General features: G+C 43.3%; 3 protein-coding genes across 4 annotated transcripts; 1 reads left to right on the top strand and 2 right to left on the bottom strand.

The window, feature by feature from the left end:
* The first annotated feature begins 1,082 nt into the window (after positions 1–1,082).
* Positions 1,083–29,434, top strand: bcl9 (BCL9 transcription coactivator). Its single transcript, XM_080477917.1, has 10 exons — positions 1,083–1,263; positions 3,400–3,561; positions 19,398–19,905; positions 23,054–23,367; positions 23,555–23,662; positions 23,808–23,994; positions 24,668–24,764; positions 24,872–27,053; positions 27,509–27,781; positions 27,911–29,434. Exons 3-10 carry the CDS (start codon positions 19,619–19,621, stop codon positions 28,948–28,950), a joined length of 4,488 nt encoding a protein of 1,495 aa, XP_080334043.1. The 5' UTR covers positions 1,083–1,263; positions 3,400–3,561; positions 19,398–19,618; the 3' UTR covers positions 28,951–29,434.
* A 1,218-nt stretch (positions 29,435–30,652) lies between these two features.
* acp6 (acid phosphatase 6, lysophosphatidic) lies at positions 30,653–37,746 on the bottom strand. The gene is made up of 11 exons (XM_080479042.1): positions 37,612–37,746; positions 36,069–36,294; positions 35,856–35,984; positions 34,841–34,971; positions 34,584–34,663; positions 34,413–34,500; positions 34,109–34,241; positions 33,327–33,427; positions 32,461–32,553; positions 32,211–32,376; positions 30,653–32,120 (listed from the first exon to the last, which is right to left on the bottom strand). The coding sequence occupies exons 2-11, from the start codon at positions 36,285–36,287 to the stop codon at positions 31,986–31,988; spliced, it is 1,275 nt and encodes a 424-aa protein (XP_080335168.1). The 5' UTR covers positions 36,288–36,294; positions 37,612–37,746; the 3' UTR covers positions 30,653–31,985.
* Positions 37,747–38,980: 1,234 nt separating this feature from the next.
* gja5a (gap junction protein, alpha 5a) lies at positions 38,981–48,925 on the bottom strand. 2 transcript variants are annotated; one of them, XM_080479043.1, is made up of 2 exons: positions 42,617–42,733; positions 38,981–41,521 (listed from the first exon to the last, which is right to left on the bottom strand). In XM_080479043.1, the coding sequence occupies exon 2, from the start codon at positions 41,428–41,430 to the stop codon at positions 40,279–40,281; it is 1,152 nt and encodes a 383-aa protein (XP_080335169.1). In that variant the 5' UTR covers positions 41,431–41,521; positions 42,617–42,733; the 3' UTR covers positions 38,981–40,278. The 2 variants fall into 2 exon arrangements, with proteins under 2 accessions (XP_080335169.1, XP_080335170.1); XM_080479044.1 differs by lacking the exon at positions 42,617–42,733 and adding an exon at positions 48,675–48,925 and having other exon boundaries at positions 38,993–41,521.
* Between the last annotated feature and the right edge of the window lie 12,023 nt (positions 48,926–60,948).

Genomic DNA, 60,948 nt, shown 5'->3' with positions numbered 1-60,948 from the left:
ACATTCACACACCAATAAAGGCAGCTGCCATGCAATGCACTCAGTCCATCCATTTGGGAGCAGTTTCGGGGTTCAGTGTCTTGCTCAAAGACACTTCGACATGTGGACAGATAGGAAATCGAAACTGCCGTTCTTTGTGCACATAGCATGTTCTCCCTGTTCCTATGTGGGTTCTCTGCAGGTACTCCGGTGTCCCCCCACTGTCCAGACACATGCATTTGGGGTTAAGTGGTTACTATAAATTGCTGGTAGATGTAAATGTGAGAGTAGGTGAGTCTCTAGGATCGACTGTTGACCTGCATGTATCCTCCCTTTGTGCAGCTGGGATTGGCTAAAGCATCCCACGACCCTGATTTGTAGTACAGAATAGTTACTAGCATACAAACCTAATGATCCATAAAGTTTGTAACAAGAAGGGGTACCCTTGAAAAAGCTATGAAAGGTTGACGACATGAGGGTAAAATAAGTGTGGGTGGATGGATGATATTCATCAATTGCGTGATCAAACTTGTCAAAGGAGGGCTCTGCAAATGTTTATAAAATAATGTCTAAAATGGAAACAGATTCACTTTAATATCACACCCATTGTAAACAGCAGCAATGTTTAATCAGTGCACAGCAATGGAATTCCTTTTCTTTTTTCCAAAATGGTCCAAAAAATTAAAAAAAATATAACAAACAGGCAATCAAATCTTTCCATTTCTCAGCACTGGGGTTACAGCTCACCAAAAAGCTGCTGTGGTTATGTGGAGCGCACCTTTTAGAACATTATCCTGAGTTAACTTCCCTTAAAAGTTTACTGCTGAACGACGCCTACGTTCCTCCTCACAGGACTTTGAAGCGGCTAACTTCTTGTGACTACTACTCCGCAAAGGCAAACAGCCTGATTACTTAAGACAAAGAACGGATGGTGTGTCTGTGGGTTTCTCGGTGTTTGTTATGTGTTTACCGTGTCACATGGAGATGGACAGTGGCGTCTCTCGGCTGTCCGACAGTAACATTCTCACTGGCACACAGACCTGACCTAGAATTGCTACTTAGAATTCGGGCGAAACCATCTCTCCGGAGCGGAGGGGGGTGGTGAGAGACGACAGGAAATCTTGACTGGGATGTAATGGAGTAGGACCACTGGAAAGCGCTGGCGAGAAGGGGGGGGAGACATATTGCTATTTTATAATGTTACCGTGATAATGTTGTGATTTGATAAGCATGCGGTGTAAAGTCGTCGTGCGAGCGAGACGAAAATGAGGCGAACGTTTCCAGGTGAGTGTTCCTGCTTTCACGTCTGGGCTGGAAAGTGTCGCTGCCGCGGCTCGCCTCCTGGCAACGGGCACACGCGGGTCCTCCTCCCGGGGACATCTCACTCCGGTATCCGTTCTTCTCTGCCTCTGTCCCCGAAGGCTGGCTAGCAAAACCCACGTCGCGTCTGGCCCGGGCAGACAGTGTGGGGCTGCGTTTCGGCCGTAAAACGCCGCTTCTTTTCTTTTTCTTTTCTTTTTTTTTTTATCCACCTCCCTCCAGCGCAACAAAAGCGGATTATTCACGATGTTTTCGGCATGGTGTAAAACCCGCGGAGAAATATTGGTTTTTACCCCATTATACCGGAGGACCGCCCGTGCTTGGTGAAAATGAAAAAAGGATACAATGCAGCATGCATGTTCTGCATTCTTCAGGAGCAGCGCACCGTCGGTATTGTATTCCATTTGTCCACAGAATGTGTTTGATATGATTTTATAGAAACGCGTCGCGACATTACAGGCCTCGGTTTGCTGATTGTGTCGGCCAGCCCTCTCATCTGCCGAGCGATTTAATTGTTACATTGTTAACGGAGCCAGCAGAACTTGAAAATGAACGTTTACCCAAGGCGGGCCTGAGTCGCTTGATTAACAAACAAAGCCACAAAAATGAATCTCCTTTTGTGTGTGTGTGTGTGTGAGTGTGTGTGTGAGTGTGTGTATATGTGTGTGTGTGTGTTTTTTTTTTTTTTTGGTGCGTGTGTGTGTGTGTGTGTGTGCTTGTGGCCGACGTCGTTGTTCTCGCTCCGAGCCGCCGTCCACTGCCTCCCTCTTCGGGGAAGACTTTGTTTGCGCTGGCCGAGGCTCCATGAATGCGAGTGCCGAAGTCCTCCCTTCCCCCCCACTTCTCCGGCGAAACAGGAACAACTTCTTTTAGGAAAAAGGAAAAAAAAAAAAAAAAAAAAAAAAAAGTTCCTGGAGTTTCAAGCGCCATGGAACTACTTTGTCCGCCAAGAGTTTGTCCAGTGAGGCGCTGAGATTTCAGAGGAGGGAAAGTCTCGTCCCCTGTAGTTGTTATGTGCTTTATTTGCACACTTTTGGGTTTTTTTTTCTTCTTCTTTATTTTAGGACGACTTCCTCGACCAGGCCCGTTCGTAGTGAGTAACTTGTGGCATTGTGCTGTTACCTTGGCAAGACCACAGAGTTAAACATGGCAAAGAATGTGTTCACTCTTTACCAGTTTTCTTCCTTTCTGTTTTTTTTTTTCTCTCTTTACAATCTTGTTTAACTTGACTAGTGAGTGACGGTAAAAAAAAAAAAATCCTCAGGTCCTGTGGTGAAAACATTTTACGTGAAAAAAGGGAGCAGTCATTTGGGGATTTTTTCTGGAGTGTGTGTGTATGCTTCTATCATGAATAAAGTCTTATATTGTTTCCTCTGATTCCCTTTTAACACGCGAGGGGCCTCAGGGAATTTGTTTTCCTTGATTTAATGTTTTATAAAGAGTCACCAAATGTCTAATAAAGGCTAGTCTTACATGGCACTAATGTATAATTCTCTTTTTCATTTTAAAGTTCTATCTCTACAACTTTTGTTCTGTGTTGCAGGTTGACTTCGAGTCCTTTTTTTTAATCTTGTGTTGTTATTTGCAGAGACTCTTGAGTTCAGTTTTGGAGCTTTCTTGCCAGTTGCTAAGACTCAACTGCAGACCTTCTTGTTTCAGGACTCAGGTCTCCTCAATTGCTAGGCAACACTGCTGTCTTTCATTAATGTGTATCTGTTGCATAGTCTTAAGGCTGTTTTACATGTATCTTTGCCACAGTCTCAGCTTAAACCATTTGATTTGGCTTCTCACACAGTGGGTAATCTTCAGAAAATAGGATGTCAAAAAGTAAGGAATATTTTGACGGAGTATCACAGACTATCTTGTAGTCCCTGATGTGTACACTGGTCGATAACATAAGTATAAATGAGTGTCTGGGTTATGAGGGGGGGGGGGGGGGGGGGCATACGCTGTTACTGTAGCCCCTCATGACCTCAGCTTTGCACTGGTTATGTGTTTGCTACATGTCGGTCTTGTCAACATGCTCGACTGAGTGCTTTTCCTTGCCATCTACTTGTTTGTGTCTTATCCAATGAGCAAAGTTCTTTCCCTCTGTTCCAGGTGTGAATGACTTGTGGCTGTAGGTTGTCGTGAGTGGGCCGGGTTCCTGCACAGCCTCCGTGGCTGACTGGGAGGAGTCGGAGAGCAGACATCAGTGCCCAGGGGACCTTAGGCCTGGTTCTCCATATGAGGCCCTGCTGAAAGGGCAGGGGGGCTTCTGAGGTAACCTAAATCTACTTGGACTCTTTTCTTCTTCTTTTTTTTGTTTTCTTTGGTTCTCCTTTAATTGCACTGTTTCTTCTGTGTCTCAAAAATGTCTGTACATGACTGACCGCATACAAATATGTTTGAAATCACTACCTCCTTGCTGTGCAGTGGTCTATCTTCATCGTGAGACGCTTATTTTCAGCTTCCGACTCAAACATCTTAACTTGGTGTAATTCGATGTGCACCTCATGGTTTCTACCTTCTACAGTTTACACGTGTGAAATGATGGCGTGTTGAATTTAGTGCAATATTGAGATTATGACGGAGATGTAAATTTCAAAGTTTGCTGAATCAAGTGTTTGTTTTGCACGTCGTGAATGTATGCACACGACAGTGCTTTAGGCCTCAGTTTAGTGGTGAAGTGCTACTCGCTGTACACTGGGCTAAAGAAATTAAAACAAGCCCTGTTTTGAAGTGTCTTCTCGGTCGCATATAATGCATATTCTCACTTTAATGCTTTATAAATGTCACATTAACGTAATGATGTCGAACACAGGACCCGACACTGACTTGAAAGACTTACTGGGGCCATAAATTGACACGTTAATGCTGCTGTGATGCAAGGAGAACGAGGCAGCCACGGGTTCTTCTTAACGTCGGTCACTATCTCATTGACATTTATCAGTGGAGGTGTCCGTCTTCTGATGCGAGAAGCCTTGAACGGCGGCGCGAGTCTCCCCGTTCAGCCAACGCTCAGAGAAACACCGCCGGACCATTAGCAAGATGTTTGGTCTCAATCACTGATCTGCACATGCTGAGGACATAACACGGTCAGGGCGCTCTCTCTGAGAACGCCGTGCACACTGTTTATTTATCTGCTATCTAATCCGAAGTGCGTTAACCAAAAAAACCACAGAGAGGTGAAGGACACAGGGAAATAGATATTGATGTAAAGCGGCGAAGGATTTATTTTTGCCTCTGTATTGGCCTCTCGTGTTTCCGTGCATTTGTTTGCTTCATGGGTTTTCTAATTAAAACTCGCAGGGCTTGTGTTGTGTATGACATGGAGGGATATGTCGGCGAGGCGGTTTGTCTCATTGCCTGTGCAGTGGGTGGCAGGGGGGGTCCCTTCCGCAGTCATAGAGCAGAGGGTTAGATCCTTGTGTGTCTCTTTTATTGCTCGAAATGTTTATTTTCACTCAGTCGGGTGTATATTTTTTTTTCCTGCCTGTAATTGATTTTTCATAAACTCAAAAGTGTTTACATGAATGCAACATGTCAATGTTACTATCATCCGCTTTTCTGTCTGAGATATGCATTCGCAATTCATCAAGGAATTTTAGTTTATCCACTGAATGCCACAGTAATTATGTAGGACTCCCAAATGAAAAGGAAACAGCGGTTTTTCGTTTTTGATGAGTATTTGTGCATATTTTTTTTGGCTAATTTGCCGGTTTGATTGTATCTTCTGAAAGCGATGTTGAATTGGTGCTTTAGTGCCGTGGAGCTGCAGTGTCAATGCTTCATGTGGCACAGTGTGGCCTTATAGGTTTAAAGAATAAAAAAAACTGGAGCTCTGTAAAGCATAAAACTGATGTACAGTTGCGCATGGTCATGTGTGGCATTCCCAGCAGAATGCAGAAGTATGAAGGCGTGACACACTAAATCATATCATTTCCATACTCTCCCAAAAAAAAAGAGAACCCTTGTTGTTGAGGTGCAAAAAGATACTAGAGCCTGACAGTAGACGCTTTTAACTCCCCTCTTTTGTTTGGCTTTAAAACCACCAGATTCATTATTGGAGGAATTGTGACATCAAACATGTTTTCAGAGCAGGCTAAAATATAGTTTGATTAGTTTGGTCAGTGATTTATTGATTGCTGCAAATGCTGGTCATTTCTCCCTCCAGCAGTCATAATGGGCTGTTGACACGTCTCCTCGCATTGATGTGTTGTGAGTCCCTGGATAAGTATTAGTGCCTGGAGCAACTTTAATAAACCGTTAACGTCACAATAGTGACTATTGTATGCAAGTTGGGGTGCGTCATATTGTATTGGTGATGATACTGGTTTAGTTTCATACACGATTGAGGGAAAATAATTTCAATAATGTTGTTACTCCCAACTGTTATGTTACCCATTTAATGAGTCGGTGTAAAAGTAGCTATTATGTGTTTGACTAAATGATCCCAAAATATGAAGGAAATTATGGTTGAAATTATTTTATTTATTTAAAATTTTCTTCCAAAGCTCCCAATCAAAATGAAATCTTATGCCTGGATTTCATCTCTATTTGTGCATCATGGTCTTCAAGGACAGTACAGAGCATCAACCATTCACAACAACAACTCAGAGCCCACTTTACAATGATTAGAATTTGGTGCATAAAGTAGAGCAGCATGAAAAATCTGCTTCAGGTTTTAGCCCAGCCCTTTAAAAAGTGACAAATTCAGTGACAGCTAAACATAGAGAAGACAACTTCTGTGATTCATTTTGTGGGCTTTTTTTAAAAGATTTATTTTGGATTATATTTTGAAATTTTTCATGTATAGAAATGTCAAAAAGAAAACATTTGAAATTTGATTTAACACTTGACAGAAATTGTAAAAGTAAAACTGACAGGGCCACATTTTATATTTTTAGTCATATTGTGGCAAAAATACCCCAAACTGCATTTGATCCCAATATAATTACGTTCACAAAGATTTATTTATTTCTTTGTTTTTTTTAAAGTTGATCTGTGTTTTGGTACTATTGGAGACAGAATTCAGGGAGCAGAATTGACACAATTATCATCTTTCATAAGTCTATCTTTTGCTTGTCAATAGAAATACATCAGTGCAGAGAGAAGGCACACGGATAGATAATGGATGGATGGATAATAGTATAATGGTATTAAATGTTTACAAAAAGTCAATAAGCAATGAATAAGGCTCTCTCGTCACAGTCACTCTAGTATTGGCTGTTCAGATCCATATAGAGTGCTCAGTGTGTTCAAAAGGTAAAATAGTAGAATTATCTACTTTTCATTGATGCCACGGACTGTTTTTGGTCAGAATGAGAACAAAGTGTTGATTGTGTTTGGCTTATTTATGTATTTGTTGAGTTCATTGTCCAGAGTGATCATGGGTTAGACATGCTCTATAGTTGGACTGCGAATAACAATAAAAAAAGAATGCAACCAAAGCTAAAGGACTTCGTTTCAAGAAGTTGTAATCAGGCCTTGTCTTCACAGTGCAGTCCATGATCGGGGTCTCATATGTTTGGACGTGTGGAAGGACTGTTGCTCATACACGATCCTCAGGGATGTGCCTGGCTGAGTCACAATGTACCGATCCATCCACCTCCATGTTTTTCTGCTGAGATTGACAGTCGAGGCAGGGACAGGCTTCTTCCCTTGCATTTACACGAGGGGTCCTCTCAAACAGAGCAGCTCCCAGGTGGAACCCGAGGGGGCCGCCGTGGCCTGCCATCATCCCAGACATCTGTGCTGAAAAAGCCACCGGGCAGGCTGAGGTGATTTTGCAGCTAACGCATGTACCGTTTTCACGACTGACCTGTTCCACTCATGTTTGAAAGAGATTGGAGACTGTGACACATTGGCACTTGACAGATTTCATGTTGACGTCTGACTCGGGTTCAAGTAAAAAAATATGTTGTTTTCTCTGTTACACGTGTTTTGATGTCATCACATTGGTAACATCAAAGGTCAAGTTACGGTCCCATAACTCGCTACCAAATCTCGTCCTCGCCGAGCCGCGTAATACCTCTGCGTCTGGCGGCTTCAGTGTCATTCCCGCTAAACCTTCAACACAATCTACTTGCTTCTTTGTCATGGCTTTGCGCGCATTACAGTGATGTTATGATGACATGAAAGAGCAAGGTTAACTTTTACTGTGTTTGCTGTTGTGGACTGGTCTGTTAGTTGGCCCTGCTTCCTGTGCCCATTAAACACGTTCATATTAACCCAGCCGTTCACACGCGATGGTTACTGTTTAGTCGGGTCAGTGTGAAATCCACTCTGCTGTTGTTACTAGTTAGCCCAGTTAAAAGTGGCGACTTATTAACATAATGTGAAAAAATACACTTGATGTAATCATTTACATCTGAAAATCAGGCCAAACCTGACGATCACATTCAAGCTTCAGTGTTAAAATGGAGGTCTTGGCCACTACTCTTCCCCAGATTACTTTTTTATTACTTTATTATTTTTGTCCATGTGGTTAGTCTGAGCTGGAACGTGATGGGATTCCTGATATTTTCCACTTTTTTTAGTTTGCCATAAAACTCAGAGCATGTGACAACACAAGGAGCTGGGTTTTGATTAGAAATCAGCTCGGCGATTTTCTGAGGCAGCGTAAAGCATCCGTCTACTCTCTCAACTCTTCATTATCATCTGTTCTTTGACTAACCACTCAGTGCAAACGAGGGCAAGCCTGTGGCATTTAATACCTTTACGTTATTTGGTTGAGCTCCTGGTAAGTGATGGGTGTGATTGTTTCTGTGCTTTGGAAGAAAATTTGATTTTTCTATTTATTAACAGATGAAAAATCACATGTTCACTTTGGTAATATTTTGATATATGACTGTATTACAAGTCATTTTGAAACATTTTCCCAGTTTGAGCTGCTTTGTCAAGTCTCTCAATCCAATTTTTCTTTTTACATTTTTATCAGAAGTGATTGAATCTAACATATTACAATTTTGCAGTGTTGGATTGATTTACTTTTTTCCCCGATATTCAATTTAAGAAATATTTTATTTGAGCAAAGCAGTGAGCATGAATCAACGTATATTGTTAAATCTATTAATTATTTGCTCTGCTAAAAAAATTGTTTCTAATGTTGCTGTCGTGTAAGGATCTTAAGCAGAATATCCCAAAAAGGGCCATGTTTGAGGCTTAATATATATCTCTAGTTTTTACTCTATTTCCACTTCCATATGACACTTGTGTTATAGGTGCATTTAAGGTCATACTCTAAAGCTTTGCTGGTATTTTTTTGCCATTGATTGTAATAAACACGTCTATAATAACAAGAGCAAAATATATATTTCACAGTGTGCCCATTTAAAGATTTTCACATAAAAATAACCAAAAAAAACCTCCAAGCCTTTGTTTTTTTTTAACTGTGCAAGAGCTGCTGCCTGAGCTATACAGTCACACTGAGCTGAGACAATGAAGACAGTTTGCAACATAATATAATCTCCCCTATCCTGGAGAGATAAGTTCATGAGACCAAGAGAGGATGTTCAGTGTATCTCTATCATCAATATAAATGACAATCACTATTCATTTGCAGATCAGGTTTCAGTCATTTCTGCTAAGATACACAGGTACCTGTTTTCAGCATGGTGGTTTGCAGGTAGGAAAGACGTTGCAGTACCTTCATTGTTTTGAAGGGAAGTTAAAATGCTCTCACATAATGCACACAAGTAGGTTTGAACTCAGAGGAGCCGTTCATGGCATGAACTCGAAGTGCTTCATCAGACAGCTAAGTACTGCCGCATTAGGATATTTTTCTGTGCGCTGGTATGAGGATGTGCGTGTATATTTCGCTGTATATTTAATTGGGCAGGTCATAGCCAATGTGTTTAAAATTCCACTGGAATGACACACCAGTGTAAACTGGGGTAATTCAGGGACACAATCTGGCTCGTATTCTCTCCAGAGTGCTAATTTTGTTGTATGATAAAGGAGAGGAGCTGGAACATCTGTTATATACTCGGTGTGTTTGTTTGTGTCTCTTTGAGTAAAATATAGTTTTGCTTTGTGGTTACCTCGCGTCAGGTCAGTAAGGATACTCGAGTCATGTCACACGGGTTGACCGATTGAGAATTTATTTGCTGCTTCTGTTGTAGAAGATCTCGGGGGATTTTAAAGCATGTTTTAGGTGCTGCTGTAAAAGTAGGCTTTTTATTTGTTTGTGCTGCTTGTTGTGTGGTTCTGGACATAAACACAACAGTTGTTAGTTTCTCACTGGTTTCAAGTGTCTTGCAAGTAGAGCCTATTGACCAGCATGCAAGGAACACAAATTTATTTTGCACTTTACTTCAATGGTCTACACAGCCCCTGAATGGTCGAGCCATTGGGATTTCCCACAATGCTTTTAGTCACAGGGAGACGTCCTCCCAGCATGAGCAAGGGAGGAATGTGGCCAGAGTGTGGGAGCGACCGTTTGGACGGAGGGAGGGAGTCACGGACCAAAGAGCATGGTCAAGAGAAGGGAGGGAAGCAGGGGTCTGCACAGAGGGCAGCAGAGTTTCACTTGGGCAGACGTTGCCTCTCTTCGACTTTACATATGAGCTAAAAATGAAAGAAACTCATGGAAAAAATTACCTGTGCGGACACAGATTCACACAACAAGTTGGTTGTATTTTCTACTGATATCACTGTGGCCACTGTGAGCACTCTTACCACAGCACCACAGTGCTCCTGCCTTAATTAGCAGTTTGACTGGAGGGCTTTATGGGTGCAGAATTCTGATCCTGCAGAAAACCTGCCATAACCCAAGGAAGAAAAAAAAAAAAAACAATCCAAAGGGGGTCTGAAAAGATTCATCCCCAGTCGGAAACAGACGTTGGAATAATTGGACTGGATGGGAAATGCAGCTGACCTGAACAGACCCAAAGAAAGCCCACCACCAGTTAATTGGCAGAATGATGCACCACCAATTAATAAGCAGTCATAATCTTAAACAGTAGTAGACAGAATGTATATTCATTTTTGCGATTCCCCTTGTATAAGTTATCTCCTGCCTTGAAGCACACTGTCTTCTATAGAATCCCATTTTACTCACAGGGCTAATTGCTATGATACAATGCATACAGGTAATTTTATACCTGCTGTTAAAACTTTTTATTTGTTTCCTCTTTTAATGGGGTTCATTACATACTTGTCGTGAACATTTAAGATCCTAAACATGACCCCCATTAATTTGTTTGTTTTAATCTCCAGAAGTGAAGACACCCTGAATGTTTCATACATGTCCTTATTTTAAAGAAACACTCATTATTTTCTGGTTTGCATTTACTTTACTCACATCTGGGAGCCCTGGGTATGAACAAACTATTTATGAACTTGCAGAGGTACAAAGTTGGTTACAAATTCACCAGCACCTTTATACAGGGCGAAGCTGCTCTGAAGTTGTCAAGATCAGGAATATGCACGGTTGTTAATCAGTTGACTAAATGAGAGGCTACTTGCTACCGAGCACCAAATTATTTAGTCTCGCTCTCATTCACTGTGTTTGGAAAAAATAAATTTTTTGCAAAACGAGCTTGAATTTTCAGTACCTTTATCTAGAAATGAAAATGTGGTAGCATATAGGCATATATCAGGAAAAAAAACCTGTACAAAATGACTATTGCAAGCAGTGCTCGCCACACTCAAGCCATTGAGATCATTTACCAGGAGACACTGTGAAAAAATACCACAGCTCATCACTGCAATCACTTTGCTTTTGACTTTTGTAATGATAATATCTCCCGGATGTTGAACCTGAATACACATTGCTAAATTGCAACTGTTTTATGAGCCTTGAGTAAAGAAATATTCGCTTTTATCACCATGAACCAGTCAAGCCAAATATATTTGTATACAAGAAACACATAGGAGGACTTTTTCTAAAAATCTAGAGCTGACTTGGGAAGCCGCTTATTAGTTCTCAAAAACTTTTTTCTACTTCATTGACCCAAGAAATAGAGTAAAAATGTATGTAGATTTGGACAAACAGAAATCTAGGCTCAGGGACTTGAAGGGATTTTAGAAAACCTTTATTTCTTACTACTCAAAGCAGGTTCTGTTGTAATGTGTTTCTCTGCTGCACGGTGAAGTGGTCTCCTTGTTTAACTTGCATGAGCGACCATGAAAAGCTCACTATGTCAATTTACTGGTCAACATACTGAGCAGGATTTTATGTGACTTAACATGGATTTATATCACTACCCTAAGACTGTGCCCATTGCATAGATGTTGATCTTTAGACACCTATGCTCTTTTTGTTGTTTTTTTTTCTTGCATTTCTGAATTTAAAGGCACAGGGCACGACAAAGAACCTATTTATAATGCTACAGTTAAAGTTTGCAGGAGCCAAGGCAGTGCAAGAGACTAAATGCAAGAGACTACTCATTTCTGGCCTTTTTAAGCTCACTTCCTTTTACTGTATAAATGGTGTTTTAAAAGTATTTTTGTTATTTTATTTATGAAATCTCTTGTGTACTCATTTACTCTTCAGTATTGTAATTCTACTACATTTGTATGGATTTGAATAACAAAATCTTGCTTTTTATGACAGTAATTTTACCATGTGAGAATGTGATACTAACCCACCTTTAATTTGAATCCACATTTGTAGTATCAGAGGAATAATAGCACATTGGTTCTGGTTCATCCAGTCTCTTTGTCTCGTATCCTGCAGTAAGGTGAGTGTGTGTGCATGCAAGACACACCCACTTAGCCAGAGATACAGAGACAGAGGGCAGATGGACAGAGATGGAAGTGCAGGGTGAAGTGTGTGAGACGGAGATCAGAGCAGGCCAGAGTGCTGAGTGCCAGTCCTGCTGCTGGAGCTGGCCGCCACACATGGCACCGTGCCCGGGCTACGCCAGCAGATGTGTCACTAGTGAGTCAGCTGTGTGTGTGTGTGTGTGCGTGTGCGTGTGCGCGTGCGCGTGCGCGTGCGCGTGCGTGCATTCACGTCGGGAAACACAGACACCCACCCGCACACTCTGTGAAGGGAGCGACTTGTGTAATAACCTCCCTCCCTTTCTACTGGTAAATCTGTTTCACGCCCCTTTCTTATCCCCCTGTTTTCATTGCCACTTCCATCATTATGATGGACACGGTGAGGCTCCTGTCACCGCAATATGATATGACATAATGTGACATTACACACATGTCGCCTCCCCGGGGATGGAGGGGCATCATCGTCTGCCGTCCAGAGGAGAAGATGAACTGGGGATGTGGGGGAGGGGGGCTTCTGTCGAAATGCAGGGCAGGTACACCAGTGGAAAGTAAGTTGCTGCTGGGGTGACCGTAGAGAATCAGGCTTTAATTGAGGTGAACGGAAGACAAAACCAAGGTTGAGAGGGATGGAAATGCATAGATAATCCCCTCTGGTAGCACATCGTAGTTTAGAAAATGTGAACAAATTCAGTTGTAAATATTTGTGTGGTTTGGTTTCAATAGAGAGAGATCAGTCATGCCCCTGTGAGCCGGCTCATGTGTGAGCGTCCTTGTTCCTGTCACAGTAGATATATTATGTCAAATGCTACATCTGTGGCGTCACAGCTCTATCTTTAGTGACACTCTGCATTCCACACATTCTGCGTGTGCCAAGTGTGAATCATAAGTGCCGTGTAGGGTGTGGCATTTTAGGGTAGTGCTCTAAGGAAGTGACCTCAACAGGTGAGCATGCAGGTGTCTCCTCAGACGAGGATGTCCAACTGGTATCGTTTGCTCGTCAGGCAGTGAAGGTTTCAATATTTAGTCTTTGGTTTTTACTTTTGGTTGGACTTAATGTCATACAGGATTTCTACTTTCCCATAGGCAAAAAAGGTATGTCACACGAAGACTTTGTTTTATTTGTTTGTTTTTGTTACAGTTGCTGGACTAGTTGAAATGTAAAAGGCAATAAAACTCAACCTCATCCTTAGTTCATTGTTGTCTGGAGTTGTTGCATCGGTTCTTCTGTGGTAGTTGTGTTGTTTTAGTACAACCGCTCACTAGTGTCTGCCAGCTTGAGCTCGGTAGTGCTGTGTGCCTGATGTTCTTGATTCGCTGCTAACTTTATGATTCTGTGAAACGATAAATAGTTCAGTTGTGTAATTGCGAGAAAGGCTGCAAAGTTCTAGTACACCAGCAGGCTTTCGATGCAGTCGCGTCAGATCGAAAACTCTTCTCTTGTGCTCAAATCCTAGGAAGGAAAAAATGCATAATTCAGACATCATATAGAAGAAATACCTAGTAATGGTAAACAAGGACACTTGATGTTATCGCCTGCTTTTGGATCCGTTACACTTGCTCTCATGCTGACTAGATTAAAGCGTCAACTCTGGAGGATATTCAGAGTCCAGAATTTAAATGGGCTTATTAATTGTGACTCCTTCCATGCTGAAGTTTTCAGCTCATTTGAGGATTTTTCTTTGTTGCATTCTTCTGGTCGCTCTTTTGAAAAAGATTGTCGTGTTCAAGATTTGAATTTTTTCTTTTAAATAGCAAAATATAAAACTTTTTGACAATAGATTCATGCACGACAGACCATGTAAAAGAAAATCATTGGAAAATCATGCAAACTTTAGATATGTATACTTGTTGCATGATTGATTAACATTAATATGTATTTGTTTTGCTCCTGCATGAAGAGACAGAGGAGATTTTCTGATACCGAGATCTTTATACTGCACGGTACACCACTGATGGCTCTGAGTTTTGTATATTCGTGCAAAAATAAACCGAGGAGAGGTGGAAATAATGCTTGTGATATTGCCCCAAACAAATAATGGGCTCAAGCAATTCTTGAGATGGAGGGCCGAGCAGACGGAAGGCGGGTAGGGGAGCTAGAGAGCGAGGGAGAGAGAGCCATACTCCATTGTGACTGAACTGCAAAATGGGATTTGCATAAATAAGGCTGAAACATCAGCAGGCGTTTTTACAGCCAACAGCAGGGCTGAGATGAGGGGAAAGAGATGGCGTGTTTGTGAATATGGGTTTGCACTTGTGTGCCCCCCCCCCCCCCCCCCCCCGCTTTTAAAAAATAATGTATTTGTTGCTTTGTTGTGTTAAAAATTTCAAACGGTGGACTCTCTTGGCAGAAAGATCAAAGTTCCTCTCTTCTTAAAGATCACTCACCTTACTAGTGAAGTATACCACTGGTGGATACTACGTTGGTAAAATCTCTCTCTCTCTCTCTCTCTCTCTCTCTCTCTCTCTCTCTCTCTCTCTCTCTCTCTCTCTCTCTCTCTCTCTCTCTCTCTCTCTCTCTCTCTCTCTCTCTCTCTCTCTCTCTCTCTCTCTCTCTCTCTCTCTCTCTCTCTCTCTCTCTCTCTCTCTCGTCAGAGGAATTTAGGTGACGTAGCAGGTAAAGGTCGACACCCTGAGCAGGCAACATATACGAGGACTTGTTACATAAGCATTAATACATAAGCATTAAATAAAATGCTCCCTTTTAGTGCCACCCGCACTGGAAAACCCAAATCTAATTGAATTGAACTATTTTCTGCCCTCTTTTTATGTGGAACCTCATATTTATATCAGAGGCAAAAAGCTCATTTTTAGAGCCTCATTATACTGTTTTCACATTAACTTGGATGCACTGCAGCTCCTCGCGCTTGCCATGATAGACAGTTCAGCGTCTTTACTGTAGATAGAGGAATAAAAATCTCTGTGATTACCTCCACCACGCTTTGTTCTGTGTGTGTGCGTGCAACCGGCTGCACCATACACACCTGATGTACAGTGTGCGAGTGAGTGTGTGTGTGTGTGTGTGTGTGTGTGTGTCAGTGCATTCCTTACGACAGTTATGTCAGCAAGCTCTCCAATTAGTGTCTCATTAGCGTGCGATTGGAGGGAACAGGTGATTGACAGTTCCTGCTGTTTGTGTCTGCGTGCGTGCACACACTCAGATTTGTGTATGATGGAGGTTTAGATGAAGCCCCTCCAGGGCATACATGCTAGTTAGGGTTGAATGATGTAGAAGGCTGATTCTTTGATATAGTATAAATTATAACTTCTCAAGCGAAATGAATACATGTTTCAAGAGATTCTTTTGGCGCCTCTGGACGATTGGCCTCTGGTTACTCACGTTATTCAAGGCTCTCGTTTCAGTCCTTGCTGCACAGTGCACGAATAATGTGATAATGACTGCAGAGTCGCAGCCCCGTTCACAGCGGGTCGAGGAATCACGTTTTCAAACTACAACTACACACCTTGTGCTGAAGCATTCCGGCTGCTTTAAACAGTGTTGTCTGTTGAATGGCTGAGCTGTGTTTGACACTCCTTCTCCCACACCTTGCTGACGAAACAAGACAAGGCTGCATGTAATGATTTTTGTAACTTTCCATTACCAGGAGTCACACCCAGTTAATTCAGTAGTTGTGCAAATTCAATCACGTTAAGGCCTTGAACTTCTGCCATCGGTGGTCTTTTGTGTGTTTTTGCAAAACTACTTAAGTGATTTTTGTTTGTTCCAGTCGAGTTCAGATTTTCATAGAGGGGACGTCCGTCTCCTCCTCATATCAACGACTGTATTTCTGGATCAGACCTTGTTTTTCTTGTTGTAATGTCGGTGTTAATAATGTCAGTTTTGAATTTTGTAGCTTTCGTAATGAAGCTCTGTGCATATTTTAGTTTAAAAGGCACATACAGTGCTTGAACTTTTCTGAGTAATGCATGTATTATCCTCACAGACTTCAAAACTATTTTATTGTGTCACTTTGAACAAAAAGCCATGCTCCGATGAATGTGATGTAAACTTAGTATATAATTATGAAGAATAAGTCCTAATCCCCACAATTTAGATGTGTCTTCTGAGTAGTTGGGACTTTTGTCCAAAGTGTTTGTTTTTGTTCCCCGGTCTCTGTCGAAGGCACACAGTACAGTGTGCTGTTATTCACTGTGATTTAGTTCAGAGTGGCTATCTGGCAGGCCTTTTCCACTCTGTTTTGCTCGAGCTCGTGCTCCACATTGACGCACAAATAACAGTTTTTTTGCTCTTCTCCACACATTGTCATCTTTCTGTTAATTCCAAGTCTAAAACCTGAACAGTAGAAACAATGAGCAGTCACTAGTAACACCTCCGGTACTCTGAAAGCCTGTTCTGCTGCTGATGTATAATTCTTCAGAATGCGATATGTGACTGAACGTTCACGGATACATAAATGCACAATAATCACTTTTCTGAACGGCCCCTACTTCTATCTCAAGCCTTTTTTTTTTTGTTGTTTTGTTTTCATATTGAAAGGTTCGTCCTATCACTTTAATTTGGACACAGAAGCCTCTTGTGTTGTCGTTGAGCAGCCAGCTTGTGTGCAGTAGTGATCCGTGGCCCTGACGCTTGTAAATCACCTCTCCCGGAGACCTGCAAGCAGACTGGTGCTGCTGCTGTAGCAGGAGTCAGTGTGTTTGTCTGGTTCCCAGTGACACCCCCTCCTCCTCCCCCGCCCCCCTCCCCTCCTCCCCCCTCCCCACACCCCCTCAGACTCTCCACCTCCCCTCTCCCCAGGGGAACTCTGGAGCCAGTTACAATGTTGAGTGTTTTGGAAGAGCTCCTAAATATTTTCAGGATGACAATGTAATCTGACTGACTGTGCTGCTCTCTGGAGCAGGATTCTCATGCAATTCTCACACACACACACACACACACACACACACACACACACACACACACACACACACACACACACACACACACACACACACACACACACACACACACACACACAATTGAAAACATACAGAAGTTGGTCTAGATTACAACACTTGCTCTCCCCACACTGTATTTCACATGATACCCCACTGAAGGCTTTCTGTGACTAACCGACCCTGTGCTGGATTGTGTTTTAGGCCAACAGCGATATTGTTATTAGGGGGGGATAGAAATCTAATTACAATGTGACAATGTTAGCCAGTAGTGTTTATTTAACATAAGAATCTATGTTTGATAACCATGTCTTCCATTCTGTTGCTCTCTAGTGGATAAACAAAGGAACTTTAAACAACTGTTTCTAGTTGTTATTCATTCACTCAGTTTTACATTATTGTGTTACTTACAAACATTGTTTAAAGAAATACATATTCTCTTTGCTCATCTTCAGTTCTGCTGTTGTCTGCTGAGGTTGGTCCCTTGATAAACATGTTCACAGAGCAGATTGAGATTTTCTACTGTGAAAACATACGACAATATGACTGCTGATCACCTCACTGCAAACAAAGCAAAGGTGGACAATGAAAATTGAGGTGCTCCTGTCTGGTCACTGGCTCAGTAATTAATTTTGTATTTGAGTGATGTTAAAATGTTTCACCATTGAAAAAAGGGGGTGGGGGCTGTCTGTTCAAGTTATTTTAAAACCACTGTGAAAGACAAAACGGTTAGGTTTTCCACCTTTCATTCATTCGTTGGAAAGTTGATATTCCAAAATGTGGGATAGTGTCACTTTAAGTCAGCGGTCATACTTGGTGATGAGAGCCCAAAGCGGGTTTTTTTTTTAGTTTAGTTCACTTTCCTTTCACACAGATGTTTTTAAGATTGAACCAGAATGTGTAAACAGATTGTATATCCGACATAAATGATGTATATGTAGCTTATTGTGGTGGTACTTTTTACTAGCTAAGGATTCACCAACAGATTATCAAACATATAAAGTTGTCAAAATAAAAGCAGGAATGTCTTCGTCTCATACAGGCCGATGTGGATCTGTTGCAAAGAAATGTTTTGTTGATGTTTGTCACAATCCTGTGATACGTCTATTTAAAAACTTTGGTCTGGTGTGTGTCTACATTCAAACCTCACCAGAGTTGGTTTCAAAGTAGACAGAGATCTACCATATTTTCAGGACTACAAGTTCCACTTTTTTTCGTTGTTCATTGCTGGTTATGCGACTCACATTACGAGCAGACTCGTATATTAAGAATATACCAGTACATCATGGGATATCTAAATGACACCGTATGGCAACTTGCTTACAACCACATTTTACTGACAGTGAAGCACAGCTGATAAGAGCAGACAAATGGTTGTGCAAGGAGAGGTTTTAACTGTTAACACACCTTAATGAGCAGACAGCCTCCAGCAGCACAGTGCTGGTGTGACTCCTTTAAGTTTCACTTTCACTTTATACCAGGGGAGTCAAACATAAGGCCCATGGGCTAAAACCGGCCCTCAAAGGCTCCAATCCGGCCCCACATAAGCAAGGTGGTTGTATAGGATTAATAAGAGCTTTTTATGTCACATTTCACGGAAATTTGCAACAGAATGTTTAATTAAAATTGACTTTATGTTGGGTTTGTAGTGATTTTCAGTACTAATTGTTTAATCTTGCAAAATTATAGATAGTTTCATCATGTACACGTTGTGCTACAACAAAGCAAAACTGTCAAGTATAAATTCAAAGGTTATTATAGCAATATTTTACCAGTCCAGCCCACTCAAAATGAAACTGCACTGTATGCGGCCTCTGGAGTGAAATTGTATATATTCTGTTTACATCATTGTAAACCTTATATACATGTGTATATACATTGTATACATCTTTATATTAGTCCAGTTATGTGCTTTTATTTAAGTATGTTTCTTCCAAACATATTTGGTGTTTGGTTCGTTCAGTATCAACATCCTACAATTAATCACATGCCACAATGTAGTATTAAGTAGTCCACAATGCATTAGAATGCACCATTTAAGGTCTATTTTTTCAAAGGGCAGGCTCTTCTATTGAGAACTGTACGGTAACTGTAATTGCGAGGAAAAAACTAAAAAGGCTAATCGAAGACTGAAGGCATGCTGGCCAAAGCTGGAGTAACAAATTCACACAAATGGTTTATCGACAGTGCAGTTATGTGTATCCACGGGAAAAATAAATTAGTCTCATACACCAGAGCAACTTATATAAATAAAAAATTTTGTTTTTTGCTCTTGAGGGCACCATTTCTGAGGCATGTAACCTATACTGAGGTGTGACTTATACTCTGGAAAATACAGTACTCCTTAAAGTGTCTGCTTGCTCTTCCAGAACAGTCATCTCTAATCTTTTTCAGTGAACTAAACCTGAAGAACCTCATACAAAGTTTCTGAAGACTCTGTCCTTGTTTTCCAGTTTTGTTAACCGTTGGTTTTCTTTCTATCTTTCTCTCCACAGTGTGCCCACGGGCCATTGAAAGCCCCCTTGGGGGAATTTCATATATACACACGGAGCAAGAAAAGCCCTCTGGACATTAGTTTTTCACTCACACACACACACACACACACACACACACACACACACACACACACACACACACACACACACACACACACACACACACACACACACACAGGCAGGCACGCACACAGACACACCCAGACAAGGACATAGGGAGAATGTTGGAGGTCCAAGAGGAGAGGCCAGCGGCGGCAGGTACAGCAGCGACACATTTTGGCAAGAAGGAGCGAGGGAAGAAAGAGAGAGACGAGACCAAGGACAGTCGTGGAAACCTGTCGAATATTGTGAATCCTGTTCCTGGCTCCCGGAACGCGCGCACGAAAGCCCAGCTGGCACACACAGGCAGTCCACACCAGCACATCACTTCACCCTGTTCTGTCGTCCTGGGAGCTCCATCAATGCACTCCAATAGGTTAAAGAACTCCCCGTCCACCAACACACAAAGGTGAGTAGACTCACACGTTGACAACCTGTGGGCTCCCTGCTAACTCCAAATTTCCCACAGAAATGCTTTGTAATAGTCTTTGTAGTATACACAAGCTAAAGTGGTTCTTACTTGGTTTTTCCAGCAACAGTGCGACTGGTTTGAAGATGGTTTGTCTTTAAGTTTTGTAGAGCTGCTATGAGTAGTTGACGAAACCAACAATAAAAATTTGCAGACTTTTTATTCCCAAAAATTTCTCGAGTCGTGGTTTTACAAATAGACCCTCTATTTATTTTTGGCCACCGTCTCAAACGGTTCACTTGGTTTATTGATGCGTCTCCACACCACTGCGAGCGCTGTGCTCGTATTGCTGCTTAAACCTGCTCCTCTTTCTCCCCCTTTGATATGAAAATGCCAGCGCCGACTGCAGCGTGTCCATTAGAGTGTGCATGGCCTCTCTCTACTCAAATTTGATAATGCCTGGTTGGAGAAAAATTCATTCTGGATCTGGTTGACAGCAGTGGAGGGGAGCGTGTTTGAAGCTCGCTGCACCTTCTGCAAGAAATCAATTAAACTTGGAACAACAGGAATCAAGGCATTGCTCATTTTTGCCAATATGGATGTTAGAATTACATTCTTTACTAAGTAGTCTTAAAAAGGTCTTAAACTGAACTTGTCGGAACCATGTAAAAAGCCATGCCGTTTTTTCATGCTATTAGGTTAAACAAATCCTTTTGTCATTTACCTGAACCGGTGACCTAAACACAGATACAGTGCATCTAGAAAGTATTTACTGCACTTTGCTTTTCCCACATTTAATTGTTATAGTTGTATATTCAAAAATTCTAAACAGGATATCCCATAATGACAATGTGAAAGAAAAAAACAAATGTACTTAAGTATTCACAGCCTTTGATCAAATAGATTGATGCACCTTTGGCAGCAATTAAGTCCTCAAGTCTTTGAGTTTGATGTCACAGGCTTGGTACACCGATCTGTGAGCAGTTTGGTCCATTTTCAGATCCCTACAGAGATGTTCAATCGGAGTCAAGTCTGGACTCTGCCGGGCCACTCAAGGACGTTCACAGAGTTGTCCTGAAGTCACTCCTTTACTTATCTTTCCTTCTATTCTGAATAGTCTCCTAATTCCTGCACATGAAAAACATCCCCACAGCATGATGCTGCCACCACCATGCTTCACTGTATGACTGGTATTGACCTAGTCATGAGAAGTTACTGGTTTCCTCCAAACAACACCTCTTAAGCTCCAGAAACATCTTAAGGATGATCAGTGGAAACAGGAAGAACGTGAGCTTTGAGCTTCATGCCAAATACAGTGATTATTTTTCAATAAACTTGAAACACATTGTCATTAATGGGGCAATTTGTGTTGATTTTTCAGGGGCAAAATTTGTTCAATTAATTTTGAAATGAAGCTGTAACATAATGTGGGAAAAGGCGCTGTGAAGACTATCCAGTTGTACTGTAGGATCACAATAGTGACTTTGGTAATCAACTTCTACATCTACATGTCTTTATGTATGGTTTATAAATAAAACATTTGATGTATTTAGCTTCCAAAGCACATAGAAAAGCTTTACTGATGGGACACAAGATTCTTTGATTAAAAGCGAAATCACAAATATATAATAAAAAAAAACAACACACAAATATTGGCTGTTATGGGTTTTACTAGTTGGGAACTTAAGTTTCTTCAACTGGAAACTCGAGAAAACAATGGGAATTGGTACCAACTGGCCATAGCCAAGTTTGGTACCAAGTGTGACTGTATCAGTGTTTCTCCAAGTGTGGTTTTCAGGGAACTGCTGGGAGAGCCCCCCCCCAGCTCCAGCACAACTGATTCTAATTAGAGGGTCATCGTTAGACTCTGCAGAAGCCCGGTAACGACCTGTTCATTAGAATCAGGTGTGTAGATGCAGGAGGCGTCTCACACATGCAGAGCAGAGCTCTGCAGGATCATGGCCAAACAACTGTAATTTACTTGGTATATGATCCTGAAGTCATCTTAATCAGCAATATAATGAATTTGTCAGAAATCGAAGCAGCTTGCTTCAAGTTTGACATGGAGTTAGCGTCAGTTGTTATCCTGCATGTTATGACCTGGACGGTCTTGATGTGTGATCCAGAGCTGTTCTAGGGTCAGGGAGTACACTGTGCTTGGAAGTTTTCCCTGCTGACTCATGGTTCTGGAGCCTCTGGAAACGACTGTCTGGACTGCCAAAATTTTGGCTTTGGCTTCTTTTACTACCAACTGTGTCTTTGTGTGTACATATGTACAGAGTTCTAAGCTGTGGCTGTACTTTGTGGACATTTTGGCATTAACTCTATGCTAGTTCTATGTGTGTGTGTGTGTGTGTGTGTGTGTGTGTGTGTGTGTGTGTGTGTGTGTGTGTGTGTGCGCGCGCGCGAGCGCGTATGAGCAAAGGGAGACAGTGAAAGAGATCAGGGTGTGGTAAGGGAGTTTTTTGCCAGTTGGATGTATCCTGCTTGCCTAAACTGAGCCACTCTCATAACTAGTAAGCAGCAGTCATTTGTAGATGGCCTGTGTCTCTACAGTCTGTTGCATGTCCAACTGTGGGCATTGAATTCCCAATACCAGAAATCTAATGTGGTGTTCATAGGCATATGTGCCAAATGTTGGATGTCATAATGGCATTGTATTCAGCTGTTTCAAATTAGGAAAAAAAACTATCAAATTTTTTCTTTTGATGTTCTGCTGACCATGCCTGCAGGATACAACGTTAGGTAATAAAGATACAAGTAGTAATTATGTACTGGGGGATTATCAGACCTTGTGGATGGCATGCTGACTCACTATTTACATCAACTTTTGCGTGGTTTATTACAATTCCCAGAGCATGATTATTGAATGCTTCTGTAATGCCTAAGGCACTTTGCTTAATATGCCCTATTTCCCCACCCAGTGATATGTGTTTTATGAAGCCAAAAGAGGTCGTAAGTAAATGTAGGAAGACTAGATCTGTTATCTTTGCAATGCGCAGAATGTCATTTTACTTCACAAGCAGGTCAACGTGGACACTAATATTGAACTGTGTTACTTAGCCATTCTTTTAATGAAAAAAGATGCTCTATGTTAGTTAATTTAACAATTTTCACTGTGATTTATTATTTTTTTTTGTCCTTTCAGCCCTAAACCTAAGACGGAGGCCATGGTACGATCACCTCCTGTCATGTCCCCCTCCACTGCCGCCCAAATGGACTCTAAAATGCCCAATCAGGGTAAACCAGGGAGCACAGGCAGCCAATCACAGCCCTCACCTTGTGATCCTAAGACCATGGGTACCAAAGGGGCTCAAAACGTTACAGGGGGAATGGGGCTGAAGAATGGCCAGGGCTTGACCTCTGGTCCTAGCTCCAAGGTGAAAGTCAAAAGGGAGCGAAGCACCTCAGTAGAATCCTTTGAACAGCCAGAGAGTGGCACAGCCACCAGTGAGGAAAAAGGTAAGAGCCACTGCGCCCAGTAAATGTTAATAAATGGTGTACATATTTGTTTGCTTGAGTGACTGTGTAAAACAATCTGGCCAGAGATGGCAACAGTTGGACATCTTGAATAACCAGACTTGCAGTTCCTCATTGTCACTTGCACTTATAAATCCAAGTCTATTGATGTCCGTGTGTGTCTGTACAGATAGTAGCAGGGTGAAGAGGATGTGTGTGGCAGAGAGGAGGCAGCCGTACAGTGGAGCTGACTGGTGCTCTGGGGGAGAAAGTGAAGAAGATGACAAAGGATTCTTCAGTAAGTGTGTTAACGTGTGCATCCAAGCATGTATGATAGTCTCTCCACTGATCAACTTGACTTTATGACAGCTCTTCAGGAGAACTGCACATCCCATAATCCTGTGCTGCTCCTAAAGCGAGTTTTCCTTGGTGTCTCCCTGTAGACTGCAACTCCAGTGACGTGAAGCCCCAGGACTCTGTCACACATTCTACCTCCAATGCCGGACTCAGTCGCTCCTCTACACCCTCCCACAACACACTGGGAGGCCAAGGCTCCACAACAGAACCTGCGAGTGGGCAGAAGCCAGGCTCAAAACTTGTTTATGTCTTCACCACAGAGATGGCAAACAAGTAAGAAAGATGAGATAAGGGTTTTGTCTTTCACAGTCAGTATCTTTGAAAAATAATTGCTCTGAAAAAGAACATTGCCATGTAGTTATGAACGATTGTTAGTTTTAAAAGTTCAATATCCTTTAAATCCCCATAATGGTTTAGAAAGACTAATTAAAACACATTTTTACATAAGAAAAAATATACACCCACAGCAAAATACTCGCTGTATTCCAGTTGAAATTTTTAATGTAGTTGCTAACTATGTCAATTGCCTGAAGAATATGTTTTTGCCCCTGCCATCACTGGTTGTTGATGTCTTTGATGTTGGTTGCAGCAGCTTGTGTGTATGGCACTAAATTATTTGCTTCCATATTCCAGCCTTTTCAGTTATAGCCTTAATCTGTTGTGCACATCTGCACAAACATGTGTGTTTCTCAGTTGGGAGTAAATGCTTGGCTTAAATTAACACACCCCGTCGGGAATTAGAGATCAAAGATGTGGATGCAGTGTGTATGAGTGAGCTTTCATGGTTTGCTTAGTTTTTTTTGACCTTGGCATTACCTTCATGATCTCATCTCCTACTATTTCAATGTTCACCATTTCCTCAGCGTGCGCACGCACGCACACACACGCACGCACGTATTATTGTGTCTGATGACTGATATGTGACTGTCTGTATTATTGTCTCCAGGGCAGCTGATGCAGTTCTTACTGGCCATACAGAAAATATCATTGCCTTCCACATGAAAAACATCTCCAACAGCAAGGACAAAGCTCACCTCCTTTTGGTAAAGATGCACACCTGTTAATGCTATCTTAATTAAAACATCAACAACAAATTGACAGTATCGTAACTTAACCCTGTTTCTGCATCTCATTTTTTCTTTTTTTAAAGAACAATGCAGCAAACGTCCTTCGAAATGACTCCAAACCTCCCCAGCAAACCCCGTCCCATGCCCAAGATCAAAGCCACCAGCCTGGATCCAAGCCGTCCTTAACTGGCATGACAGAGGCAGCCCCTCCACAGCCTTCAAGTCAAGGCAGCCAAACTAGTGTTCTTCCACAAGAAGGATCAACCTCTGCAGGCATGGAATCCAAAAATATTCCCGGAAGCAGCCCAAGTAACACTGCAGCCCCAGTTGACCAGGCCCCTGTCACCCAACCTGAGGCAGGCCTCAACCCTCCAACAACAGTTGAAGGAGGGCAGGGTGGAGGTTCTGGTGGAGCAGGTCTGACGCCGCAACAGCAGCAACAGCAGCAGCAGCTGGCCCAGGAGTTGTTAAACATGGAGGCTAACACAGAGGGTCTGTCCCAAGAACAGCTGGAACATCGGCAGCGCTCCCTGCAGACCTTGCGGGATATTCAGCGTATGCTCTTCCCCGATGACCGTGATGCCCCACCACCTGGACCCCCTCAGGCCCATGGTGGACCGCATGATGGAGGTCCTGACGGTGCAGCCCGGAGGGCTGAACAAGGTCCTCTACAGGCTATGATAGCACAGTCTCAGAGCCTGGGACCACCCGGTGGACCAGGGGGACCCCGTCCACAAGGCCCCCCATTTGGCCCGCCGCATGGTCCCCGGGATATGCCTCCATTTCCTCAAGATGAGATGGTGCCCCATATGGGAGGTCCAGGTGGCTGTGGGGATGGAGACCAGATGACCCCAGAACAGGTTGCTTGGTTGAAGCTACAGCAGGAGTTTTATGAAGAGAAAAGAAAAAAGCAAGAAATGCAACACCGACCACTTCCACCAGATATGATGATGCATCCCCACGGTCCACGCGGAATGATGCGAGGACCCCCTCCTCCATACCAGATGGGCCCAGGAGAGATGTGGGGAGGACCAGGTGGTCCACCAGACCACTACCAGGAGCGTATGGGCATGGGACCTGGCCCCAGAGGGATGCCCCCCCACATGCAGAGGATGCCTGGGTTTTCTGGTATGATGAACCCTGAAATGGAGGGTCCCCCAAGACCTGGAATGGGCTGGCCTGATGACATGCCTCCCCGCATGGGAGAAGCACGGGGTTTCCCTGGAGGACCTGGGGGAATGTTTCCCGGTCCTGGAGCTCGTGGTGAGCGTTTTCCAAATCCTCAGTCAGTCCAAGAAGCAATGTTTCACCAAGGAATGGGTGGAGAAAAGGGCCTCCCTCCTGGGATGATGATGGACATGCAAAGGATGATGGGACACCAAAGAGGTGGAATGGAACCTGGTAACGGTATGGGTATGTTTCCTAGAATGACTGGTGACGGTCCTATGAGTCCATCCTCTAGGCTTCAAGGAATGGGAGGCAGAGAAATGGGGCCTGAGTTTGGCATGGGGCCCGGCCCTGGACCGGGACCTCATATACACCCCTCAAAACTACGAGATCCCCCCATGAATTTGAGTCCTGATGAGATTATGAGAATGAGAGGAGGTGGGGGACCTCCAATGGAGAACATGGGTCCACAGGGCCGACCCATGCAGGGCCCTCCCTTTCCTGAGCAGGCACAGTCAGGAGACTTTCCCATGGGGCCTGGACGACCCTTCCCTGGAGGACCTGCAGGGATGAGGGGTCCACATGTTGACCCTGCCTTTGGTCCAGAGCACAGATCCACACCTACAGGAGGTAATGGCCGTATCAACCATCTCCCCACTGCAGGTGGTCCTGCACAAGGTCAGAGAGGCCGCAAGCCAGCAGATTTGAATGTCCAAGCAGGAGGGGGGAACTCTCCCAGCGTTAACCCACTTAAGTCCCCTCCTTTGAGGCAAGTACAGTCCCCTATGATGGGCTCTCCTTCTGGAAATCTTAAATCCCCTCAAACACCGTCCCAGCTGGCTGGCATGCTCACTGGTCCCACAGGCCCCAATGCCCCTCCAGCTCCACCAACGTCTGCACCCATGAAGTCTCCCCACTCCATGATGGGATCAGCAGGTGCCTCCCCTGTTCATATGAGGTCCCCTTCGCTTCCTAACCCGTCTCCAGGCTGGGCTTCTTCACCAAAGCCACCCATGCAGAGTCCGGGAGTACCCCCTCAGGGCGGCAAGCCTCCTCTCAGTATCACCTCACCAAACATGATGGGGGGGATGGAGCCAGGTATGTATTTTCTCCTAAGTTACTATCAGAAAACTGCAACTTAAAAAAAACAACAGCAAAATGCATACATTTATTATATTCTGTCACTAATACCAGTGCATTTTACTGTTACATCTAAATGTTGCTTTAACTGCTTGTCTTTAATCCCTTAAACAGATCTAGTGCATAAAATAAAATAGATGTAATGTGTGGGCTCTATCTTTTCAATTGCATCAGTCTTACTAGTGACCACATCTGTATGAGGGGTGGGGTAGAGTGGGTTATAGTCCAGTGGCTCCCTCTTCTGGTCATTTCTTTTATGAGCCTTATTATCAAGATGAGCCTCAGTTGCTATCCCTCACTCTAAACATCTTGCTATTGTTCGTATGATCACATACAATATAGTCAAGAAAATGAGTACTTTATTTTAATGCATTTTATTCTTTCCTTGTCCTTAAATTTGCTATACTCTTTAGGTGGAAATGGTCCCCCCTCAGCTCCTCCCTCATCAGGAGCTCCATCTGGCTCTATGTCCCTCTCAGGCAACGTTCCGTCTGGCAGTCCGTACACCATACCCCCCGAACCAACACTATCCCAGAATCCCCTCTCAATCATGATGTCACGCATGTCCAAGTTTGCAATGCCCAGCTCCACTCCACTTTACCATGATGCCATAAAGACTGTTGCCAGCTCTGATGATGACTCGCCTCCAGCTCGCTCCCCTAACCTGCCTTCAGTGAACAATAATGGTAAGAAATCTGAAAGAAAGAAAAACCCTTTATGTAGTAGCTTCATTTCTGAAGATCAGCTGCCTCATTTTCACTTGTAGCTATTTTATTCAGTTTCACAATAATTATAGAATTCATTTTGCTCCACAGGTATGACATTGAATCACCAAGGCAACCCACGTATGATGGGGCCTGGAAACGCTGGACCCATGCCTGCCCTCAGCCCTCTGGGTATGAATCCTATGGGATCCCAGCCTCTTTCCCATGGCATGCCGCCACAAATGCCCTCTCCAAATGCCCCTAATATGGGCCCAGGCATGATGCCTCATGGCATGATGATACCACCAAATCCTCAAGACCCCGGTATGGCAAACCCTCAAATGATGCCCCAGGGACGCATGGGTTACCCTCATCGAAGCCAGGGATACCCCCTCACCCAGTCTCCATCCCAGCAAGGCCCTTTCTCTCCGCACAATGGTCCCGGTCCTCAAGGTTTTCCTGGCCATCCGATGGGCTTCCAGGGAGAGGGTGGACCAATGGGAGGACGAATGGGGAACATGCCTCATGGCGGTGGGGGTGATGGGGGGATGTGCAAACCCAACACCCCTGGTGGGCCAGAGTTCAACAACATGCAAGGTGGATTTACTGATGCAGACCTTCATGAGGTGATGCGGCCGGGAGCTTCAGGCATTCCTGAATTTGACCTGTCCAGAATAATCCCGTCAGAGAAGCCTAGTCAGACTCTTTCTTACTTTCCCAGAGGTGGAGGAGACAACCCTGGTGGAAAACCATCACACCCCTCTGGCTTTCCCATGCAGGGCATGATGGGTGATGGTCCACCAAGGATGGGGATGCCCATGCAAGGGATGGGGGGGATGTCAGGGGGGCCAGGTGGGGGAATGGGCCCTCAGGACATGCCAATGGGCAACCCGGGTCACAATTCAATGCGGCCCCCAGGATTCATGGGTCAAGGCATGATGGGCCCTCAGCACCGGATGATGTCCCCTGGGGGTCCTGGAGGGATGATGCAGGGGAGACAAATGGCCCACCCTGGCCCTGGTGGTTCACCTAACATGATGATGTCACTGCAGGGCATGGGTGGCCCCCCGCAGCAGACAATGATGATGGGGGGTCAAATGAGGCCACGTGACATGGACATGGGCTTCAGTCCAGGCCCTGGAATGTTCTAATCCAGCAGAAACCTTGTATCTAGAATGTTCTTGGACTATATGTACGAATGGAGTAAAGACCATGGGATATGGAGAGTATTCAGGAGACTGATGGACCCAAGTAAAGGAGGTATAATATGACCGTGTGGATTTACCCAGAAAATGAACAGAATGGAGCTAACCAGTCACCTGGTGATGTCCTGTGGGAACTATTCCAAAGGGAATTCAGACAGGCCCAGATTGGAGTACCTTTGCCACAAGAACATTTCATTTTGACTCATGAACTTCAGAATGTATGGGATTGTTGTGCATCAATTTCGCAGAACTGTTGGTGTTTGTTTTTTTGACGATGACTATAAAGATGACTTCGACATCAAAGAGGAATCAACCTAACAAAAAGTCAGCGTGGAGATGCTACAGTATGTCTACTTTTTTCAAATTAAAAAAAAAAACAAAACAAATTTGTCACGAAGGTGGTATGGAACAAGAGAAAGGAAGAATTTGTGCTTTGTGAAGACTTTAGTGGAAATCCATCTTGTCTCTCGCTCCATCATTTTGACTGTTTCTGTACAGTATATACATGAGAGTGTGTTTGCGTGCCTGACAGATTGTATGTTTGTGTGGTTGGTATGTATGTATGTATGTATGTATGTATGTGTCTGTATGTATAGGCATTCTATCAGTGACCTCTCAACTCCTCTTACCCCACTTTCATTGGGGGAGGACTGCCCCCTAAAATACTGTACTGTTTACCATTGGTGGGCTATTCAAATTTTAGTCTATTTTAATTTCCTTTGTAACTCCAGTGTATAACAAACCAAACTATGACCTCATTAAGATAATAGTATTATTAAAAAAGCACAAACATGGACCATCTGCAGAAAGCGTCTTCTTTCTCTGTTTTTACCATTGAGAGCAACACATTAAGTGTTCGGATCCTGGCAGCTTTGCAGCACCACGATAATCTCCAGTCCATTTCAAGTCATGGATGATATTTGACTCTGTGCTCCAAAACTTTCAGGACTCAACTTTCGCCAGCGTGAATAATATTGCTACTACCCAGATGTGCTATGTGTGTTCTTCTTGTTCCTGTTGTGTTCCTGTTTTGTTTTGACTCTCTTGTTGACTCTGGGTAATAATCATTCCCACAGCAATAATCTCCCCCCTACGATGGTCAGCAGAATGGGACAGGAGTGGCCCAAAGCCGCAGCAGGTATGCCAGGTATTATAGAAATAGAGCTAGGTAGATCTGGTAAAAAAAAAAAAAATTTAGTGTGGCAGGTGCGGTGTCCAGAGTGAGACACACGGAAATGTAAACACGTACTGCTTACCATCCAGTTGACTTCCTCTCTTTTCTCTATTGTATAAGCTTGTCATGTGTTTCTCCATTGGCTTTGGTGCAGAATAGCCTACCAGGGCTGTGGTGATGGACTACAAATAAAAGATATTGTTTTGGTATATACATGTTGTCTATGGAGTGTGTGCGTGCATGCATGTGCCCCCCCCCCCCTCGCCGCCGCCAGGGCTCCACGATTCACGTCAAGTCAGTAATGTGGTGCAGGTGGAGTCTTTTGTCATTCTATATTCTAAACCCGACCCGAGGTTTTAAGTTCTACTTCAAAGTAGGTGCACGCATGATATGGCCTTTAAATACCTGTGTTGTGAAAAGCGACTTCAGCGATGGGGGCAGTAAGACAAGCTTTAGTGAAATTAGCAAAACGTTGATTTTAAAATGGTTTAATTCTCATCAATCCAAACCCTGTCTTCACATTTGATGCAGCAGGTCAGGAACTATTCCTACTGACGAGATACATGGTGTGTTATTGTAACACAGAGACATTCAGGTCTATACAAGAAGCATGAATTCATGCAGACTGTGGACGTACAACACCAACAAATCCTCATAAGAAAGGCAATGTTTCCATCCAAAAGCGTACTGTAGCAGAATTACTCCTGATGTAGAATTACGTGAATTCTGAGTCGTTATGAAGACGTTCATACGCTGATACTGAATCTACTTGCTGCAAACCTAGGCCTTAGATATTCTATTCAGTACATGAAACTCATAGTATTCCCCTGAGGAATGAAATGATTACTTTAGATAATATGGTTGTGAACCCAACCAATTTGGCAGAATAATTGCATCAGCAATCGGATACATTCATTGATTCCTTATTGTCCAGCCTTGAAGTAGTCCATGTATCGGAGCAGGATTAGTATTCTGTAATGCTTTCAGTTTATGAGGAAAAGGCTGATAATAATGCTCATCTTGTTAACAACTATGAAAAAGAGTAAAACCAACACTGAATTTCTTGTATAGGGTACATCTGGTATATATCATGAGACAAACCTGTTAAAAAAATAATAATTAAAAATCACAAACAAAAGCCACAGTTTTATCTATATGGACCAACATTGCTATTATTTAAAACATATTCATGCAGTGTCTTGATAAATACCCACTCCAATAAATAGTCTCAATAAATGCACAACTTCCTTACATGTCAGTGCTTTTACTAAATATAGAATCCAGCTGTTTTTAAACTATGGAGACTTTTGAGAAATGATGCGGTGCATTCATGTGGTATTTTTGGTGTCATAAAGGAAACAACTTTAAAATATGACAAAAACAGGTGTGCACGCTCACACCTGGGTTAACAATCACGTGAAATCGGGTGCACAATACGTAATAAAAGAAATCGAGCTTAATTCATCTTGATTACCATGAGAGGACGAAGACAGACGTTCCCAACCTGAGGGGTGGGGTTGTCATATTTAGACTTACACATGTTGAAAACTCACATTTAAAACGTTTTCCAGAAAATGAGGCAGACCTGGGAAACGTCCAATTGCTTCTGTATGTTGGTGAGAGTGGTTATGTCTGTTAATGTTTGGCTTCACTGTAATGTTTTAACAAGTCAGTATTCTGAGAAGGTCCAAGAAAAAAACAGGTTGGGAACCAGTGCACCGAATGACTGTAAGGAAACTAAAAAGATTGAGTGTGAGCTGAGGATGGAGTAAACCATGATGTGTGCCCGGTTGGGTTTGTGGAGGTTTCAGGGTTCAGCCAAGCCGTCTGTGCCGTTACAAAGCGACTGGTAGTGCTCCGAGGTCAGGGAGTACGACGAGAGCATCTGTTTGAACTCCTGCAGGGGGCAGTAGATTCCACTACAACCTGGCAGGAGTTGATCCTACGGGAACAGAAGCAACTTGAGTCAAACAGAAACAGAAAACACTTGAAAGCTTGTGCTGTGCCGACGCCTCCTCTCCCCTCCCCTCACCTGGCCAATGTACGACACCTTCACGAAGGACTCGTTGGTCTGTCGGTGTTGGTGCAGCTCCAGCGTGAGATCAGCTGCATACGGTGGCCATCTCATGTCAAAGATCCCCAGAGCCATCAGACAGGGAATCAGAGTGGTGTCATGTGCAGAGTACAAAAACAGCTTCCTGTTTTGAGAGGGGAAAAATTACAGTTTGGAAGCAGTTCGAGTTTATGTAAGAAATGGGTGTTACCATAGTGAGGGGTCCAACCTGTCGGGCTCTGACGAAGTGCCCTGGACTTTCTCCTCTATGTTAGTCATCATCATGTGCAGGAGCGGTCCGACACACAGCTGCAGGTTCTGCCTGTCAGAGACACAAAACAGAGACGGACAGTCAGGGGAGGCCTCTTAATGAGGAGTACAAAATAAATGTGGATGGTTGAATACTGGCACGCACTATAAGTGCAATCGTTTTTTAGTATAATGAGACTCGGTTTGACTCTGTGTTTTTGTTTCATCACAATAAGTCACAAATGTAATGTTTGTAGACAATTGTAGTCCTCACTGTCCACAGAACAAGGAATGTATTTCATGTGTGTAAATATTTTGAGATGCCGTTTCCACATAAATCTGTATTGAAAGAACTTTAAGCAAGACAGTGCATACCTCTTCCTCCCTGTAGGGGGCAGTGTTGTGAAAACAGCGATGCGAAATGTGTCCATAATTTTTGAGTGCGAGACAAAATCATAAGGTTACTTAATTCAAAAGATTTTTGAAATTCGAGAACATGAAATTTCGGCCTTTTTTGAAATATATTTTTAGAAATGAGAGTAATGATCAACTTTCTATACAGCTAAAAGTCCCACATTTAACTTTAAGATGATCTCTGAGGCAACACAAAGAACATTAACATTCTTCTTTGTCCAAATATGTACCTTACTTATCTGTGAGTGTGTGTTTCATATCTCATATCAGAATTTTCCAAACAGTGTGCAAACTCGACTGGGTTCATATGTTTGGAAATGTGACCAAAGTCGTTGCTTCATCTGCCGTCAGCGCCACGGCACGTCAGTCACACTGAAAACAGAAGCGGGAATAGAGTTCTCCTCTGCTCTGGTGACTTCAGTCTGATCTCACCTCTTGCTGGGTTCATACACATGGCACATCATGTCCACAGCCCTCTGCTCCACTTTCTCTCTCCAGCTGTCCAGCGCTGGTGGGCAGGGCAGGCCGTGCGTCTGGAAAAGACAAAAGAATTAATTAGAATCCAACAACAATTGTTGTTCACTGGAATTGATCTTTTACACGAGGTCACATAAAGTTACATAATTCTTGTTAGGAAGGGCGCGAGTATGAAGCTGGTGAGAATAAAAACAGGATGGGGGACAAGAGTTATCTTGTGTTGGCTCCAGTGTGCACATCTGCAGGGGAAGTTTCAATATTAAGAAAAGTTCATTACTGTGTACATTTGTACTCCTCACATGCAAAATGAGAAGTCTCAAGCATTTCAATTTTAACACCCAAAAATAAATAAAACCGACCTTCTGAAATGATCTAATATTCGGTAAAAAAGATAAAAGTCAAAGTTGGCTGAGATCTTCTAAATCATGTATAATCAATTAATTATAAAAAAGCTTCACTATTTTGGGGAATTGAACTTTTCCACTGGATTACATTTGTTGAGATGTCCCGTTATGCAGCGGACAACAAGCAGACAGCGACTGTGACTTCCTGATGTAGAAGCCCTGACCAACTTGTAGAAACTCTGGAGACGCGTGACGATTTCGGTTAGAAAGTTCCGCCCTGCATGACCTGCAGCTGTGGTCCACCCCGAGGGCGTTCCAACAGCCCGACGTATTCTGATAGCTTGTGGCGAGACCTAACGAGAAGTCGCAGGAATGTCGACGTGGCCGTGTCACCTCTCTGGCGACCATGTCGTCCCTAATGAGGATGAAGTCGACGCGCTGGTGAGCGGCGATCCCGAGTGCACTCTGGATGCTCTGCAGGTCTGCTGCGATGTCTGGCAGAGTGGACGACTCTGCCCAGCGGTGGCTGCAAAGAACACACAGCGTGTCAGCCGCAGAGCGCACACACACACACACACACCAAGACAAGCTGTCAGAGGCATCTCGGTTTGCCGTTTTCGCACAGCACATTATTCAGGATTCCACTTCTGGGTAGCGGGTGATGAAGATGGGCCTCCAGTTTTTTTTTTTTACATACCTGCCAACGAGTTTGAGCAGCTTGCATCCGTGATAGTTAGGATACAGGATTTCGGATTCTCCCGTGGTTGTTAGGATAGGGACCGTTTCTTTATGCGGAACAGAAAATCGCATAAGCGGATGAGAAGGGATGAGACAAAGAACACAAAGCACACATGCATCTCTGCTCTACCTGTTTGTTTCTGATGGAAGAGCCCAGCTACCAGGCACTTGGCAGATTCAATGGTCCTCACAATGTTAGTGGAGCGCACGCTAAAAATGGAAAACCAAAAAAAAAAAATAGGTCATGGAAGGAAGCCAACTTTAAAGTAGTAAAGCATTTAAGACTCCTATCTTTTGTGCTGCACTCACAGAGACAATCTATCAAAACAGCAGTGGGCAGGAGAAGTGTTTGTGTTCATGGTAACCGTCATGGTGTGCACTACTCACTAGACCTCCGCCGGGCTGAAAGTGGAGCTGAGGAAAGCGTTGTCCTCGACGTATCGCCTCCTCAGCATCTTGCCCAGCTCATACAGCTGCTGCATGCCGACCGTGGTCAGCTGACCGGGGAATGTGCCACCCTGCCAACAGCAACAAGGGGATCAGGTCGCACTCAAAGATGTGGCCAGCAGACGCACACCTGCGGTCGCGTACAGGAGTCCGGGCTGAATGTGGTACAAGCATGGCGGGAGTCCATACGGTGGGATTTCTAAGGTAATCCAGTGTGGTTAAACCTCTTGAGGAGAGCAGCAGCTTTGCTCAGCGCGAGAAAACACAGCGGCAGGCAGAGAGGACGTCGTGTCTCACTTGGAAACTGGACATGTGGCTCAGCCGCGTTCCAAAGACGAAGGGAGACGATTGAACCCGCTTCAGTGATACATGTAATGACTCATTTCAGCCACTAGAGGGGGAGAAGCTAATTATGTTGATGAATCTTGAGAGTGGGGTACTTTCTGAATCCACGGGGTGCTTCACATTTACCGAGTCTACAAAAAGCACAAAATAACACACCTCCATCCCACACAGGCGACTTTACAAACACATAAAACAACAGGCCTTTATCACAGCAGATATTAGATTGTCATGACAGGAAAAGCAAAACAACATTAAGGATGATGACTGTTTTTCATTATCGTCTCAGTAGGAGACAGAGTAAAAGATGTCAAACAGCCGACTGTCAGCGCAGGCACAACATCATCGTGTTGATAATCATGTTCATGCTTTTCTTGTAATCATTTATATTATGATCTGCAACAAAGCAAGGCTACCGGTTTGTTTTTGTTGTTGATTTTTGGGGGTGGGATGGGGTAGTGGTGTGGAGGGGGGGTGGGGGTGGTCTTAATTTCATCATTGAAGACTCCTTTGCGACACATTTATTATTTCCCACAGTGTGACAAGCACCTGAATTTGCTTCTTCCACTCGTTCCTTGTTTGCCCGGCGTCACCACAAGCAACACCTACTCACCGTCAGGATGTTTTTCCGATAGCTTTCCTCCACAGGCGCCGGGGGCTGGGGTCCACCCTGCAGGTCTGTGACTACGTAGTTGATGTGTGTGTGCGGCGGAGGATCCAGGAGGGTCGGCAGCCACTGGGCCTGTGATGGAAAGAAGGCATCCAGACGAGGAATCACAGCACTGTTGTTGACAGACACTGTGTAAGACGGCGAGAGAACCTTTACCTCCATCACATCGGGGATGGACTTCAGCGGCGTTCGAGCGCCATGCCGGAACAAGACCTGGACCAGCTTCAGTTTGTAGGGAGAGGTGGCGTTTGTGTCGGCAGGCGTGCAATGGGGGCCGACCTGGTCTGGTTCGACCTTCTGCTGCGACCACAGCAACGAGCCAAAGGCAATCGACACGGACCCAAACAAACCTGCTTTGCTCCAAAGTTTCCTCATGGCTGAGCTGTGGACAAAACACACAAGCTGGTCAGAGAGAGAGGGAGTGTGTGTGTGTGTGTGTGTGGGGGGGGGGGGTGGGGGGGGTGGGGGGGGGGGGGGGGGGTCCAGTGAGAATTGTAACCATTTCTTTAAACAGATAAACTTGTGAAATCAATGTAATTTTGGTCTGTTTTACTCTTTCCAACAGATTTATATCACATTTGAATAGCATGTAGTTTAGTTTTGTAAAACTGACTCTCAACAGTCGGTCTTTAACAGCCTGAGAGTTGAAAGTCTGACAATGACTTAAAAATAAAAAGTATGTCGCAATGTGAAAAGCCTTTCACCGACATTCAATCAAAAAAGAAAATTACAAAGGTAAGTTACACCTTCACACATTTTTACGATGGCACTGAGAAACACTCCCCATGCAGACTTGTAGCAGCGCCGTAGTAAGGTTGAATCTAATGATTAATTTAGGCACATGTTTATTTTATTGAAGAGGGGGATCGTGCACTGAAAAAGTCATGAGTCCTGGGATGAACTGGTAAGAAGTAGTATTACAGGTTTACATGCCATCTGTACCTTCAGGAAACAAACAGGTGAAGACAAAACTGTATCATCCAGCAGGTGTGAAGCAGAAAGTTTCCAAACTGAGAGTGTGGCCTGTGAGCTTTGTAAAACTGCAGGATCATCTCTGACCTATTTCTTACCAAATCCCATTCACTGTGGCTTTTCTACAACCAAACACTAAGCCTCCTGTGAAGCATCACTATTTCAATCGCTCAGATATTTACCAATATTTGATCTCGCAATAAGATATTAAAATCCCCCCAAAGTGTCACGATTTCTTTGAAACCTTACTAATGAAAAATCATGTTTACAAGCTTCCAAATGCTTCTCCCGACTCCACACATCCCATCTACAAGTTTGTGTTTCTGTAGACATGCGTAGACATGCTTGGGAAGAATTATTGGCTTTCTAGGTTTAGCTTACCAAAATAAAACCCAACGCAAATAAAATAAATGGACATACATTTTAAACAGAGAGCATATCTATTGTTTAACTGTGTTAATAAAACTTAACATTCAAAAAAACGAAACAGTGGTGATGATGAGGGTGGATGAAGCAAGCAGATTTCGATATTTATCCAAATTTGCATTGAGAAGTTTTATAAGTGAAGGGCGACTCGTCCACGTGAAGCGGGAGCATAAACTCTCCAGGGGGCGTTACGTTTCATCATTAAACACCCAGTATAGTTTCATTCGAACAGTCCCCAGTGCAGCGACATTAAAACGCGGATGATAACCTTATAAGTTGTCCAAATGTTCGAGCTGCTTACCTTTAAAACTGGAGGATAAATGAAGACGAGTCCCTCGGTGGAAAACACAGTGAATGACAGTTTCACCGTCATTCGGTAACTCTTGCTACCGGTACGAGCCGAAGGACATGTTGGGACTTGTAGGCCAGAAGATGCAATTTTGAAACGGGAGCGGACACGGAGCCGGATAAAAATAAAACTACATCTCCCAGCAGGCTTTGCAGGGGTGCGCGTTTCTTCTTCCTCTTAACGACGTAAACAGACGAAGTGCGTCAAAGTGCGCTGCTGTCCCCGACTGGGGAAAAGGGGTACCTTCATGTCTCGACTTGATTGAACATTACAAGCAGGTAATCCGATTATATGTGCGATTTACAAATAATTACTGAATGACTAATGGACGGTAACTGTAGGAAAAGGCTTAATTCGATCCAAACCAGTACGTCTACTTAATGCAAATATTGTTTGAACATGTTTACCTGTCTTTCTATTATTTCCATTCATTGCTCACACTTCTCCCATTTAAATCTATTTAGTTTTACGAGACACGATTATTTGGTGTTTCAGGATTATATTTTAACTATCATTATACAAATAATTTGTATAATTGATTTCATGCTGGATAATTACTTTCGTACTGTACGTAATTAAAAATGGTTAATTAATACAATTATATGTGTTTATGTTTTTGAATTTCTCATATCATTGAGTGTTTTACTCTTAATATTTAATAAGTTTCGCTTCAGTGAACACTTGAAGTGTTTTTCTTGACTGTAATGCGGTTCTTCCACTTGATTTGATCGCGTTGATCATTTGACTTATGAATCCCAAACAGAGCTTTGCAATAAAACAACAATCAAGAGCCCATGATAGATTCAAAACGCAACCCTGAAGGACAATCTCCACATGCATTCTCCTCTTATCGAGACAACTTTATTACAGGAGCACTGCAGGGAATCGCAAGTCTCTCAAAACATAACATGTTGACTTTGTTTGACCCGTGGGTATTTTACCAAGACAGGGAAGCAGTTTATTGAACAGCAATATGAAGTCATCATCCCAACTATGCTCAAAATAGAAACAACTGTTGTTGGTAGTTTCCATTTCCATTTCAGTTTTTCAGCGAGTGACAGATCAGATTGGATGGCAGCATTCAGCTCCTTGGCAGAGACACCCAGACAGCCTTTGTTTGTGTAAATATTGCTCATCTTCCACAATCTGTCTCCAACAGGTCCTGTCTGGTGACGACGGACTGCAAAATGCAGGCAGAAACGAGATAGCAATTTTTATATCCTGCAGACTCTTCGCCTGAACAGTTTTTCTTTTCCTTAAAGGTTTAGATGTGGCATCAGGTAGTGTATTGATAAAGACATACAAGAAAACACTCGGAGATAACAAAGGAGACTAAACAATTGATGATTTATTGATCTGTTGATGGGTTAGGTGTGTTGTTTATTGCATGGAGTGTAAACAAACCAAAAAACTGCGGTGTATATACTGTTAGCTGTACATGTTTACTTTATTTTCTAATCTATATATCTGCTATGCAAAGAAATATTCAGGATCCACACTTCCGTTGGTTGGGATGGTTTTTTTTACAACTGTGTGGTTATAAACCACCTGGATGATTAGAACAAGACACTGAAAATGAAATAATGTACATTCATAGACATCAACAAAAAAAAAAAGCTTGGAAACAACTCCAGTATTTATACAATGGCTCCTGGGAGAATACATAGAAAATGCAAGTGCATTGGTGCCACCTAGTGGCCAAATCTGTGCATACAGGACATCCTTGCCTTTATTTTCTCTGAACAGCTTTCAAGAAGAAAACCCTTAAACAGCCTACATTCTCTCTTCACTAATACACAAAAAAAAAAAAACATCTCCTGACAGCTAATAAAAGACTGATTCAATGTTTGTGCTTTTAATATTGTAAAGTTATTATTCCTCAGCTCCATCTTGTTGACGAGTTGTAGTGCAACCAGGTGAGCAGGATAACAAAACCCGCAGTCTGGACCATGGCTTTTGAAAAAAATACACACAAACTGTGTTATATTCAACATTGTTTAGTTTCACCCTTGACAAGGCACTTTAACTATTTTAACTCCACAATAATCTTCACAGTTATTTTAGGTCTTTGGTTGAACTTATTCCCTGTCTAATCTTTCTCGAGAGGAAAGCATTGCTGATCCGTCTCAAGTCATGGGCTAATCTTAGTGGCTCTTGATTGTTGATATGTGATATTTTGTGATGTGGTGAAATGATTCCCTAAAGGTTCCGAAAGCAAGCACCATGCATCGAGTTGTTCTTATGTCTTTCCTTCAGTTTTGTCATTAAAGTAAAACATAAAATGTGCAATAGTCAGGCTTCACACCTGTTACCCTGTTCTCATCGCTCGTCTTTTGCAGTTTGTTTTGCAGTTTAAAAAAAAGAAGAAAAAAATGGCAGTAATTTCATCTTTGAGAGAAAACATCTCATAACAAAGCTCATACTTCAAGTTCACATCACGTGTTCACAGATTCCGTTACTACTTGGTAACGTGAACCCCAAGTCCATTTTCTGTAGTGCCAAAAAGTTGCATAGTAGTCTGTGGTCAAAATCTCCTTTTTGCATCTTGGTAAACTGATCTCTCTCCGGCTCTTCTCTTTGGTTCTGAAGGTCCAGCACTCTCTCCACACCTGTGTGAATCTACACCGCCAGGTCGTCCTGGCGCGCTCGGCTGCTGCTCCCGCTGGTCTTGCTCAGGCGCCGTTTGTCCCTCATGTAGCCGGTGTGCAGCAGAGGCAGCGGCGAGCAGCTGTTGGAGCAGTTGTTCGGCAGCTCCACAGGTGCGTTCTCGTATCGCAGCCTCAGGAAGTCCTCCTCGTCCTCCAGGTTGTCGCAGCTGTGATGCCGCTCGGTGGCCAGGTTGACTGAGTTCTGCTGCAGCGCCATGCGGTTGTTGAAGGGATGCGAGGCCATGGAGGTCATGGGGTTGATGGAGCTCGGGGCTGTCAGGCACTGGTTGAAGTCGGGGGGCGGGGTGCAGGAGGCCGAGGTTTGCGGCGGGCTGCTGGGCTCCAGAGCGGCAGTCACGGCCACCGTCACCGCTCTGTTGTTGGCCCTTTTGCGGAGACACCGCCTCGTGCTCCTCCAGCCGAGGTGGTAGAGCTCCAACACGGACAGCAGCAGAGACACGCCGGCCACCACCAGCATGAAGACGATGAAGACGTTTTTCTCCGTGGGCCGAGACATGTAGCAGTTGACGGGATTGGGGCAGGGCCAGGCTTTGCACAGGTAGAGCGCCCTGAGGAACACCCCGTAAATCATGTACTGCACCACTATGAATGTCACCTCCATCACTGTCCGTATCAGGATGCTCAGGATGTAGGTCTGCAGAAGAGCCCCTTTTAGCTGAACGCGGCCCGTCCCATTCGACATGCTCTGCTTCCCACTTTCTTTCTGTTGGAGATACTCTTTCTCCCCCTCCAGGTCTCCTCCGTCCTCCCCCCTGGCCTCCCTCTCCTCCTGCTCCGTCCTCCGCCGCTTCTCCTCCCTGCGCACGATGTGCATGGCGTGGCCCATGTAGATGAGCGACGGCGTGGAGACGAAGACAATCTGCAGCACCCAGTAGCGGATGTGGGCGATGGGAAAGGCACTGTCGTAGCAGACGTTGGTGCAGCCGGGCTGCTGGGTGTCGCACAGGAAATCACTCTGCTCGTCCCCCCAGGAGGACTCCGCCGCCGTGCCCAGCACCAGGATGCGAAAGATGAAGAGGATGGTCAGCCAGACCTTCCCAACTGAGGTGGAGTGTTCCTGGACCTCCTCTAAGAAGTTCCCCAGGAGACTCCAGTCCCCCATCACGGCTCACAGTCCGAGCACGCACCTGAGACACAGGAAACCGAGAGGGACGAGAGGAAAAGGGTGCAGCAAGGGTGAGGAGGGGAAGTCACTGGAAACAGCAGGATAGGAGGGGCAGAGAGGAAAAAGAGAAATACAAATAATCAGTCAGAAAGCACTGGAATTCAATGAATTCCTGCTCCATGGGATGACCTGGGTGTATGTGTGACATATTATATATAAAAATAGCTTCTACGTCTGTGAATTGCTTGAGGACTGGTCGCTGTGGCATGAGAACAACCATTTTCCCAGGAGAGAGAAAGAGGGAGAGAGAGAGAGAGAGAGAGAGAGCACAGAGGAGAGGAAGTTCAGGAGTCATGTTCTGTCGTGTAAATAATCAGGTTGTTTCAAAATGTTATTAAATATTGCATTATGTGTGTTTACATTCCCTCTTGACCGTTTCCAGAATAACAGAGGGACAGAGAGGAGAGCGGCACAGTGACTGAGGGGCAAGTCAGAGCAGAGCTGGAAGACTTTGTCCTTCCAGTTCTGTGACCTGGCCCGAGCTGCACAGCCTTCATTCTGCCCGCGGCGCACCGCCAGCAGACTTCACTCAGGACAACGGAGCGGAAAGCTCTGATGTCCACTGTCCTCTCCGCGATGATGAAAACCCTCCGACAGATCCCAGTCTGTCTGCGAGCATCCGTCTGATTTCCTCACGCGGCGGGTGAAAGTGTGCGCTTTTCATCTCTTGACTCGTGTGAGAGTCTGGGCGAGACCCAAACATGGCAGTGACAGGCCGGCCGGCGGGTCTGAGCCGAGAATGACCCTATAAGGCAGCTCACCAGACGGCTTTACGGGTGCCATAAATGACTATAATCAGCGGGGGCTTTGAAAAACCCATCAAACTCCATCAAGACGTGACCTCTGACTTCTGAGTGCTGCACGTTCGAATGGCTACTTCCCGCTTTGACTAAACAATTAGAGCTTCAAAACAGATGAGCCATGACACAAAGGAAACAGGCTATAAGTAACAGTTTGACACATTTACAGTAAATAATCCACTGGGAGAAGTTTTTAAAAAAAACCATCTAAACATTACTCGAAAGCCGTCAAAACAGTTTTGTTAATGGTGCTCGCCGATATACAGTAATAATCACAAGGGCGGCAAGAAAAATCCAAAAAGGGCATTGAAAGTGTCTCTTACCACCTCTCATCTCTTCCTGAATCTATTCTGTGAGCAGCAGCTTCCAAAGGAAGTGTGTGATCAGTCCAACGAGCAGGCTTTGAATTGCCTGGCTGACACTGACACTGGTTATGTGAGAATGAGAGAGATGATGATGGTCGAAATGACCACACGCATGACCATCTGTCTAACTCTTCTACCCCTCCCTCGGAGGCTTTATATATATATATATTTATATATATATATATATATATATATATATATATATATATATATATATATATATATATATATATATATATATATATATATATATATATATGCTCAAAGCATTGTGCTCTGTATCTCTAAAGCACAGACAGACAGGAAAGGAAGCATGGAAACAACAAAGGAAACAACCACACTCTCTCCACGCCTAAAGCTCAGTAGAGGTTCTGTGGTCTTTGTGTTTATTTTCCAGTAGGCTACTAATACCTGCTATAGTTGGAGCCCAGTTGGTGAGTATCCCACTGGGGCAACTGCCTGAAATCGCTTCACGGATAAAGCTGATGATCTTAGGCAGAAACAAACCACAGGCAGGCTGAGAGTTGGAGGAAGGGCGAGAGGGTCCAGCCAGCACAATGGCAGGCGGTCGCTCATGAAAACAGACTAATGACCGTTGTCAGCTGATTCTAATAACAAGCTGTCCTCACCTGGACGGACAGAATGGGAGGCAGAGCTTCCGGCTCTCAGGCCAACTTCAGGTTTATTCAGGGGGACGACCATGTCTTTACTTTCAAAGTGAGGCTGAAAACATTTCATAAGGCTTGTTGTCAACTCCCTGATCCATTTTGTAGTTGAGCTGCTGTTGTGTTTAGAAGGCTGGGTGACCCGGTTGATGCAATGACTTTCTTTCTTTTCCCCCAAATAACTTTGTGTGTCTCTCGTATGTATGTCCCTCTAATCCCGTCTGCCTTTCCTCTGTCGCATGCTCACGTGGAATTGCTGGATTTTCTTTGCTCATCATTTGAGCGTAGAGCACCAGGAGGTGGCAATTTCATAATTGGCTCCATATAAATAAAACTGAACTGAATCAAATGCTTTCAGTGGTGAGAAAGGAAGGCTTCCTTCCCTGCCACGAGGAGACAAAGAGGGATTCGGATGGGCTGTCTAAAGCCTCTGTCTCCTTCCCTCAACTACCTCTTCCTGCTCTCGGAGGAAACCGAGTCAAGCAATATGTGTGGAGGACAAAAGGAGCGAGGTATTAAAAGGAGAGGGAGCCAGACGGACAGAGGTCACGGCGGACGTATTCCAGCAAAGCGCTTTGCTGTGGCAGCTCCTCTCGGCTCTTCATCACATCTTCATCTCGTCCCAATAACCAGGGATTTACAGCGATTCATTGAGCTTTGTTGAGAGCTCTGGTTTGCCTGTAGACCATCATGGCTGTCACATGTGTTTATAATCGTGGCGGCAGAGCAGCGGAGAAGTAATGAACTATACCGGCTATCGGGATAGAGAAAGTGGAGTGTGTGTATGACTTCATCGCAGACACGCCGCGTGAAGGTCGACTCACCCTCCACTCACTGGGTTTCCAGTCAGGCGTGCATGCACGGACACTGAGCTGTATTCTGGGACGGCAGCCATGCAGCAACAGCTTCTACCTTCTCCCCTGAAAATTATGGCTGCTGATGTGACTCACTGCAGACCAACAGGAAAAGTACTGTGTGTTTTTCTGTTCCTTACAACAACATAATAAATCCCCCTGCTCCGTCGGACACTCCTCAGCATTGCCGTACAGGGCAGCGACTCGGGCTCCGGGTTCAGCGAGGGCCAAGGCAGAGCGCAAGGCCCCTAAAAACCCTGGATTTGTGCTTATATTGCACATTTTAGAAATGGTTTCACATCTCTCTCTCTATATATGTCTCTTTCCGTCACTCGAGAGCCATTTGTAATTGTTGTGTAGTACAAACAATAAGAGATAAACACCGTGGCTCCATCGCTCATTTTCTCAGTTTTAGTTCCTCCTCTAAACACTTTGCTATAAATGTGATGACTTCAATAAACTTGTGCCTCCTGTCTTTATCCATCATTTGCTTGGTTTTCCCCTCAGCTTGCAGTGTATTCACAGGCGGGTAACAACAGGGGGCAGGGTTGATTTAAACATTCTTCCATCTGCGTTTTAAGCACTAAGCTGTGTTTGACAGATTCCCGGAGCAGCACACCGCGCTTGCTCTGCGTCGTCCTCGAAAAGCACACAGGCAAGTAGATGTTAAAATATACATTTTCTGTGGCCAGCTTCCTTCTGATGGCGCGTGTTTAGACTGAGGTCCGTGGAAGGGAAACGTATTTACACTGTCATGCTTTAAAGTACGTGGTGTTATTGTGTGTGACCGAGATATGATCTCAGTCACATTACTTCTAAAACGGCAATACCTGGCAAAGTAATGTATCATTTCAGGAAACCATAAAACACAGAAATATGACTTGTTGATTCTCTGGAGTGATGTTTATAGCCTTCGGTCAACTCGGTCACACTAGAATATGTCAGGCAGATTCACTGAAGGCAAACCAGAGGGTTTGTGCTGATGGTCTCAGGAGATAACTGCGTCCAGCTCCTTTTTTGGTTGCATGAACATATTATAAAAACATCCGTGTCAAACTTTGATAGGGTTGGTTTAGTTTATTATTTTCATTTATGTATTACTGTAAAACTGTGTCTGAGATATGATGTGTAAAACAACTGCAACTTTTGAGTGTCTGAAAATAAGGAGTTTTCTATTTGCTGCTGCCTTCCACTAAATAAATCGATAATTCAAACACACATTGCATCTTTAACAGCACCCCTCCTTTTTTAATTTTTTCATTTTTTTTTTTACATCCAGCTGTTATTTTAGCCTGTTTTTGATACTTTAAAAAACACTTTTGCATTTGTCACCGGTCTTGTTTGCTGTTCACTCTTAATTGAATTACTGATGAAAGTTGTGATACAATAAAAAGTTACTTGCATTGTGATGCTATAAAACCAAAAAATGTTTAAAAAAAAGTCTGAAAACAAGTCAAAGTTATCTGCAACTTTGACTGTGTTGACAATGAAAGCATTGGTATTCGATTGTTCGGACAGAAGTACTGATGCCAGTAAGGATCGACACACTACGGCATTAACCTCCACCCTTGGTCAGAAAAACAGAAGAAAATTAATTCGCTTCTCTTTGTAATAACATATTTGGTTCCTGTTTCTGAATTATCACTCTTTGTCATTTCAAGCTGGATTGAATTTAGAATCAGAAGTTTGCAAGTTTGATTTCCACTGCTGACAACTTACTGTGACACTGCGGCAGCCCACTGCCGATGCTGATTTATTCACTTATCATAGCAATAAACCTTTTAAATAATTGTTTTCTACATTGAATGCAATGCTATTTATGAATTTTATTTGTGCCCCAGGTGTTGTCGTCTTTCTAATTAGAATTGTGTGTAACCTTTGAAGCAGCCTACAGTCTCGTAAGCAGCTGATTTGAATTCATGATGAATAAATGAAGTCCCTGGCGGCACCTCTAAGATGATGTCAGTGGTTTTTCGAGTGAGAGATAGATTTACACAGTGTGTGTTGTGATCTCTCAGAAACATTTTAGTGAAACAGCAAACAGCAAAACATGACGAGAACACAGACACAGCCACATAATTTCATTGAACTGAAGTTTGTAGGTCTCTCTTGAAATAGACATGTTGGATGCCTCACATACCTGGACTGTGGTTATCGAGCTCAGTGCTGGTTATTTTTACTCTCTGAATTCTGATTCAATTTATAAAGTTGCTGAGGAAACTAAATATGTTGATATATATATATATATATATATTTTTTTTTTTTTAAGTTTAGAGTTACATCTTCGTCACACATCCTGAAGTCAGAGCCAACTGGCATTAAGTAATATAGGTAAATGCTAAGGGAGCTGTGGCTTCGAGGGGGCGCTACCAAATTGGGGGGGAAACATTCCCCTTCTAATTATATCAAAACTGGAAAAGCTCACAGTGATTCAAAATGTAAAGCTATACCTAATTAATAACACCACAAATGATGCTACCAAATAAGACCTTTCGTATATAGTTATAATAGTTTTCACTTCTCATATTGCATCATGTAAATGTATCTTAGAACCTGGCTATTTAAATTGTCTGATGTTGATTCTGGTAAGGGGTATTTCATGTTGTGTTTCAGATTATTTTGTATTCCGTTTCTTTTGTAAGTGGACGTAAATCGTCGCTGGAGTAGGGTGCCAAATAAAATCTTGCGCAGGGTGCCACATCGGGTCGTCCCGGCTCCGCTTGAAGTTCAAGAGTTCTATTTGCAGCGCGGCTTTGAAGTTGAATTTTCACACGTGTGGCGAGTCGATCCTGCAGCAGCTGCCTGGTGCAGCACTGCAGTGGAGCTGTGCTCTTCCCTCCCATGTGGTTTCCTGGGATTACTATCAAGGATGCTCATGTTTAAGTTTAGCGGGAGTGACTGAGCAAAGGTAGAGCGACCCGCAATCTGATGCTGCACCCGTGGGTAGAAGACTATGTCCCCTTCTCATGTGGGTCACCTGCATCCACCCCGGGTGGACCCGGGTGTGGATCTATGCTGCCCTACATCAGTCACAACAGCAGGAGCCAGCAGACCGACGTGCTGCCTGCTACCCTACATGGCTGTTTGGCTCTTCATCTGCCCACTACTGTACACAGACCCACAGTCCTGTTATGATCTATTGTTTAGCTGCAAATGGCTTTAGACTTCAGGCCAGACAGCTGCAAGGTGCTTGGTGGAGCAAAGTCCTGACCCACACTCCCGAAAGAAATCCCCGGATAGCTGCTATTTCTGGAGGATGACCGATCGAATGTTTGATCTCTTCTTCTTTTGGCAGTTTTAACTCCTTTGATTTCGATAAGAATCTTTACAGCCGGTGATATACACTCATGGAAAATGGCCCCTCTCTCAAGCTTGTTGCATGATATTAAACTCATGCATAAATGGTATTTTATGATGATGAAGGGAGTTCACACTTGTCTCGTGTGAACAAAGCCGACTAGTTTTCAGCATGAGAGCTCTTTTCAGGGCCGAACAGTAAAAACAGAGACATAGCCTCAGGTTGAGTAAATGCATATCATCTCTTCTGTGGCTGTGTGTAGCAGATTCGTCATGGACTCTTTATTTAGTCTTGAACGTCATTGATTTTTTTTTTATTAATCTATTTTTTGTCTCGCACTGAATGACATCAATTTATGAATTTGTAGTTGTGAAGACTGATGTCCCTGTGAAGTATTTAAATGTAGTACTTTGTTCTTCTTTAGGAATACAAAGTTAAAATATAAGCAAAGAAAGCATGAAATGACCCCACCATATTGAGCATTAACATTAAATACTTCTCACAAGTTTAACAGACTTCTATTTTCTTACTTTTGGTGAAGTATTAAATGTTACGTTTACCTTCATTTCATGAGTAAAATGATATTAACCAAAACTGTGTATGTTTTTTCAAGAACAGGTGGCACATTTGAGATCCATCTAAGGTCTGCAGCCTCTTTTACTGTCAGCACTTAACAATGACAACGTCCAGGCGGTTAATACGCTTTTAAAAAATCATCTCTAATGACACGGCGAGCTGTGGGGCATGTTTGTGATAGCTTTAAATCAAAATCTGAACCTCCAGCCCCCGAGACGGCGCTGATATAACAATTCCTCAAAGTCCCCATTCAGTATGTACACATTGCTGGTGGCTCTGTGTTTTAAGGTCCCCAGAGCGGCACTTTGTTTGAGTGTGTTTGTCTCCTGTGAGAGTTATGGGGACGGAAGCGAGAGGGAAAGGCAGGGTGAGATGAGGAGAATGAGAGGGAGCTGACAGCTTTACCTGCCGGGGAGGACAGGGGCTCAAACACATGCCAGGCCTCCCACTCCGCCGCCTCTGCTCTTCAACACATCATCTCTCCCTCAGAGACTCCTCTGTTTGTGAGTTCTCTGTTGTTACAGGATGCTCACAGCATGTGTCACAGTGTCTGCATCCCTTTTTTTTCGGTGTTTTCACTCATCTGAAATCTGCACACTCGGTGTCATGTCTGCGTTTCTTACCTGCTGTTCCGCTTCAGGAGAGTTTGCCTGTTTCTGATGAGGTGGAGAAATCCCATGTGTCTCCTGACGTGAAGAGAAGAGATCCTCCTTAAAGTCAGTGGATGGAGGAGATGAGCAGGAGATCTCCTTGTGACTTTCTTCTCGTGAACGTCAAACAGGAGCCGCCTCCCCGGGGTGGCATCCGAGCTTCGTGTGGTGCCAAACGCCAAGCCGTCAGTCCTCACAGGGGCCTGGCAAAGAAAAGCTGGGGCATCACAGGAGAGCCTTTTCCCCTCAGACCTCCCTTCTCTCCCTTCCTCCTCCTCCATCTCCTCCTCTTCCTCTCCCCACTCCCACTTGCTCCTTACATCCCTGGTGCTCTATTTTTTGCTGGGAAGCATTCTCCGGTAACTGGAGGGGAAGTAGAATTGTTTTCTGAGATCAATGGCAATTCCGCTCGGAGTCGACTTCCAGTGCTGTTATTTACTGTGTGGCACTTTAGGTCAATGGCTCTGTTGTCTTGGTTCAGGGTTTTCTTTCAGCACAACTCTTTAATACAAATACAATCGACTTATTAATTCAGTTCATGTAATCTTTGAGTGAATTCATTTTTTTTCTTCCAGTTTTTAGTTGTTATTCAATGAAGCTTTACACCTGTAGCTTCCTCCATTCTGATACCATACAAAGTGATTTATTTATAATTGACAAGACAATCAGGCAAACACTTTTTTTTTTGCACAAATATATAATATCATATTCCATAATCCGAATATAAAAAAGCAAAAAAAACAACTACCAAAACTCAAACACCATCAAAACACAACAATTAAACAAAGTACAAACATTCCTCTCAAAAGCTAAGTTTTAATTGCATATACTCATTAAATAAAGATGAAGTGATGAATGAAGTAATGTTTGGAATGTTTAGGCTTTAAAGCCAGAATATCCCTGGTAGGATTCTAGATTTGGGGGCTTTGTTGAAGTTTAAATATTGTATGTTAATTATCTGAAAGTTGGTGTCTCGGGTGAAGGAGCAACAGCGCCTAAAAGCAGCATCTGGACAGAGGCAAGAGAAAGTAGTACAGTCAGATGGTTTGTATCTTCAAACTGACGACACACCTCAGGTCACCATCGAAGACAAAACTCAAGCTATGATAAGAAGATACTTGAATGAATGTGGACATTTTGAAAATGTACTATTACTTATCTGCACTAAAACAAAAGATGTGGAGTTGTTCTTATATGTTATTATCTTACTGGTCCCGCCCCCCCGAGTGTTAATTTGGCCCCTAAACTAAAATTAGTCTGACACGTCTGCTTTGAATCGACGGGTCGATGTCTGGAATGATGACTGTCGCTTGTGGAGATCAACTGAGCTCTAAGTTCGATGCTAAAATTAGTCCAGTAAACACAAAAAACAAGCAGTCATATGGTTTCGGTTTAAAATACTACTTTGTTCATTTCTGGGTCACGATGTTTCCACTCAAATCTCGTGCTCCAATCTGAAATCACTCGCCAAAGTTTGGGATTCTCACAGAAAAGTCACAGACAAAACTAAAATAGCTCATCCTGATCCTCTATCCTGTGTTTCCTCCTGTTTTACCATTTGTTTACGTGGTCTAAGTTTCAGTTTGAGCCTCTCAGTCTGCCCACAGACACGCGTTATATAATGGTTTAACGCCTCCTTGCTGAGGGTCATTCATTCCAATGGTGGTAATTAGGAGATGTAGACAAACACAGAGACGGATCTGGTTCTTCTGACGTGTCAGGGGACAGATTATGCTTCATGCCTTTAATGTTATCGCCCTTTGATTCTTTTTCAAATCAAGTCAGGATACGCTCACTTGCCTTTGCTGAAATGAAGAAATCTCACTGAAATCACAGGACAAATTAAATACCACCAGTAGATAACCAGCTTATCTTCACGCCTGAAAATGATTCCTGTCAACCTCAGAAAGGCTCATTTTGTAATGATTTATTGAGTGGAAAATAGATTTATAGTCACGAAATACTGCTTTGTTCAAACGAACCATGAAGTTCCTGTGCTGTATAATTATTTTAATGAGAGTTGAGAATAGTGGTGCTGTGGTTAACACAGTAACTTTTCAACCTGCTGACCTGCTCAATGGGTCTTCTTGTTTGAAGTGTGAATGTCCTCCCTGTCCCTGCTGTGGGAGACGTCCACCGTCTCCTGTTACTGAGGGCTCCATTTGATTTGATAGTTTTTCTTCTATGAGCCTCTGTGCTGAAGCATCTGGGTATGATTTGTAGTCAGAATTACACCACTGGTGATCAACAAAACCAACCCTTCACATTTATTTTGTTATATGCATAAAGTGCACGATTAAATCACCTTTGTGACCTTAGCGTCTTAGACCACTATACCACTATATAGGACAGTAAATATGGTGATCAACCAAATGTTAAACTTTTCCATTAAATAGTAATTCCTTTGCTTTCATGCAGGGAAAACCACCCATAATTTTACTCTTGCTCATTCATTCAGTCTTCACCCGTGTGACGGATTAATCAGTGATCTGAATGGCTAAATTATTTTTCTTTAACAACCAGGGTTCAGATAAAATGTTGAATGTAAAAATAGCACAAGCAACCGAGTAGAAAGGATCTTAAAAGAACTCTCAAAGACGTCTGGTCAACGGTCTGGCGTTGCAACCTTCACTCTATTCCCAACCACATTTTATATATATATCTACATGTTTATGTGTTGTAGTTGCATTTGATCGGTCTTATCTTGCTCCTACAAAAGCGATATAAAACCTTCTCACCATGCAGCTTTTCCTCAACGTAACACAGGAATATTTGTCCAGCATGCATCTCGCAACGGTTGCAATTTAAAGTGCATAAACAAAAGCCAATAGAGCGTCTCGCATCCCTTCAGGCCTCAGACAGTTTTTTTTTTTTTGAAAGGATCAAAACACTGTTGCTAATTCCTAATTACGTAGTCTTCCTCAGATAAAATGCTGCGTTGACGTTTCCAGTGTGCTGTTCGTCAGGATGGATTTAAAAGTGGAACACTATTCACACAGACAAGCAGCGTGAAGCTGATTCCAACAAAGTGGTGATGTTTCCGCGACTTCATTTCACTTTGGTCGAGCCAGGATTTAGTGTCAAGATGTGTGTGTGTGTGTGTGTGTGTGTGTGTGTGTGTGTGTGTGTGTGTGTGTGTGTGTGTGTGTCTGTGTGTGTGTGTGTGTGTGTGTGTGTGTGTGTGGCGTGTGATGGTCAGTTTAAGTGCGAGAGCAAGAGAGAGACCACGACTGCATGTGTTTATGTGAGCTGTATTGAGGGCGGTGCTGCGTATTTCAGTGTCTGACGGAAAATGTCCAGTCTGTCAGGACGCGTTAATGTAACAGCTCTTCTGCCAAATCCTCGCCTGCCATCACGCTCGTGATGCAAACTTGCTGGACTTGTGCTCCTGAACAGCCATTTCAGTCTCATAAACACCCGATAACTCATGTGGGTAATCCAGTGCATCCCATCTGCTCTACTGTCAAACTACATGGCGGTAAAATGTAGAATGGAGGCCATTTAAATAAGAAATTCAATTCAATTCATGACACAAGCTGAAAAACACAAATGTTTGCACACAAGATGAGGCACTGCATCATGTTGTGGGACTGGGGAAAAAAATGCAAAAAAAAAATTATCCTAAGAGTAATATTTATAGGCGTGCATCAATAGAGCTTCCATCCATCCATGGACTGTACAACTCTTGATTTGAAGTATCTGCTGATGTCGTGTTTTTAGTCTATGGTGACCATATATAATGTCTGAGGTCCATTCACTCAAAACAAGAAGAATGTTAGACATAAAGAAGACTTTATGGCCGTAGAATTATCAAACAAACGTGCGACGAGTGTGTGCTCCAGCTTGTTTTTTTCCAGAGTAACTACGTTTTTTTTGTCATTTCTAGACATCATTAATGTCTCTAAGGTTATGTTCAAGCGAATCGTGCATGTCAGTTCCTGTCAGCAGAGACAGGATAGGAGTGAAAAGGTTAAGTTGTTTCCATGCAAGCAATTTGGGTGCCTTTAATCCTCTCATCACTATCTTTAGTGAGAGCTGTAGGTTATTATTAAACTGTTGCTGTCACACAGACGAAAGAACGCGGCCGTGGACGGTAAACGATTAGTCCAGCCGATTGCTCATTATGGAGTGACAAAGCTTTGAACCAACAGGTGAGGGACTGCGAGAAGCTGACGAAGCAGACGATCGGCCGTTGGTCGTTTTATTTTAAACTTGTGTCAGCTGCAATTCTCACAATCTGAGCTACTGAAATCCAGACAGGACGCATCAGGAATGGATGGGTAACGGATGCATATATGGGTCGCACACGTGTAGTTATGTCTGTCAACTAGGATCATTTTCCATGTTTGTTTCTTGTTTTTCATGTGGTGGGACGGCGTGTGTGTGTTTTTATGTATGTAACTCTCGTTTCAGGTAGTTGTGTCGTGAAAAAACTGACTTCATTCCTTTATTTTACATTTTGTACATACTCTTAATATTTCTGAATCCATTTTATGGGCTTTAACAAAACCAATTCATTTAATAAAGGCAGTAAACTCCTATATTAATCTCGAAATCAAAGAATAAATATGAGTCTTCTCGTAGCAGAAACTATATGTGTAATGCAATGTGTCAAATATTTGCCTGCAAATAGCCTTTTATTTTTAAACAAGAATTTATTGACGATTGTATTAAATCACAACATTTTTCCCGCCGCTGATCTGATTTCTATGAGAATATATAATCCAGCTTTATCTGTTGATTGTAGTTGATCATAGGTATACAAATCTGCACAGGACTATTTCCAACCTCATAAATGCAACAAAAACAAACTAATTTACAGTCTAAGGAGGGTTGAATCTAGTCAATAAATGCGATAATGTAATTTGCTTTCTTTACTCAACCTGCACTTTCAGCTATCCCAGTACTTTCAGTCACCACATTTAAATCAAGTCATCTGCTCCACTGCATGTTTGTTCTTTGTGACCTTTAGAGTCAAAACTTCAAATCTGTGTCCCTTTCTTCTTCTGCTTTGCAGCCACGACTTATTGTCGAGGTGCACCAGGCTATCATCCCTGGTTGTATTAACACCTGTGGAGTGTATCAAATCCAAATATTTGCAGTGAAACTCGCCCTCAGGCCTCGATTATGCAGCAGCAATGAGGCTCCAAATCCTCTATCAGTATTGTGATTGCTGGAGTTTTTATAAGATTATTTAATGTTTAAATGTTGAGGGAAAGCAAACAAACCTCATGCAGTGGACCATGTCAGTTCCTCTCCCACCCTACGAAAGAACAAGGTTATCAAGATGTGGAGAGAACCGAAGGAAGCGCCGACCCTTAATGCCATGTTTTCCCCTCTGCTGCCACCACGGACTCTCGGCATCCCAGCGTGCCGCCGCGGTGAAGGAGCGGCCCAACAAACGCAGGAAGAGGGACACCGACAAGACCCCTCACACAAGACCACCAGCCGACTCAGACATGTGGACAGACGGGCGATGTGTGTGTGCATGCGTGCCTGCGCGTGTGAACAGATTGACTTTGTCCAGCGACTGTGTTTTCTCTCAGTATGATGACTGAGGACGGACGCAGGGTGTGTATCTATACTTCTTAATACGACACAAATAGTCAGCGAGGGGGCAGCATTTTCCATCAGGACTCGTCGATGTGCGACATGAGGTCACCAGCCAAAGTCAATGGGAAGGAAATCTGAGTTTATAACGCAGCTCCTTTCTCCCTGTTTGTTATTAGATCTTTTTTTTTTTTTGAAGATCAAGTTTTACAGCTGATGTGACAAATTACACACAATCATAAGTGGTTTTCGTGTTTAAGAAATTCTAAACTTTACAATGAGTTTTATGACTTCCTGCTTGTATTAGTCATTGTTAAAGTGACATGGATCCATGTGAGTAAACGCCACTAAATTGTAAATTATTGCCCTCCGAACATATGTGAGAAAGTTTCACGGGTGGCGGATGGTTGACCGTGTGTGCCGGCACTCCTATCCGCAGATAACATTGTGTTGGGCAGCTGGCTGACTGGAGGACCCCGAGGCATGAAATCATCCTGTGTCTGGCCATGAGTTCCCCTGATAGGGACAAAGAGGGTGTGACCCTCCTCTCAAATCTACCTCCAGCCCTTCAGTCTGCTCTTCCTGCCCCAAGCAATATGTGCACCCGCAGTGTCGCCTCTTAATCTGCCTTTCTCTGAACCTCGATCACCCCAGATACATGTTTTGTTCTAAAACCCTCTTTGCTTTCATCCTCCTTTTGTCCTGGTTTTCCGTGTAGGTTTCAGAATCCACCGACAGGATGATTCCCAGCGCTGATAAAAAAAACAACAACTTGAACCTCGACTCTAGAGCTTAAATTCAAATCTTAAAAGACATTGTTTTTATTTCAACAGAAGTATATCATTGATATGAACACAATGTATTTGTGTCATGACACGTTTTAGAGCCTTTAAGCTTTTTGAATTGGTTTAACAAGTTAGAGTTTTGACCCACTTTCACTGCTCTCAGCAACATGGAGCTAAAAAGTAAACTAGATGTTATTCAGCCTCAGGACTTTTTGAAGTGAATGAAACACAAAAAAACCTAGCATATTCTCCCTGGGCATGCACGGGTTTCCTCCTGGTTTCTTCCCATCATCCACGAACATGTATTTGAGCTCCAACCCCCATAAAGCTCAGTTAGATAAAACAGTATAAAACATGGATTGACAGAAGGATGGTTGGAGGGATCAGGATCTCCAATAATCCAATGAACAGCCAACGTGAAATCCCCACCGATGTGAAGTAACACATTTATCAGATCTATAATGACCCTGAGAAACCTTTTTTTTATGGTTGAAAGTGTTGCAACATTCTGATTGCATATGTTTTGTTGTTTAAAGTAATTCTGAGACCTTCATTAAAAAATACAAAGTCTCCCACATGTTTTTTTTTAGTTTTTTTTTTTTTTAGATTATCATAGGTGATATAAATGTGCAAGACTAAAATCATCAACTTTCCTAACTGTCAAAGTACTTTAATACTCTTAGTCTAGTAATTTTCTTTGGATGCCTTCTTTCTAGCTTTACTTGAACAGAATATGTGGATACTCTGCCTACCTCTGCAAAAGTGTAACAAAATTGTGTAAACTGAGAATAGATAAAGAATGCTACAACCTTTCATCCATTTCAGGCGTCTAATTTATCCTGCAGAGGGTGGTGGGGAGCAAGAGTGGATCCCAGCATACAGCAGATAGAAAGCAGGGTAGATCCTGACATGAGGGCCATTGAGTGCTGACACCAACTCCTTCTGCACCGAGGATTTTATGGCTGCTGGTCCGTCATTGTGAATGGAACTGAGATCAAATGATGGATCAACTAATAACAGAAATGGTTCTTGAGGCTAAAGCTCACTTTAGAGGGATAATTTCACTGATACTTAACAGGAACAACTTTTTAAGTCACATATGCCGTCGCTGACATTGTCTGCTGTCCTGGGAAGATTTGATCCATTTCAGTAAGTTTATGCCAAACTTCTGCACTCATGATAACAGACACGTCGCAGCCGAAATCTCACATTAGATAAGGTTAGAAAAACATTGTGAAACCAGCAGTGTTTTTTTTTTTTTTTTTCAATCCATTCAATTCATTCAAAGATTAGCACGTACGTGTGGTATAAGTTTCTTTCAGTGGCTGACCTGTTAGTCAGTCTCATTCCAAAGGTAATATCAGTTCTATTATTTGGACGTCAGTGGCTTTTGAAAGAAGCATCAACAAAGCAGTTTAGATAAATTACAAACATGTGTCTCATAATGAGAGTTTATTGTTTTTAAAATACGGTGAGACGCCACAGGTACTGTGGAAACAGGCTGGCGATATCGTCATTTACATTCAGACATGTTTGTTGTTGCCGTCAGGATGACTGAGTTGGTTCAGGATTAATAACAAGAGTTTAGAGAAATAGTAACAGAGCTGTACCCTCTGTGGAGATGGAAGTATCCCATAATGCTCCTGATAAACAATCTGCTTGATGACAAGGAAAGAGAGAGTGTGCGTGTGCGTGTGTGCATGTGTGTGCGCGTGTGCGTGTGTGTGTGTGTGCGCTTGGGTAGTTGTATTACATAAACAGCACCAATTAGTGGACTGGCATGCAAAATATATTGTTTTCTGGTGTTTTACATGTTTTCAAAAACATTTCTGTCTGAAAATGAAGCTGTTCTTCAATGAAAACTGAAAAATGTTTTAGTCTCTCATTGTCTATGTGAGCAGGGCAACGGCCTGTGATGTCACAATGGGAGCATAATTAATAAACTTTTTCGCACAAATTCCCAGAGCAGTGAGAAAAAGTTTCTTTCACACCTCATTTGAATGCAAGGAAGCCACAATAAATGCTGCTTCTTAAAACAAACAAAAGTTTGGATATTGTGGGGAAGTGGGTCCATCAATCAAGTGAAACTCAACACATGCACAACAGTCGAGGAATTTTCTTCGTTTCCCACGTCATCTGAACTCCAGACACTCATCCTAAACCTCGGCCGCTCTCATCCAGATCCTCGCATCCAGTCACACACAACTCTTACATCCTTCCTCCATTCACGCCTCCCGTCTGCCCTCCGCCCTGCGCTCACTCCATTGTATGCACTTCGATTCTCCTCTCCCTCCCATAGTGCTCAGCATTACACAGAGAGGAAGCTGCTTTTCCACTTCCTTCTTTGCTGGTGAGAACAATTCCTGCCTTGTCTCTCACCCTCTCTCTCTCTCTCTCTCTCTCTCTCTCTCTCTCTCTCTCTCTCGGAGCACATGAAGCTGTTAAGGAAGGTTGAGAAAAATGTGGGACGTCAAAGAACAACTGAATAATTACAATCAAACCGAAATGCACTCGTGTCCCACGCCATCTGATAAATGTGCCTCTGCATATCAGGAACATTCCCAGTGAGAAACGTCTTGTTTGTTAGGTCCTCCTAAAAGTGGTCCTCTGAAGTAGAGATACTTTTTTTTACATCCGTTGTTTAACTAAATGTACTCGGAGCAGTGGGCTGCTGCAGGGGAGTAACTCGAGGGGAAGCTGCTGGGATGAGGGGTCTTGAACCAACAGTGGAAATCCAACCAGAAACCTTCAGCTCATAGGTTCATTTCTCCAGGTCACCATAGCTCACAGTGGTGACTGAGCAACGCAACTCTCCGTGGGAAATATTAGCTTAGGATTCCATTTTACGTCACAATGGTCTCAGGTGAAAACGCTAAACTTTTATTACGTTTTGGGTGACCGTTTACACAACAACAGTTTTCGGAGCCACAGAAAATGCCGCTGTTTGAGAACAGCTTTCTAGTTTTATAGTTGAGAGTCAACCGGAATAGCATTCCAACTCCATTGTCTGTCCTTACGAATGTCCGTGCATCAGGAACAGCCACAACCCAGAGCCCCTAAGAGAGCAAGTCCCTTGTACTTGACAACTATTTAAACCAGAGATTCTTTAAAGTATGACAGGTTTGGCCGTCTCTCACCGAGCGTGAACCACAACCTGCTCCCGAGCCGCACATGCTCAGTGTAAATTTTGGTTGAATGAATACCTCATGTTGTGATGAAAATGTAATTCGTACAATACACACACTTTACAGTTATTGAGCCGTCCAATGTGCCGTTGGATTGAAAGAGTTCTCGTGTCAGGTGGATCCACACTTAACTGAACTGATGACCTGATAGTAATCGTTGAATCGCTGAAACCTGCGGTCAGTCAGCTGCTAAAATACCGTGTGTGGCTGGATGCAGTTAAAAGTGGAGAGTGGGTGAGGTTGAGAAGCGTGCATACGGCTGGCTGGTCATCATATTGCCTCCTGGGAACATTAAAGTTGATGTTGAACCTTGAACCTTGAACCTGATTTATCCTGGACTCCCTGCAAACGGTTGGTGCTACAGGTCTGAAGTCATTAAGGGGCGTTGGGGCTTTGTTCTTTGGCAGAGACACAATGATCGAGTCTTTCCAAAGACGTGGAACAATGTGGATGTGAATAGACATTAAAAATGAAAAAGGGAAAATATCTGCCGGCTGTTCAGCAAAGTTTCTCACAGTCTGGCCTGTGATAGCAGACACAGCTTCAGTAAGTTCACTAATGTCCTCGCATGTATTTTGCATGCAGCTGAAACAGTCTGGCAAGTCACTGATCAACTTATGTGACCAAACCAGAACTAATCTTCCTCCCGGTTTGGTTTTCTTCAGTGTTGGTTTGTAAACCAGGATCATATGAACCAATTAATCCTTTATACAATAATTACTCTACCACTATTTTTCACTGCAGCTTCTTTGAAACTTTCCCTAACATAAAGTTTAATTCTAAAAATGTGTTTTAATGAATTATTGTAAAATTTTACCCTCCACTCATTTATATCACAAATCCTTTTTAAAAAATTGAAAGGAAGACATATTGCACAGAAAAGGCCTGCTGCTGCAGGGGAGGCCAGTCCACACTGTAAAAACTACACACACAACCTATGAAACCTCATACATGTGGATTTAGGAACACAATGAATGCAAATACAAAAGAAACTATCAAAATAGACAAACTATGTGGTGCAGCACTAAACTGGTTAAACCTTCTGGTGTCACACAGGTTTTCTTATTAAGACTCACTTCTCATTTGTGGCTCCTTCAAAGACTGAAAGTTGGCTCTCAGACCGATGAGGGTGGCATGTGCTGGTGTGGTAACAGGACATGGAAAAGGGAATTGTTAAGCACAAATGCAGGTAGTGAGTCCAAACAGTTCAGTCTTCCCACTATTTAAACACGCCGCTCTCTCGAGTAATCTTACCAACAATCAATCTGTATTTAACTCTCCAGCAAACCGTCACACAATAACCGGTGTCAAATATTTACCAAGGAACAAACTTCAAAAAAAAATGTGCCCGTTGATGACGCATGCCGCTCTCTTTGCATTTAAAATTTCATGTACTTGGCTGCTTTTGTTTGCCAGTTCCTGTAGTAAAGTGTGTTAAACAGACCTGGTTATGCCCTCCCAGGCTCTAAAGAGACTCCGTCCTGCGGGGCGGTAGTCTAAAGGAGGAGGTGAACACACGAAGGACAGTGGGCCGGTCCAAATTCAACAAGTCTGCCCGCCCGAACACAATGGCAGAGCCACAGTCCAGCTGGGATACGAGGACTCAGCCCTCAAAAACACAATGTGCTGGCACAGGACCAGATGTGACACATGTTGTAAAACCCATGCGTGTATTAATCTAACTTATGTGAGAGTGAGCGTGTGTGTACTTACATGTATAAACTCATTCTGACAGGCTGGCACGCATTTCTATGTTCGTTTCTCCCTTTTCCCCAGCTTCCGTTGGCTAATGAAGCGAGTGGCCACCGTGCCACCAGTGTTAACTCTGCCAATTTTTAATGGCTTTGAAAATGTTTTCACACTTTCTCACCATTGCCCGGAAATGAACGACAGCTTAGCTCTGAAAGGAAATGAGAAACTGCCTTGGAAGGACTTTGACGTTTCAACGTGAGACCGGGCAGTGAGACGCGTAGCGTTACAGCGTGACAAAGAAATGTGCAGGTAAACGGGGATATCTTAAGTCCGACTCGTTCAAAAACAAAAGAAAGACAGACTGATGACTCATGAAAACAATGAAATAAAAACATACAAAGAGAAAAAAAAGAAAAAAGAGTAAAGGCTTAGCGTCTGAGGCGGCAGGTCAACCAAGACACAAAGAAAAGCGATGGAACTCACAAACATGCACACAAATATGTATTGACGCTTGTTTTGCGCCCTGAAAAAACAAGTGTTCAGAAACAAGTGTATCTCTGTCTTTAAGCATAAGCCTTGGACCATTGAGGCCTTAGTGTTGTGCTATGTCATGAGACACAGCGCTGCCCTCAGGTCATGTCGTATCTGTGAAGGGCATCGCTGATAGCATCTCTTTAAACCTGCTGTGAAAGCCTCCTCTGTGTCCGTGGAGCGATGGATGACTGATCAGTCATGAGAAGTTCAGGTGATTTAAAAGTGAGGAAAAACCAAACAAGAACTTCTATTAGCTTAGGGGGGGAAAAAAATGTTGTTGTTTTTTCTTCTCAAAAACGCTGTGTGGTGAGCTTTGTTTGAAGTGATGGGTTTCTTGGCAGAATATAAAATGTCTGTGGCGTCGCGTCATACCAAGTAACAACACACCCAGAGGGAATCAATTACCAGTGGCAACTGTTCTGCATAAAAACATCACAGATAAAAGTCTTGTTAAACATATTTAGTCGATGTTTTCGTCCCCAAATCAAATTATTCACAGAA

This window comes from Lipophrys pholis (genome assembly GCF_963383615.2).
Source record: "Lipophrys pholis genome assembly, chromosome: 13".
Taxonomy (NCBI): Eukaryota; Metazoa; Chordata; class Actinopteri; order Blenniiformes; family Blenniidae; genus Lipophrys; species Lipophrys pholis.
This window is presented reverse-complemented; position numbering and strand designations above follow the sequence as displayed.

What these genes read in the sequence shown, in the direction of transcription:
- bcl9 (XM_080477917.1), top strand. Translation starts at nt 19,619, where the DNA reads ATGTTGGAGGTCCAAGAGGAGAGGCCAGCGGCGGCAGGTACAGCAGCG. An exon ending in CCGTCCACCAACACACAAAG is followed by an intron (nt 19,906 to 23,053) that starts GTGAGTAGACTC and finishes TTGTCCTTTCAG; the next exon opens with CCCTAAACCTAAGACGGAGG. An exon ending in GCCTTCAGTGAACAATAATG is followed by an intron (nt 27,782 to 27,910) that starts GTAAGAAATCTG and finishes TTTGCTCCACAG; the next exon opens with GTATGACATTGAATCACCAA.
- gja5a (XM_080479044.1), bottom strand. Translation starts at nt 41,430, where the DNA reads ATGGGGGACTGGAGTCTCCTGGGGAACTTCTTAGAGGAGGTCCAGGAA.
- acp6 (XM_080479042.1), bottom strand. Translation starts at nt 36,287, where the DNA reads ATGAGGAAACTTTGGAGCAAAGCAGGTTTGTTTGGGTCCGTGTCGATT. An exon ending in CCATCCCCGATGTGATGGAG is followed by an intron (nt 35,985 to 36,068) that starts GTAAAGGTTCTC and finishes TTTCCATCACAG; the next exon opens with GCCCAGTGGCTGCCGACCCT. An exon ending in TTCAGCCCGGCGGAGGTCTA is followed by an intron (nt 34,664 to 34,840) that starts GTGAGTAGTGCA and finishes TTCCATTTTTAG; the next exon opens with CGTGCGCTCCACTAACATTG.